This window comes from Hydra vulgaris, chromosome 07 (genome assembly GCF_038396675.1).
Source record: "Hydra vulgaris chromosome 07, alternate assembly HydraT2T_AEP".
Lineage (NCBI taxonomy): Eukaryota > Metazoa > Cnidaria > Hydrozoa > Anthoathecata > Hydridae > Hydra > Hydra vulgaris.
In genome coordinates, this window is record NC_088926.1 from 29,273,267 (window position 1) to 29,334,214 (window position 60,948).

General features: G+C 26.4%; 2 protein-coding genes across 2 annotated transcripts; both read left to right on the plus strand.

Annotated features, from left to right (window-relative positions):
* The first annotated feature begins 16,507 nt into the window (after positions 1 to 16,507).
* Positions 16,508 to 18,811, plus strand: LOC100214927 (endosomal/lysosomal proton channel TMEM175). The gene is made up of 2 exons (XM_065801578.1): positions 16,508 to 16,624; positions 16,962 to 18,811. Exon 2 carries the CDS (start codon positions 16,965 to 16,967, stop codon positions 18,567 to 18,569), a length of 1,605 nt encoding a protein of 534 aa, XP_065657650.1. The 5' UTR covers positions 16,508 to 16,624; positions 16,962 to 16,964; the 3' UTR covers positions 18,570 to 18,811.
* A 15,454-nt stretch (positions 18,812 to 34,265) lies between these two features.
* LOC100214933 (pancreatic triacylglycerol lipase) lies at positions 34,266 to 60,722 on the plus strand. Its single transcript, XM_065801581.1, has 9 exons — positions 34,266 to 34,391; positions 38,084 to 38,308; positions 38,601 to 38,738; positions 45,166 to 45,321; positions 47,436 to 47,639; positions 48,122 to 48,361; positions 58,864 to 58,978; positions 60,326 to 60,478; positions 60,557 to 60,722. The coding sequence occupies exons 1-9, from the start codon at positions 34,349 to 34,351 to the stop codon at positions 60,642 to 60,644; spliced, it is 1,362 nt and encodes a 453-aa protein (XP_065657653.1). The 5' UTR covers positions 34,266 to 34,348; the 3' UTR covers positions 60,645 to 60,722.
* Positions 60,723 to 60,948: the final 226 nt, after the last annotated feature.

Here is a 60,948-nt window from a genome sequence, read left to right on the forward strand (position 1 = left end):
ATGAACAAGTCATGTTTTTGCTACTGAAGTTTTTATTTTCGGAAAAATCAGAAATTTTAAACGACTGTATCTTATGAGCCACAAAAGATTTTATGCTGAAATTTTCAGGAATTGCTTTTCTCATTGATATTAACAAACTCACTGTTTCATCAAAATCTGAGGGGGTCCATGTTGAAATCCTAAAATTTTGGTCCATTTGGCATGGAATGACCCATATATATATATATATATATATATATATATATATATATATATATATATATATATATATATATATATATATATATATATATATATATATATATATATATATATATATATATATATATATATATATATATATATATATATATATATATATATATATATATATGTATATATATATATATATATATTTGATGTTTTATATATGTATATATATATATATGTATATATATATATTTCAGATTTTTAGAAATAAATATGTCTTTAAAAGCAATACATTTGTTTATCAAGTTTTTTTTATTACATTATATTTTTAGTATTGTTTACGTGGAACAGCAAGTTGGCGTACTAAATACAGAGCGTACTAAATACAGCGAGTTGGCGTACTAAATACAGAACTATGGTTTTAACTATAGTATATATTTTTTAATGCTGTTAAATAGATTTAAATAATTTGAACCTATTTGTTTCTTTAATTGTTAAATATTTTAAAGAACTTTAAAACTTAATTTAGTAAAAAGAATACATCTGATAAACATCTAATATGCATCTAAAAACTGGTCCAAGAGATATTTTATAGCTATAAGTTATCTCTAGATTTTTTAAATGTCCATATGTAAACATAATTTGTATGAAATATAATACTTTTAAAATTCATCAATAGATGTATATCTTTTAGATGAATGTCTTTTAGAAGCATTATATTCCATACAAAATGTCTACAAAAGTAGCGAGTTTAGGCAATTTTCATAGCCAATGTAAATCTTTTTTAATTAAAATGCATTCCTTAATATATTTTATTTTCAAAATGGTTTCAACCACTTCTGTAGCTTATTTAGTTCCAAAGATATTCGTGTTTTAATATTTTCAATTCATATGCATTTTATGAAATATTTCCTTAAAGTATCTCGTTAAACTTTTGGTACCGAAAAAAAACTTTTGGTACCGAAAAAAAACTTTTGGTACCGAAAAAAAACTTTATCTTTTTTTTTTTAAAAAGTTGCGTTTACAATAAAATTTTATTTACAATAAAATTTATAAGAAATTAAATCGCAAATCCAAATTGTTTCAGCAATTCATAAATATAATTTTTTTCAGGTTTACGAAAATGTGCTATTCAACTAAATGGTCAATTAACTATAGAATATGCTTTAAAATTGTTTAACATTAACTAAATTTTTAAATGTTTTTATTTAAAATACGTTAAGCGTAACAAAATAATAAGCATAACAAAACTTTGAGGAGAATTATTAATTTATATTAACCTTTATTATTAAATTATCAAGTGAAAAACGTAGAAATAAAACAGGACTAAAACTTCAAAATATGTAAAAAATACATATAAATATAAAATTTATCTTAATATAAATAAAACAAAATTCAGTCAATGATTTGTTAATAATTTCAGTATTATTATAGATTCAAAAAGAGATTTTACCGCTAATAATCTACGGTTTCGACTATATTATTATTTTCAGCACCTATGAAAATAAAAACTTTTTGAAGACAATGAATGAAAAACTCGTTGAATTTATCTATATGTTGCGAATTATTTGAACTCAAAAATTTCAATTTTCAAAATTCATTCAAAACTTCGCTAACGTTATATTGGTAAATTTACTGAAAAAAAACTTTTTATTATTGAATTACAATTCAAACTTCATTGTATACTGTGAAGTTTGAATTGCAGTTCGATAATAAAAACATTTTTTTAAATATTTTTTTTATTTTAATTTTAGCCTAAAGTTAATATAAGAGTAACCTAATTTTAAAAAAATTAGAGGATAGCGAGCAGATTTGATTTTTAGTATAATTTTAAAAATTTTACAGCCCTTTTCTAACTTGACTAACTTACTTAACGAAGTGCACCAACGAGAAGGTAAGCCATAGGACTTTGCACTCCATCAATGAGCTGTCATGTTGCCTAAGGTTAGCCCTCCATTTCTGGATTCTTTCCTTTACTTGATAGGCAGTTTATGTAAAAGTAATAGTAACTTAGCCTAAGGTTAACCCTCCGTTTCTGGATTCTTTCCTTTGCTTGATAGGCAGTTTATGTAAAAGTAATAGTAACTTAGCCTAAGGTTAGCCCTCCATTTCCGGATTCTTTCCTTTGCTTGATCATTATCTTGTTTGTTATCATACTTAACAAGGTATGTAGTTCATCTACCCTTTAATTGATTAATTTGTACCACTTGCACACGTTCCCAAGATATTTCAAGAGAATCATCTTCTCTAATACGATATTGTATAGAAAAACCTACAAAATCAGATGGATTGTTAATAAACTTTGATTAGGAATGTTTTTTTTGTGGCTCTATTAATTTATTTAGTTTTGCATCCTGAATTTTTTTCCATTAATTGTTTTTTTTTGCTTTTAACAGCTGCATCACGTATTATACGAGGCTTTAATTATTACTTATATTACTTGAATATATTGATTGAAATATATTGATTCAAAAGATTGTTTGTTTGGTGTTAAATATGCTCGAATGACAATAAGAAGATTTTGATATAATTCCTCGGAAGACAAGTTTATTCTTTTGCTACCTTCTATCTTTGTTTTACAAAAAAGTTTTTTGTCACATTCAACTCCGAAGATCACGCGATAAAAATTTAGTTGAGAAAGGAACACTTTTGCCTTAAATGGCTCTTCTATATTGTGATCTGTTTCCTCTGCTTCCTCTAATGATATCTATACCCTTACATTTAAATTTATTAAATCATTACAAGCATCAACTCTTTTTTTTGTTGTTTTCTTTCTTCTCTATTTTTTTCTTCTTGCTTTGCTAGAAGGTGCATAGCTTTATCTTTTTTAAGAGCTTCTTTTCTTTCATCGTATTTGTTTTTCATTGTTGTTACTTTAGTTCTTGAATATTCAAGTAATTATTTTCTTTCTTCATCTGTTTTATTATTTAACCATTCTAATGTTTGGTTATGAAACCACATTGTCAAAGCCTGGATAGTTTGAACATTTGCATTGGGTTTTGTGCAAACCATTAAATCCAAAATAGCAAAGTCACTTTCTGATGCTTTGTTAGTGACAGGAACATTAGATGCAGATTCAGAAACTGATATAGAAGATTCCAATATTTACCATCTGGTAACTGATCAGCACACTGACGCTCCAAAATAACAAGAATTGCATGGAAAATAATTTCAAGTGATTAGTTAAAGAATCAAACTCATCATTTTGAGTGCATTCAAACAGTTTGGTGTAAACCTCATCTTGATGAAGAAGATTGGTATCCTCAAAAATTTTTCCATTCAAAAACAATAAAGAAGATGCATCGATACAATGAGACAAAAGTCTAATTTTCAAGTGAAGTAGTTAGGGGTTTAAAAATAAAATACTATCAAGTGATTCAATAGTTCGCCACATTGGACCAGTAAGTAGTTTGTCAATAATACCTAATGCAAGAACTTCAGCTATGAATACAGTATTTGAGATTTCTTCTTTAATTGCCTTTAATAAATTATTAGGGTTAGGCCAAGCATTAAGAAATTCTGTTATAGTATCCTTATGATAGTATAGAGCAGCTGCATTTTAATATAAAATATTAAAACGAGTTCCAATAAATGGAACAAAAAAAGATTTATCATTACAGAAGGAAAGAAAACAATTAAACCATGATGCAACACCAGCTTCCTCACTACCCCTTGAATGAAATGCCTTATATGTGGTACGAACTAACCTTACAGCACCACATTCTTTACCACTAAAAGCAAAAACAGTTTCAAAATCATTTCGAAGCAGAATTTTTTCAAAAGAATTCAAAACCTTATCAGTTTTTGATGCAAAATTAGCGAGCAAATGGAGTTTACAGAAAAAATTACTGATGTCCTTCATATTGCCTTTGACATTTTGAGAAAGCAAATCCCAGTTATTAATTACAATCGGCAAAAGTTTTTCTTTTAATGTTTTTAACTGTGAGTTAAAAAGAGGATTAACAGAAGAAAGATCAGACATTGTTGATTTAATTGATGTTATTAACTTAGCAAAATCAATTTCTTTTTCAGTAGATGAGTTGCTAGCAACATCACAAATGTCATCTACTATGTTAGTAAAGTTTTGGAAGACAGTTGCTGCATCTTCGCCAACCACTTCTAACAAACCAAAGGATAAAGTTTTCCCACTAGTTGTAGTAATTTGAAAGTTTTGATAATGCATATTGTATTTCTGAGTACCACCACCATGCAAATAATTGCCTATATTAGAGTTTTTATTTGTCAAATTATTTGGCAACTTGAAACTGACCTAAAATCAAAGTCTCCTGCATTAACCTATATTTTACAGCAGCTGATGGTAGTCTAGATATGTTCTTTTTGGCTAGTTTGTTTAATACTACTGTTATGACTTTGCTGATACTATTCATACTCACCCTCATTGGTAGAAGTTTCATGATAGTTTCTCGAATGTCACCACTGTATCATCCAACAAAGAAACCAATTTTTGAAGTTCTTGTTTCTCTTCTTTTAAAATATTTGTCTTCATATATAACGAAACAACTTCTTTCTCTAAACTTATAACATCTTTGATATTGTAGTCATTAATATAGTTGGTTTTATTTTGCAAAATAATTTTTAAACTACTCACTTTATTTTGCAGCTTTATTTTCTCGTTTTTTAATTCAGAAATGTTTATATCAGAATTTTCAAGAATTGAAGTAATATCTGTTATTTTATTTGTTAATTGTGATATTTTATATTTTGTTTCATTTTTTAACGAATTTATTTCATTCTTTTTTATTTCAAGCTGAGTATCACGATATTTTATTTTTTTATTTAAATTTCTCATATTAAATGATTTTTTATTTTTACTTTAATAACTCTAATTTGTTTTCAATTAAACTTTTCTTCTTTTTCACAATAACGCTTTTTAGTAATGTTCAATTCAGCTTCAAATAGAGAGTTTTTTAAAAGTAATTTTAGATTGTTTGACATATCTTCAAAATCTTTTAGATGTGTAAAATAATCCATTTTTAAATCCAACATAGATTCCATTTTCCTTTTTAAAATTTTATTTTCTTTTTTAAGCATTTTGATTTCGCTTATTAGTATTTTTTCTTTCGGAATTTCAGATACATTCACTGTATTATCAGAAAAATTTGCCACAGGTGGAAAAAAAGCCTGACCTAATAACAATGCTAATTTGTCATGTTTTCGTTGTTTCTTTACTTTTCTGATGGTGTCAACTAATCTATCTATCTTTTTGGCTGAAGCTTTCTTGCACCAGAACAGTTTAACATTAAAATCCATGCAATATCTACAATAATTGCATCATAAGATGTATCTTTTAATATCAAATACCAATCATAAATACTTTCATTGATCATTTTATCTAAATAGATATAGATTTTCAGTCCATCATTTTGAACAAATATATAAATATATTACTTTTACTTATTATATATATATATATATATATATATATATATATATATATATATATATATATATATATATATATAAAAAGAGTTTGGTTATTTGAAAAAATACAACTTTGCGATGGAACTTAAAGTTTCATGCCCTTCGGCAATCATCAGCCATATTTTATTCTTTAAATTAAGAAAAAACCGTTAAAAAATACAAAATACAGAAATTGACAGAACAAAAAAATTCTTTTGACAACTCGGTGTCGTTTTTGTACTTTAGAATGTTAAATGATTTTATATGGTTTATAAGTGAAACACCATTCAAAATTAGATATGCCTAATTTTGAATGGTGTTTCACTTATACCGATGTAGGATTTGTTGACAGGAGTGTTAGTAGGATTATTGGAACTTATATTGGCTTGGTATATAATGTTTTTTGTTAAGCATTGGTTTGATAAAGGGCAGGTATTTTTATTAAGGCAATTGCAGTTGGTTTTAGGTGTAATTTTTTTGTTGTTCATCATTTGTCATTGTACATAGGAGTAGATTTCTTCACTTGACGAATTTGCAGACAATCTTAACTCAACTGAATGCGGAAGCTGCTTTAAAATATTAGGCGGGTGGTTCGAATCAGCATGAATATAGTTTAAAGAATTTCCGGGCTTAGAATATGGTTGGAAAGTATGGTCATTAAGATTTAATGTGACGTCAAGGTAATTTATAATTTTCATATTGCACTGTATTGATATAGTTCGTTTTTTTTAAATATTTCAACAAAATGTTTTTTGATTTTTCCATTTGGGGGCCGATCATTTTTTTAAAAATTGCCAAACCATCATCGCGGTATAATCCGAAATCATTTTTATTATAAAATTGTGCAATTTGAAACAAAAGATATATTCCCACAAGTTCACAAACTTCAGCACCGTCAAATGCTCCCATTGAAACATCGAATAAACCGCTTGATTTTTTAATCCAAACTTGATCATCATTAAATAATAAAGATTTTCTTGCGTGATGGATCAATGTTTTTTGGTTAGGGTCAATGTTTAGATGTTGCTCGGCAAAATGAATGGCGTTATTAAGGAGTTTTTCTGTTATCGAAGGGTAAAAATCAACAATATCAAAAATAAGGAATTTATAAAGGCGTTTATCACCGATGCAATTAAACCAGTTTGTGGTATCTTGGGTTTTTTTCCACTGATTGTGATGAAGTTTCTTTGCAAGTTCAGAGTTTATATTGGAAAGTATAACTTTACTAATTCTTCCGATTTCATTTTTGGTGGGGTTTAATAAACGGACAGTAGGATTATTTGTAAAGTTTTCTTTATGATCTTTTAATTTTATAAAACAATTTGAAGAAGTATTAATGTCGATTTTATTGAGTGCGTCGTGATTTTTTAATATCCGTTTACCTTCTTTATTTATTTGATTTTTGTATTCGATTTTTTGTATGTTGAGGTGATAGCATATGTAAGCAAATGGGTATAATTTTCTTTAGATATATTATATAAGTTGGATGTTTTATTGGAAAAAGTATATGTAAGTTTACTATTGCGTATAGTAGATATGTCATCTTTTAACTTGTTTTGGAAATTATTGCATACTTTACGAAATTTAATGTTTTTTATAAGATCTATCAGGTCGTTTTCAAATGCAGACATATCAGAAATTTGTTTGGGATAATTTGATGTTTTTATGCCGTAAATGTTATAAATGTTATAAAAATTACTTTCCTTACTTTTTTGATCTTTATTAAGAAAGAAGAAAGCTTTCCATCTCATTCTTGTAATTAATGCTTCGGTTTTAATAAAACATAAAAATAAAAATCTACTAAACAAAAAAAGTGAAATGCTATCCAAGTGCAGGCATCGAAACAAATTTCTTTTCGCCCTATTCGACACGGGTGATTGATCATTTTTCTAATTAATTAAATATTGTTTGTTTGTTTTTTTGACGTCAGAACTCATTCCATTGCTTTGTTATGGTTTTTTTTGTTCTGTCAATTTCTGTATTTTGTATTTTTTAACGGTTTTTTCTTAATTTAAAGAATAAAATATGGCTGATGATTACCGAAGGGCATGAAACTTTAAGTTCCATCACATTGTTGTATTTTTTCAAATAATCAAACTCTTTATATATTAATACTGATCTATTTTGTGAACAATTTACTTAATATTGATCACTCTCCAACGAACAAGAGACTTTGTATCATAACTTGGTACAAGAAAACAACATCATATATATATATATATATATATATATATATATATATATATCATATATATATATATATATCATATATATATATATATGATATATATATATATGATATATATATATATGATATATATATATATATATATATATATATATATATATATATATATATATATGATATATATATATATCATATATATATATATATATATATATATATATATATATATATATATATATATATATATATATATATATATATATATATATATATAATATATACATATTTTAACGGTTTTATCTTAATTTAAAGAATAAAATATATCTCTAACGAACAAGAGACTTTGTATCATAACTTGGTACAAGAAAACAACATCATATATATATATATATATATATATATATATATATATATATATATATATACATATATATATATATATATATGATATATATATATATATATATATATATATATATATATATATATACATATATATATATATATGATATATATATATATATATATATATATATATATATATATATATATATATATATATATATATATATATGTATATATGATGTTGTTTTCTTGTACCAAGTTATGATACAAAGTCTCTTGTTCGTTGGAGAGTGATCAATATTAAGTAAATTAAGTAAATATATATATATATATATATATATATATATATATATATATATATATATATATATATATATATATATATATATATATATATATATATATATATATATATATATATGTATATATATATATACAAAACTTAAAAATTAGGTAAATTTAATAAAAAGTAAATTGTAGTTTTAAATACAGGTATACGTACCGCAAAACAACCGTACCGCGAAAACCACAATGTTGGCTTAAGTGACCTAGCATGGAGAAAAAGATTCAGGATTCAAAAAACTTGATATATTATGATAGTTAATATGTCAGCCTATAAATTATAGCAGCTTTAGTGTTTTTTTTATTTGTTAAATATTTTGGTATTTGCGCTAGAGTAAAAATTTCAATTATAAAAGTGTGCAGTTTTTTTTTGTTTTGTAGGAGCCTATAAGCCGTATCAGAGAATTAGCAAGAGTTAGCAAAATATAGTTTTTCTATTACCTATTGTATACTAGGATTATAACTAGATACTGAAAAAGTTTTTTTTTCTCAAGTAGTTATAAATCTTTAAAACACCCTCATAAAGAAAGGAAGTATTATTGTTGTTTTTGGGGTACATTGTATAGAATTCACTTTATAGACTATGTTTTGAAATAAAAACAACAACAATAAATTACCATTGTATTTGATTTTTTTTAAAGAAAATGATATATATTTTTCCTAAAACAATATTTGAGCACAGTAGTAATAACACAAACATCTGCAAACTTTATTAAATTATTATAGCAATAGGTTACTACAACAATGTTAAGATAACATAGATAAATAAAATAGTGCTTTAACTGATTACTTTAATTCAAAAAAAGATTATTGATTGTCGTTGCACTCGTTTTAATGGTCGTATATTAGTCTTTTAGATGTGGAGAAGTGCTGGTTTGCTGGTAAAAGCATAACCGGTTTAACACCATCAACTCTGCAACTCACTTTGCTGCAAATTGAACGGAGAACATCAAGATAATTAGGACATTGCTTTAGGTCAAAAGCTTGACATTTCCTTTGTTTGCAAAAACATTCAACTTTACATTTAATAAATTTATCTTTAGTTTCTTCTTTCTTTCTTTTGGCTTCCTTCTTATGGTATATCTGTGTTATTTTTTTCTAACTCTATTTGATTAAAAAAGTTATTGTTAAACATTTTAGAGTACATTAGTCACTTACAGAACATATCTAAATATTAAAAAACAACTTTCAAGTAAAAATTTAGATTTCGCTCTAGGTTCAAACTCAAAGTAAGTTTTAATAAATTCTTGCAATTATTATGTTCTAAAAATGTTGTTGATTTTTAATACGTAAAAAACACGATGCAAACTTTGTTTAAAACACTGCAATCACATCTTTAGTATTAAGAGGTTACATGAAATCAAATATAATCATAGTAAAAAGCGAGAACACATGTATAGCCGATAAAATCTTATTTTAAAAACAACAATGTTGTTTTTAGGTATACCTATCTTGTGGATTTTGTGATGCATCGGGTATCTTCTCGGGTATCTTCTCCAAGATTAAGTTAGCAGTAACTGGTTTTATTTAAAGCAGATCAAATAATATTAGGACACGCCAAATTTCAGCTTCATAGATTCACTAGCTGCAGAGATACAATCGATAAATTGAATGCGATCTTTGGGTACATATACAAAAAACAACAAAAGTTCAGTTAACAATAACAACAAAACTATTTCTTAATAATTAATCAAACTAGTTGGGAAGAACTGATTTTAAGCAACTCTAAACACATTCAAAACAGTTTTTCTCAAAAGCAAATAATAAAAATGTTATTGAGATATGCTTTTTTTGGTGTTTTTGCGGTACGTATACCTGTAAGACTTACTGATAAACTAATTGGTTAGAAACAACAACAACAACAACATCAACATAAAATTTGTATTAAAATCTCAGCTCTCAAAAAATATAATTTAACGTGTGCAAAATTTTTTAGACTAGTTAGAGAGAAACGGCAAATTTACCTTATCACACTCAAAAATATCTAAAAGCGGGGGAAATTTAAAAAATCTCCACTTAGAAAACAAAAAACCCACCCTATTAGACTACCAAAAAAAAAAAAAAAAAACTGATTGACATAATAAATAAATAGTTGCAGAATCTATTTTTTAGTGGGGACGAAAGAATTAGCTTAATTTACTTGAATATAAACAAAACTGAAGCATTTAAAATGAAATAACTTTATCAATTCTAAAGCAAAACAACGTCCCCAAAAAAGTTATTGTAGTGCAAGCTTTTCTAAAAAAAAATAACATCTATATATACGTATATACTATTTATTTTCATGGGTGGGTTTTTATTCTTCGACACCTACATAAAATCATTTATTGCGTTTTTTGGACGAAGTTTTTTAAAAACGTTCGATATATTTTTTTCCGCCATAAAATGTCACGTGACAAAACTCCCTGACAAAGGGCATTTAAAAAATGCATTGTTTTAGATAAATAGGTCTGAAATATACATCTTGTGTGAATGTATATTAGATATATAAAAAAGCTATTTAAAAGCTAAATAAATTGTCTATCAAACATCTCTTTTAAACGCGCTTATGTGTATTTCACATCTTTTATGCATTTAAGGCATTAATTTGTGTTGAATAAAAGGGGGTGGGGGCGTTTAGAAGCGTAAAAAACTTGAAGATAAGGAGTTTTTAAATATTCTTAAACCTCTATATCTCAATTAAAAAATTCAGGAAAAAGATGAGTACCTAGAGTGAGAGCGCTTAGTGAGATAGCGTTCGAGGTTCGCGCTCGCACGCTTTTCACGAATAGCTCAATTCGCGTTAAAGTGCCCGATATCTATACAACATATGAAAAGAAGTGAACTTATATAATTATTACTCATGCAGAATTGATTTCATTTTTTGTAGTTTCAAGTCAGTTTTTAAAGTGGAAAATAAACTATATTTTGATATTTTTTAATTTATAATTTTTTTTCAGCATCTACAGGATGATAGACAATTTTAAAAGGTCATTTAAAATCACCACTAGAAAAAGTTCCCAAATTTTTAGATATAAGATATAAGACAATATATTACGCAAAAACTTTTGACGTGAACGGACGTGCTTTTGTAAACTAAATTAAAAATAGCTAAATTTACCGTTTCTCAAATTAAATATTTTGTTAAATATTACATGTGGAGTTCCTCAAGGATCCATATTAGGACCTCTTCTTTTCCTTATTTATATTAATGATTTATACAAAGCCTCGGATTTAATAACAGTTATGTTTGCTGATGACACCAATTTATTCATGTCACACAAAAGCATTCCTACTTTATTTAGTTGCTTGAACATCGAGTTAATCAAAATATCTGACTGGTTTAAGACTAACAAATTATCTCTTAACATTGATAAAACTAAATGGGTTCTTTTCCATCCTCTTATCATAAAACATAAACTGCCAATTAACATGCCTCATCTTGTTATTGACAATATACAAATTAAACAATTAACAGTAACCAACTTTCTAGGTGTTTGTATAGATGAAAATCTTACATGGAAAAGTCACATTAAAAACTTATCAAGTAAAATTTCAAAAAGTATCGGAATATTGTACAAAGCAAGAAATGTTTTAAATAAACGTACTTTAGTACAATTATATCACTCATTTATTCATTGTCACATAAACTATGCAAACATTGCTTGGGGTAGTGCAAAGAAAATTAAACTAAAACCTCTTTATTGTCAGCAGAAGCATGTAGCACGTCTCATATATTTTAAAGACCGTTATACTCATGCCAAGCCTCTATTATTTGAAATGAAAGTTTTTAATATATATGAGCTTAACATTTTTAATATTCTTTGTTTTATGTTTAAATGTAAAACCAATTCATCCCCTATTTCTTTCTATAATTTGTATTCATCGAAAGATAAAAATAAATACATTTTGCGGAATGATAATTTTATAAAGCAGCCCATTTTTCAAACAAATCTTTTTAAATTTTGTATTGATTATCGCGGACCATTCTTATGGAATAAAATAGTTTAAAAAAATTTTACTAAGGATTTTATTCATCAAATTAACTACTTTTTTTTCAAACGAAAGCTTAAAGAACTCATTTTTACAATTGAAGATGCAACAATATACTTTTGATATTTTTTTTTTTTTAGTGATCTTCCTTTTTACCCCCTATTTAACTATTGATTTATAAAAATTATATATGCATCATTAACAATTGTAATATATAATAATGTATCTTGTATTTGTAACGGAATATTTTAAGTTTCTTATTTCGTTAACTTATTTCTTATCTTGTAGATATTTTATAAATTTTAACACGATCATTTCTTAGCGGTACTCGACGACAAGACCGTCTGGTCTTCTACGAGTTCTCGCGTTCTTTTATTATTTAATAACGATTATTATATATATATATATTTATGTTTTTATTATTATATATTTGTATTTTAAATATTGTAACGAAATGCTTATTTATAATGTAATAAAAAGAACAAAAAAAAAAAAAAAAAAGACACGCTGGTCGGTGAAGCTGTGAATACCTTGGTTAACAGCTACGATTATTTATTATAAGACTCTTCTCAAAAATCATTCATAAAATTAGAAGCAGAAAATCTAAAAAAACAAATGAGACTGTTTTAATGGGGAGCTTCCATAAAGTACGTACACTCGGAGGGGAAGAGGGGGTCTGCAAATGGCGTATATGAGATGGGAGGGCAGTGGGTCAATTATAAAAGAAAGGAGACACTAAATTTAAAAAAATGTCATAAAATGTTAGATAAATAGGTTAAAAGCATAGGTTCTTTTAGGGAGGTGGAAGGTACTCAAAAAAGCGTATTGCAAAAAGCGGGGGAGGGGGATGGGTAGACGAAAAAAAAGTGTTCGTACTTTATGGACGACCCCATGTTCGGAATGATGTTTTACAAACTATTAATAGTATAAACATAACATTCAAAAAAGTCGATAATAATATTGGTACTATTTTTGCTTTCAATAATTCTTTATCGATATATTTAGAAAATTAAAGACCTGTAGATAATTAAAAACATAAGAGCATCGAGTTTTCAGGAAATTCAAAATTTAAAAGTATAAGAAATATTAAAAGAAAAAAACACTTTGGGAAACTGCCCGCATATGATGCTAATTTTAGTAAAGGTGATGATTACGGATAAATACAATTTATACCATAATTCTTTTATTCTTTTATTTGAAGTCAGCAAAAGAGAATATGTGCGTATGAGAACATATTTAATATATATTTAAAGAATATAGAACATGTTCTTATACGAAAAAAAGTTAAGTTATTATGCCATACATACATAAATGATTTAATTGATATGATCAAGGAATGTTTTCATATTAATTTCATATAATCTAATAAATGATCAAGACCCAGGTACAGTTTCTAATAGTCATAAGCTTTCATTAAAAGCACTTATAAATTTGAATACCGAATCAAAATTTTCTAATTTGACAACTGCGTACAAAAAATTTTTTGACAATCCCTGTACTGATTGCTCCAGGAAATATTCTTGGTAAATCTTAGATCTACGAGTGAAATTAATTAATTTAAACATTTTCTATGTCAATTCAATAATCAATAAATTTGCTAAAATAAAAGCAAGAAAGAAAGTTATTTTTTAATACATCGTTTTAATTGAAGGGATAATTGGATTATAGCCCCCTACGTCGCTTATTTGTTTATAGCACACGGAGCTTAAATTGATAAGAACGGCCCTCTCAACGAGTTACATTAGAGGTCAATTACTGATGAAAATAACTTTAAAATTGCTTAGATTAAATGTTGCGTTTTTCATAATTCCATTCGCTATAACTGTTCTTAATATATAAATAATGATTTAAAAAACCAAAGATATTCTTTTCCATTACAACCAAAAAAAAGAAAAAATTTAACAATCATGTTACCATTGCTAAAAATTGAAAATAAAAATATATAGAGAACCATAGCGACTAAATTTCTGGGGATAATTGTTGATAAGAGTGTTTTATGAAAAGTGAATGTTGGCTTCTTAAATACTAAAACAGCAAACATCATTGGCTTATTAAATACTAAAATAATAAACAACATGCTCAACAAAGCTGGACCAATGTTATCCTAAAAAATTTAAAATATCAATATGTCTCATTGATACAAACTAATTAAATATAAGGCATTATAGTATGATCAAGTCCTTTTAAATCCGATTCGGATGCACTTTATAAACATTTAAAACATACCGGAAGAATAACACTATATAACCTGCTTTTTCTCGCTATGGTCTGAAAATAAAACATTAATTGCATTTTGAATAGATAAAATTATCTCTTAAAAGGCTTTTCTAGGTTTGCTGGTGTACTGCTAATCACATTTATGAAGTAGCCCCCAGCTTTGATAAAATAAACTTTGATAAAAATAAATTGATAAAAACTTTTTTGATAACCAACCCTCATCTTTAATAACAACTCAGCGGACACAGAATGTTTGTTGTACGTTTTAAAGACATTATACAGACTTGTGACGTCCACAAGAAGTCAATTAGACGTCCCACGAGTGTCGAATAGACGTCCCGCGGTCGCTTTTGATTGCTGTAAACGTTTCTGGGAACATTGCTGGAAACATTGCTGAAGATGTTCCTTTAAGTAAACTCCCATGCTCTCCTTGGTCATAATACTTATGTAACATTAACATATGTTGTATGTTAATACTATACTCCTTAACGCCAATTTATTTATGGACACTTTGTCAAAACGAACTTATTAAAATAAACTACACATATCTAAGCCATTAAAGTTCTACAAAATAAAACACATTTAAGCAAAAAACCAAATTTTTAACTTACCTTCAAAACTTTTATTGCAAAATTTCGATAACAAATGCGGCTCCCAGGACCTATCTGTCCGACAACCATGCCGTTCTTTCCGACAAGCATGTTTGTATTTGTACTTTTTCTTGTTTTAAAAAACGTGATGAGAATACTTTTATAAATTGTTTTAGTTCTCATCATCTGAACTTTTCTCTGTAAAGACCTACTGACCTCTGTAAAGACCTTTTGACCTTTGTAAATGTTTTTGACCTCTGTTAAGATTTTGTGTAAAGACCTTTTGACCTCTGTAAAGATCTTCTGACCTCTGTAAAGACCTTTTGACGTCTGTAAAAACCTTTTTATTCCTTTTGCATTTGAAGTTGAGATTTTTCTCAAGATTTATCATTCAGGTGTCTGCCATGAAAGAAGACTTATGTCAATTTTTTTGAATGACATGGTTTTTAAATCAGCCTTTAATTTTTCAAACAACCGCAAAAACAAAATGTTTTTGATGTTGTTTGAAAAATTAAAAACTGATTTGAAAAAACATTTATAATAGTAATCTCGTTATATTAAAGTAAGTTAAAAAGTAAATGAATCTTTAATATACGTAACTATAATATAGATTTGTTAAGCTTAATGTTGAATTACTGCTAAGATATGGTATTAAAAGCAGTTATATGAAACAATAATTATAGTTATACAAATTAACCTAATTTTCTTTACATCCGTTTGTTAGCATTAATTGGCAAAAATGAAGTATATTTAAATTATGAAAACAAGCTTTATTTTTTTAACGTATAGTTTAATCATTATATCTACTTATATAGAGCTATATCTACTTGTTCCGATTACTCTATTATGCTAAACATTTACACAACAACATATTTACTTTTTTTAAAAGAAAAAAAAAGTAATAACCCGAAAAAAACTTTGATACAAATTGATCAACAAAAATTATCTACGGAAGTTGTAAATTGAAGTATTACAAGGAAAGTTGTATGATATTATTTAATTATAATGTATTAAGTATAAATGATTACTTAAATCATTAAAAAAAACTGCAAATATGAGTTGTTTCATTTTGAAATTGAAGAAATATATTGCTTCAAAATAAATAGATCTGTTCGTAATTGTGTTTGTCCTAACTTTTGTTACATAACATGTAAATGTTATATTGTTCAGGCATACAATATGGCATACAATATTGTTCTAAAATGCAAATTCTAATTGTTAATAATTTGTTTTTAAACCACAAACAATAAGTTTGTTTACCAGAATCTGATAAGTATATAAATCGTTGAGAGAACTTTTTTCAACAGTTTTTGAAAGTCAAAAATATTAGACATACTTAGTAGATGAAAAATAAAAATAGGTGAGTACTTGATCATATCAATATATGATGCAACTTTAAAGATATATACATACAAACATAGATACATATATAAAAACATAGATGCATACATAGATACATACATAGATTCATACATATATACATTCATTCATACATACATACATACATACATACATACATACATACATACATATTTAATTTTTATGTTATATTGCTCAGGTGCTATTGTGTTTTCTTCATATAAATTATGACAATAAATTGTATAAGAATTTTTTTAAACTTAGTCGTTGACGCTAATGCTTAAACTAAAATCAAATTTGATTTTGTGAAAAAGTTGAATATTATTGTAAAATTATAGAAAATGTCAAATAACAAGGATTCGAACGTTCAGAAAAATAAGCTAATTAGGAGTAGAACAAAGCATAAGCATCTGGAGGAACACTACGATGACCATCTCAATGAAATTTTACCAGGTAACCTTCATCGTGGTGATATATTGTCATCTAATCGAATGCTAGCATATTCTGACGCTATCATGGCTACTTGCGCAACTTTTCTTGTACTTCCTTTAAGAAATTTAGAAGGTCTAAAAGAAAATCAACCGCTGTTTGACTATGTCCAATCAATTCACAAAGAGTTTATTGTGTTTATAATTGGATTTCTAATTGTTCTTACTATTTGGGAAAATATAAATATTCGAGGCCTTGTTATAAAACGAGTTGACGATTTTATGCTGACTTTAGTTATTTTAGAGATGTTGGTGACTACTATCCTTCCCTATTCGCTGGCACTTCAAGAACATTATCCGCATGAAAAGGTTGCAATAGTAATAACTTGCTCCGTTTTAGGCGTTCTTCAAGTATTTGATATTGTAATCATATTATATGCTACACATTCCCCTAAAATGCTACATGTTGATTTGAAAGACTGGGTAAAGTCTGATCTTCGAGAGCTGACCTTAGTAATGATTTTTAGGCCGTTAATTAGTTTATTTATATTGACACTTGCTGGAGTGTTGTGCTTAGTTCACTACAGTGCATCCTGGGTCTTTATTGCTATATTTACGTTTATGCCAACAATCGGGAAAGTTTATTGGTTTATTCGTCGCCGAACGAACAAATTTGAAGAAACAGAAAAAGATTCATTTTTATTTCATTTTTCAAAAGGCAATGTATCCAAAGAACGCGTTGAAATTATGAGCGATGCTGTTTTTGCTATTGTTGCCTGTATTCTTATACTCGATATTACTGTCGAAGAATTTCCAAATAAATTAAATGTTAATAAAAATACTCTCAATTTTGCATTAAACCACATGAAATTGGGCTTTATGACGTTTCTTGGAACGTTTAGTTTTGTTTCAGCTCTGTGGTACATAAACCACACTGTTCTTCATTTGTTGAAACATGTAAATTCAATCATAATTTATGTTCAGAAATTGTTCCTTGTACTTTGTTGTCTTTGTCCGATTGCTGCTAATATGCTTTCACATTTTGCTTCTAAAGGAGATCATGATTCAGTGATTGCTATACGTTTTTCTGCATTAGTTGTGTTTTTATCAAGTATTGCCAACTTCTCAATACTGCTGTATGGCTTACTTTCCAAAAATAAATATATGCATAAATGGGCTTCGCTTGAATATGTTCAGATTAACACACGTCAGCACTTGTATACTTTAGTGAAGTCACTGAATATGCCATTTTGGTCTTTAATTTGCATATTAGGCACTTTAGGATTGTCTAGTGTTGTCCCTTATGTTTTGTATTCTACAATCATTGCTGCATTGTGTACTTTTTTTGTCTCGAAGTTTGTTCTTATGAACCATGTGGGTAAAACAACTGCTTCCTACACAATACATAAAACGTCATCTTCTGAAATGATGCTCCCAAGAGACAGCACTACAAGTGAAGATGTTCTATTTGAAACTAACAAAGAAGACGCCTACCCAGCGGGCACTGAACAACCATAGAATGGAATTAAAATTATGAAACTCTTAAAAGCGTGTTTAAGTTTATTTACTTTAGTTAAACATTAAATTAAGTTAACTGAAATAATAACTACAAATTTGTGTAACTTCAATTAACTTATTGTGTAAATTTTTATATGCGTTTTAATTTTTTGTACTAATGTTTTATTTATAAATGTTAAAAGGAAACGTTTTAGTGTCAGTATCAAAAATTAAAAAAACAACAATAAACAAACAAACAAAAACTTGTTCTATCATGTTGAAGCATATTTTCCTCAAATGAAAAAACATACATTATATAATTTTACTGAACCTTAATTTTACTTAAGTATGTTTATACAACTACATTTGTATACGTTTATACAACTACATATAGGATACTTTTATATAACTTATATAGGTAAGAAGAGGTAGTCTTTGAGAAAAAAAAATTAGATATGGTTTACCAAAAAAAATGTTTGATGGTATATTGGCGTAAACTTTTTTTTTTAAAAAGCACAAGGGTAACACTTTTAATAAAGTTCAAACAGAAACATTGGTTGTAGTTTATACAGACGGACGAATGAAAAAATTAAAAAAAGTTTTGTAAAATGAGTTTTGAAAGAATTAAAAAAGTGTTTGTAACCAATAGGAATAGTATTACAATGAACAACATTTTCAATCAAGTTTGAAAAGTTGATAGCGGTTTAGAGCTGCCGTGGCGCAGTGGTAGCGCACTTACCGCAGAAAAGTAAGATCCGTGGTTCAAACCCCACCTCTGGTCGAGTTTTACGACATCGAATGGAAAGAAGGCGTAAACTTCCTATTAAATGTTCTTACGCGGTGCTCTGTGATAAGACCGTAAGGACTTCTTTGGGCACCTAAAAAAAAAAAAAAAAAAGAAATAACGGTTCAAAACTTAATAAGAAAAAAAGTTACACTACGTGGGTTAGCAATTTTCGGAAGCAAGTAAAAACTTAATTTCAAGGAATAGTATTTTATAAGGCTTACTTATATAAAAGTTATACCAATACTATTGGAAAAAGGAAAATAACAACAATCGGCAACATAGCTAAAGAATAAAAAAAAATTGAACAGCAATTAGAACACAATTACTTTTTTGATATTATGCATTATTTGTCGAGAGGCTGATTAAGTACAAATTTCATAAGGCAAACTGGCATAAGTGCGAAGCAGTTGCAAAACTGACAGTGCTAACTGGCATAAGTGAAAATTGGCATAAGTTTATTTGGGCCAAAAGAACTTTAAAGCATTGGCATAAGTTAAACTGGCAAATATTAACATAAGTGCAACGTGACATTTTGCACTTAAGTCAATATGCACTTATGCCAGTTTTCATTTATAATGTTCACAAATTCTTATGGGTCACTTATGCCAGTTCGCATTTATGCTGATTTGCACTTGTTCCAGTTTTTGCAAGTGCTTTGCACTTATGATAATCCAAATTTATCTCAATGTTTGCAAATTCTATTAGCACACTTACGCCAGTTCGCAATTATGCCAGTTTGCACTTGTGCCAGTTTTTGCCACTGATTTGTACTTATGACGGCTCGCTTAAAATAGCAGTGACTAAATGGACTAATAACCAAAGATGTTCAATTTTTATTAAAAATATAATTTTGTTAACTAGATTAGTAAAGGTTTATGCTTTAACTGCATTGCGTTTTTATATTTTTTTATTTTTTCTAAAATACAATTGTTAGATTTTAATCTAGAAGTAAAAGCAGCACCAAGTAAACCATATAACCATGGTGTTGCTTTTATACAAATTTGAATTTCAGCGTACTCTGTAGTTGTGAGAACCAATTGGGTTCAACAGACTTTTATTTGTTCTAAAGGCGAGTATACAATTCTTGTATTTTTTTTATTGTTGCAAAAAAGAGGAGAGATAAAAAGTTGAGAGCTGGTTTTACAGAGAAAAGTTGAGAACTGTTACACCAGAAGAAGAACAAATATGGCTGATCAAGCCTTACCATCTGTACAATACTTTTTTGAGAATTTTTGTTGTTCTGCAGAAAAATTATTTATCATGAAAAACAATGATCCCACTTATATAGGTTAAGTTATTGGAAAGTAAATTAAATTTGTTATATAACATTCCGACGCACACTTAACTCAAGCATTTTCAAAGTAATGGCCTGCATTCATAGGGCACCAAGGTAAAATTGTATGGATTTATGACATCCCATAAATTTTATTGTTGCATAATTAAAAAAATTAATTAAAAAAAAACACAAGTTAAAACATAAGTTTTTATAGTTATAAAACTTTTGCTTTTATGGTTATAAAAAAAAAAATTTTTATTAACAAAACTTTTTAATGCACTCGTATTTATATAACAAAAAATATACTTTTCGGACGACAATTTTTTATTACCTTATGTTTCAAATTTATCAAATAGAGACTGCTCAATAGAATACTACTAAAAAAATGTAATTGTAGAGATGATCATTTTTTAAATTTAATTAACTGCTTATACAACTCAAAAATCCATTAATATTCTTTTTATCGCATAAAATTTATCATTAATTTTTTTATCTCATAATACTGATCTTAATGTATGTATGTTGTACACTTTCCAAAAGTTTCTCGAAGCAATTGTGGAGGAGGAATTGACACAGAACGTGCTTTAACTTTTCCTAAAACAAATCTCTTCATTGATTCAAAGCAGCTTCTTGAAAAATAAAACACTAATAATTGTGAAAAGAAGCATTCTACTTCAAAGAAGATTAAAAAGATTTCAAAGAATATTTAAAAAGTAAACAAAAGCTTCTGGAAAATAAATACTCTCATTGCAATTGTACAATTGATGCATTGCATCAATTGTACAATTTTTTTTTAGTGACATTCTCAATTCGCTATATTTTGAACTGTTTTTTACGTGCCCAACACTAGTTTTGTGAACTTTTAATATGTGGCTTAAGTATTGCCAATCATTACAACCACTAGTAAGTTGTGTAGTATTGTCAGACATTAATTCGAAAAAGTTACAAAATACTGAATTATGAGTTTTCGAATAAAGCAAATAACTCCTGCAAATTTTTTCCCCGTTTGATAAAGTTCGATAATAATAATTATCAGAAAATTTACGCCCAGACTCATTTTTTGGGAAGTCTTTCAAAATTAATTGCTAAGGATCAATTTCTATTAAACAATCTCTCAATTTTATATTAATTTGTTTTGGCCAAGTAGCCGGATCGTTAAAATCAATTATTTCGGAATCGGAATCGATTTTATTAATTTCTTTGTTTATGGAGACACCAGAAGAAGAACTTGGTGTTTTGGGATTCAGATCTTGATTTTCTTCCGCTGCAGTCGTAATAGAATTAACAGTTTTAAAGTTAAAATCAATTTTTTCGGAATCGGAATCGATTTTATTACTTTCTTTCGATTCGTTTTCTATTGTAGAGTTTGTGGATAAACCAGAAGAACTTTGTGTTTCGAGATTCAGGTCTTGATTTTTTTCCGTTGCTGTCGTAGTAGGATTAATAGTTTTAATAGTGAATTTATCTAAAGAACCTGATAGCTTTTGTCGAGCCTCTTCTCGCTTAAGTCGATTTTTCTTATTTTGCGCGCCTGATTTTTTTTTTTCCGATTCCAGACATCAAAGGATTTTAATTTAAAATTTATTATATATTAATATTTTAAATTCATTTATATTTTGTGCCATAAAAAATTCTATATACCAATTTAAAGCACTGGTAAAAAAAAATTTTTTGTTCTCAAGTATAATAGAAAATACAATATTGGGTTTCATAAATTAGAAAATATTCGTTTTTTGTAATTGTCAAATATTTAACAATATTTCTTATATAAGAGAAAAATTTCACGCGTTTATTCTTTTGTGACAATAATTTAATATTGTAAATTATACTTACGTTGAAATTTTATAATGAATGCCTGATGAAAATCAATAAATATTTGTTTTACACAGAAGACAAATGCAGTCCCAGGACAAAAAGTTCTATAGAATTTCTATATAATTTCTATAAACTTTTGAAACATATGGCCTATAGAAATTCTATAGAATTCTATAGAATTTCTATAGAATGTTTATTAATTTCTATTGAAATTGCTACAAAACTTTTTTTTCTATAGAAAAAAAAGAAGAAAAAAAAGTTCTACAGCAATTTCTATAGAAATTAACAGAGATTCTATTGAAGTTCTATAGAATTCTATAGAATTTCTATAGGCCATATGATTCAAAAGTTTATAGAAATTCTATAGAACATTTTTTCCTGGGGTGGTGGTCTTGATTAGACGTAAACATCATAAATGAACAAATATGTTACATTTTACGCAAACGTTGCACATGAGCATATGTGTATATGTGAAATACTGCGCGCCGCGGTGACGCCTTTATCGAACGAAGTTGAGCGATCTACACCAATCGCATCGCACGAAGTCACGAGCGCGCTTTCATAGCGTAGTAGAATAAGGTATACGTTGCGCCCGCGTTTCCAGTATCTCTCTAATAAATCCATATATGTCACTTTTTATTTTATATCACTTAATTTTTTTATATTTAATTTTAATTTTTTTTTATTTAGTGAGGTGACGCCGAGTGAAAGAGGCGCTATATACAGTATCGGATAAAACATGGTGGACAAACTCAAATTTAGAACAAAAGTTGATCAAAAACTAAAAAAAACTAGTAAAACAATTGAACATATTATTTTTTATGTAGTTTATTATGTTGTTAACAAAACTTAAAAGTTTTGAATCATACTAAAAATCACTAAAAAAGTTTTAAAACACATTTTCAAAAAAATTCAAAAATTAACTTATTATTTTTCAAAAAACTTCAAAAGTTAACTTAATATTTGGTAGGACCTCCTTTACTTTTAATTACTTCTTTCATTCTTCGGGGCATAGAAGCAATTAATGAGTCAACAATTCTCATATCAATCTCTCGCCAGGCCTTCTCGATTTGTTCAAATAATTCATCACTGGTCTTCACATTTGCACGCTCAATCTTATTGTCAATTATTTCCCACAAATTTTCTATGGGATTCAAGTCAGGGCTTTGTGCAGGCCACTCCATTATGGTGATGTTCTTGTCCTTGAACCATTGTTTTACAACTTTTGACGTATGTTTGGGATCATTATCCTGTTCAAAAATCCATTTTAGGGGCATCTCCCATTCAGCATGTGGTAACATAACATCTTCCATTATATCTTTGAAAACAAAGCGGTCCATAATTCCATTAATTTTGTGAATAGGACCAGTTCCTAGTGCTGAAAAACAACCCCAAACTATAGCAGACGTTCCATGCTTAACACTCTTCTTGGTATATTTAGTATTGAATCTGGTGTTCTTTGGTCTCCAGACTCGCTTCTTGCCGTCGCTTCCAAAAAGGTTATATTTTGATTCATCACTAAAAAGTATGTTTTTCCACTGGTCTAAAGTCCAATTTTGGTGTGCTTTGGCAAACGCAAGTCTTAGCTTTCTATTTTTAAAGGAAGTTAGCGGTTTCTTGGCAGGCATTCAAGAAAACAATTTTGCTTCGTTAGCTCTTTGTCGCACAGTGCGATTAGAGATTTGTAGTTCAAGTTTTTTGGTTAATTTTGTGGATGACAAAAATGGATCTTTTTTAAGCTCTTTAACAATTATTCGATCTAGTCTTTGTGTTGTTTTTCTTGGACGTCCGCCCCGATGGTTTGTTTTATAGCAGTCACGAGATCCAAATGATTTGACAGTTTTGCTTACAGTCGATTTAGCTATATTATATTTTCTACAAATTTCAGCTTGACGTTTTCCGCTTTTAAAATCATTAATAATATTTTCACGTAAAACACTTCCTAATTTGTCGTAAGCCATTTTAAGTTGCAATTTACTCCATATATCACGAGTTAAATCTATTTTTAGTTTAATTGAAAAAATAATTGGCCAGACGTTCCAAAATCTATTTTATTATTTTAGAGTAATGTTAGGATAAAAGTGAAAACAAAAAAATGCGGTAAATTGAATAAAGACAATGAAATCTTATAAAAAAAGCTTCGTTTTGATTTGTCCACCTTGTTTTGTCCAAGGAAAAATGTAGTTTGTTGAAAAAAATGTGTTATAAATTTCTTTTGTGATTCTTAGTATGATTCAAACGTTTTAAATTTTGTTAAGAACATAATAAACTATTTAAAAATTATTATGTACAATTGTTTTACTAGTTCTTTTTAGTTTTTGATTAACTTTTGTTCTAAATTTGAGTTTGTCCACCATGTTTTGTCCGATACTGTATATATATATATATATATATATATATATATATATATATATATATATATATATATATATATATATATATATATATATATATATATATATATATATATATATATATATATATATATATATATATATATATATATATATATATATATATATATATATATATATATATATATATATATATATATATATATATATATAAACTGGTAGTAATTTCTCTCTCTCTCTCTCACACACATACACACACATCTTTAATCTATATAATATTTTATACTTGTAATATCATCTAAAGCGTCTACATGAAATAAATATGAAAGTAGAAAAACTACTATCAAAAAGGTACTTATCAATTCTTATTTAGAACTAAGTATTAATTTTAACAAACTGATATAAAAAGATGAAATATTTCAAGGTGAATATTTTATTTCTGTAGGCATCTAATAAAATTTCCATTTTTTTCTTTTGGTGGTATCATTGGTGGTATCATTTTTCTTCCCACAGAACAAAAGTTAAAACTATTTGATGCTTTTTAAAGGACATTTTAAAATCTTTAACGTTTCTATATAGTTTTTTTCATTTTTTGTTTAATAATTGTCCAGTACTTCTCAATTCTTGGCAGATTGAAAGATTTGCTGTTTTAGGCACAACTTTTACATCATTTTGTTTATACCATTCCATAGCCAGTTTACTTGACGACTTAATAATTTGAAGCTAAATCAGATCAGAACACATGTCTACATGTGATTTAATGAGAGGATAAAGATATTTTTTTTAAACACTCTTAAACATATACGTTACAAGAAAGTGTATGACTCAGAAACATAGGGTGCTGATTTTTGCCACACCGCAACTAGCTTGCAAATCAAGTTTTTTTTAGCAAACTTATCATGTCTCGCGTATTTAAATTTCTTATCCTCTATATTTGGCGATACAATCGACACCACAAGGAACTCATAGACAATCAAACCTGATATAAGCTTCAATAGTAGAAGCATTTTAAGAAATAAAATTTTTAAACAACTTTCTTTGGCGGCTTCTTTTTTTGAGTTTTCAGAATGGTTGGTCACTTTTTGTTATTTGAAAGAATGAAGACTATGTTTATTTCAACTTTTTGAAACAAAACTGTGAGAAAATTTGCATCTTTTTGCGCGTTTTCTTATTGAGAGGATTAGGTTATATATAAAACTATTAACCAGTTTTCTAACTAATTTTATATCTCAATAACCCTCCCTACGTCCACCACTAGATTTGCTTTTAATCAATTTTGTTTAGGAAAAACGTTGAATAGCACAATACATGTATATATACATATACATATATTACTATCACAGTAATTTTATATATATATATATATATATATATATATATATATATATATATATATATATATATATAATTACTGTGATAGGAGAATGGGAACAAGAAAACCTAAAATCTTAGCCCCCCTGCCCCGAACGTGAGAGCATCAAGTCATATATTTGTAATATCATTTTGTACTATTTTCAACAACGCTTACATTCATCGAGAAATTTTAAAATTTCTTGATGAATATAAGTCTAGTTAAAAATAGTACAAAAAATATTCATCAGCATGTTGCTCTAACGTTTGGGGCAGTGGGGGCTTAGATTTTAGGTTTTCTTGTTCCCATTCTCCTATCACAGTAATTTTTTTTTGTAAAAAATTTTTTCGTCGTACGTATGAACGTCAAAAAATTTGGAATATTCTTTTTGCTTACAAGTTGGTTATTTCAATCATTTAAAAACCTTCATACGCTTCTGTATATGTGTATAAATATATATTTTATATCACAGCCAAGGCATGACTAAGACAAAATTTCAATGTAGCCATGATTTTCTAGGCATCCTGAAATACCCAATTATTTCCTTATTAAAAAAAGTTCATACAAGTACAATAGAGTAAAATTAACGTCAATATTTACATTTTCAAAGTTTAATTTTAGAAGGTAAAATAAAATTCAACTAAATTTCAAAAAAAAAAAAAAACAATTTTTATACTTTTTTGACTTTTTGAAAGAAAATCTAGCTAAAATAACTAGCTTTAAATCTTTGAAGATTTTAAAATTTCTGCTTCAATATTGAATCAAGAAAATGAACTCTCACTGGTACAATTACACAGCGAAACACAAATACATTACTAATTCTTAATTTAGAAACACTTCTTCTAAAGTTTTATCTTTAATAGGGTTTATTGAAAGACATGCAGGCGATATATTAAATTTTTAAATAAACTTGTTTTTGTTAAAATTAAATCTTTAAAGTGTGAACTTTCGAGGCTTCAAGTGTCCTGGGACGTTTAACATCTTTCGGAAATTTTTGAGCCTGTAGCCCATTAATTATTACAAAATAAATTTCAAGTTTATAATTCTGCTTTGCATCAATTGTACAGGTGTTTTGTTCATGAAATACAAACAAAAATAAATTTAATAAAAATATTACCAATATAAAAAAGTATTCTGTTAAAAAAAAGTATTCTGTTAAAAACTTACTCTTTTGTAAATAATAAATTCAATTGAAATATATTAGAAAAGATATCACGAACCTTGTAATTTTGCTAAAGTTATTGCGTAAGGTGTAGTTTACAATTTTGTGTTCTTTGTGGCAAACGTAAACTATTTAAACTGTTTAAAAAGTGCTTAACTGAATCTTGTTTTCCTTCCTGCTGGAAAACGGAAAACTTGGAAAAACTTAGAAGATTGCTCAGAACCATTAACTATTTGCGTGGGTTTTTATTTTCTTATAAAGCCTTTTCTATAACATGAATAATTGTATTTTTTATTTTCACATAAAACTTTTTCCATTACACAAATAATTGTATTCTATAAGCAATATGATAAAAATAAACTATTAATTAAGAATTCTATTACGGCAAAAAAAAAAAATTACTTCAAAGAAATTAGACTAAATACTTATTAGAAATATTGGAAAATTTGCTTGGGGTTTTAATATAATATTAGCTAAACTATTACTGGTTAAATGGCTAAATTAAGTAAAACTATTCAATTTTCTGTTGTAGTAAAAAGTATATTTACATAAAAATGTCCTACATATAAATATGGATTACCAACGAAAAGCTTGGTTTATTTTAAAATTATTTCAGATGCTCAACACATTCTTGGCTACTACCATCTAGTTGACGTACACCTTGCACCGCCATCAAAAGCTGTTATGCAAATAATAGCAAAAGATTTTAAGCAACGCTGGAGTGTCAAAGTTAACTTGCTGCCAGTGTCTAAAGTTAAAATTGAATGAACTTTGTCGATGCTTATAAAATATGTTTGACGAAAAATCTACTCTAGATTTTATAAAATATAAAAGTGAAGTGCAAAGAATGTATCTTGTATGATCATTAAATGGCTTATAGAAAGAGTTGGACATTAACATTCTAAACAGTTGTTGAACATCTTGTTAAAAGGCAGTTGAAACCAAAAATCCAATATATTGTAATGCAATCATATAGAGAATCAAGCTCAAAAAATGATTATGACTTATACAATTTTAATTTAATTAATATAATACAATTTTAATTAAACAGTATGTGCAAAATGATTTATCCTCTACAACAAATTTACTAGATATAACATGTGGTGTCCCCCAAGGGTCTATACTAGGACCACTTCTTTTTCTCATTTATATAAATGATCTTTATAATGCCTCAAATTTAAAAACAGTAGTGTTTGCTGATAACACAAACTTTTTTCTGTCTAGCAATAATACCATAACACTATTTAATAACTTGAACATAGAGCTAATTAAAATTTCAAAATGGTTTAAGTCTAATAAGTTATTAATTAACATAGAAAAAACTAAATGGACTCTATTTCATCCAAAATTCAAAAAGCATCTTTTGCCAAATGATATGCCTCAAATATGTATAGATAATATTCAAATAAAACAATCAAAAGTTATACTTTTTCTTGGTGTTCTTATTGATGAAAACCTTACGTGGAAAAATCATATTGAAACCTTGCGCAACAAAGTTTCAAAAAATATTGGAGTATTATATAAAGTGAGAAGTTTTGTAAACAGACACGCTTTAGTTCAACTCTATTACTCACTTATTCAATGCCATCTAAATTATTCAAATATCGCATGGGGTAGTGCTAAAAAAAGTCAATTAGATCCTCTTTATCGGCAACAGAAGCATCTAGCACAACTAATAAATTTTAAAGATCATTTTACTCATGCAAAACCACTTTTATTCAAAATGAGTATTCTTAATATATACCAACTAAATGTTTTTAACACTCTTTGCTTTATATTTAAATGTAAGATAAACTTAGCTCCAATACCTTTTCAAAATTTATATGCAATAAAACCCAAAAACAAATATGATCTAAGAAATGACAATTTTATTTATCAACATTATTCGCATACAAATTTTGGAAGGTCTCTTATATCTTATCGCGGAGCTTATTTGTGGAACCAAATAGTTTAAAAAAATTTTGATTTTTTCCAAAGTTGGAATTTTTCTTCTTTCAAAAACAAACTGAAAAAAGTTATTTTCTCAATAGAAAATATTTTCGAGTTCTTCTGATCTCGTTTCTCTTTTATAAGTGTTATCTAAATGTAATTTAAAATATTTGTTTTTATTTTTAATTTAGTTTTGTTAATCGGTATTTTATTTGTATGAAGGTTTTCATAAAAACGGTATTTACTAATTTAAAATATTTGATTTTATTTTCTATTGTTTTGTTAAACGGTGTTTTATAACTGAGGTACCTTATTTTATCTGTATGAAGGTTTTCTTAAACGATATTTACTTTTCATTTTAAATTTTTTTGAAATAATTGGTTTATAATTTTTGTATTGTTAAACGGTTCTCGGTGACAGGATCTTACGATCCTCTTCGAGTTTCCGTGTTCTTCATATATTATGTACCAAAGACACTTTTACCAGAGAATATTGTTAAATGAACAAAAAAAAAAAAAAAAAAATTTTCAGCCGTTTTTCGAGCCACCCCTAAAAAATTCTAAACTAAAAGTTAATAATAATACTTCTCAAAATAAATTTTTTCAAAATGTATTTACTTAAATTTTTGTTTAAGGCAACGCCAACTATCATTATGTGCACAGAAACTGGTATTTCTACTTTTAAAGAAGCTAGGGTAACTCGTTCATTAAGATATTTCAATTATGTGGTATCACCATGAAAATTCTCCAAACCAATTTTATATTGTTATATGGAAAATCACAATAAAAATACTCCAAATCAGTTTGCCATTTTCAGAGCTGGTAAAAAGTTACAAATCACAACTCTGGTTAAATTTAAAGTAGTTTTTATCTATTCAACTATCCTTTAACCTACATTTTGATAAGAAAGCTGTGTCACTATTATTACTATGATTATCGAATTAAAAAAGTGAAACGTGTGGTTATTGTGTTTTAGTCAGGGAACCAATATTTTGGTACATTTGGCTATAATAAAAAAAACATTATTAGAATATGAAGTTGCCGATAAATATCCTTTATCAATCGTTACGCCTGCTCCTCAACATATGCTATTAAAATTTTTATTATTATTTATTTATTTTATATGCGTATTTACAATTTATTTCAAGTGGATCTTATGATGGTTCAGGTAAAATAATAGCAATTTTAATGTCTACTTAAAAGACCTATTTCTTTTAATGTTTGCAATCTGACGTTTTAAACCTTGTTTTGAAAAAAAATATTAATTTTAAATTGCTAATACGATTGAAATTGCCTGAAATAACTGCTTTTACGTTTATAAAGAAACTAAAAGATAAATATCCACAGTTAAAAGGATGATACCATGTCATGCGTAAAACGAAAATAAACAAGATGAAAGAAACATATCTTTGTGGTCGAAATCTAATTCGAAAAATGTGCAAAGAAAAAATTAGTTGGCAAAAAAAGTTTAAGTCTGATAATATTCTTGAGGTTTACATATTTCGTAACATTTCTTAATTAAAATGTTCATTAAAATGTCTAAGCAAAAATATGTTAACTTTATAAACTTTTTTTGGCCTATTAAATTTTAAAAAGTTTTGCAATTTTTTATTAAGTTGTTTTTAGAATACAATTTACAGTTTAAAAAGCGTTTTTATAATAACACCTAAGAATTAACTATTGTCCAATCGACTTACAACTCTCAGCAAAATTTTGAATCAAACAACTTACTTTCTGACAATTAATATGGATTTTGATCTCTTTGTCGCGACTTGCACAATAAAATTTTTACTGAAAAATAACAAAAATGTTTTAATGTGCGTTAAATAATAGTAGTAAGCCTATTGATTCTTGATATATCAAAGACTTTCAATAAATTCTGGCATGCTGGTCTATTTCATACGCTCGCTTCATTTGTGAAAGTGGCTTATAAATTTAAACTCCAATAAAATTTAGTTATTTACTGCAAATGGGCCGTGTAAATAAAAAAAGTAATTGCTTCCACTCTATAATTGGTCAGCTTTACGTGTATAAAACTTCAGCGATTTTTATCAAATTTTTGTTCACGTAAAGCTGAGCAACTTCTCCAAAAACGCTGATTAAAAGCAATTGCTTTTTTTATTCACCCTGCTGATATTGCTATACTAATGAATGGCAGCCTTTAATAAAAACCATATATACAATCCATTGCAGAATAACCATCTGCTAAGGTTGCCTCTCTTTATCATACTTGTCATATTCTTACTCCTGATTCCTAATTTACTTCTACAAATTTCTTCTCTAACTTTGTATGAAATACTGTCATATTTGAGCTGGCTCTTATAATGAGATCCTTTCTCTTTTAGACAAGATCTAAAAATGTATTGTAAAATTTTTCAGACTATATCTAGCTGCTCAAGCCTGAGATTGATTTTTGATGACATCAGCAGTCATCAAAACTAAATTTTGCATAAATTATAAATCATATAAGTCACATCCACCTTGAACCGCATCCATTTGCTGTAACTGATTTTTCATGCTTAAAAAAGTTTTCTTCACCTTCCTTTACTTTATTTTTTCCCGCGAACTTCAGTGCATTGGAATTTTCTTCGGTGAATTATGTTTTTTTGGCAGATACAGTATGTATTTTTTTAGGTCTTCTGTCAATCGCTTTCTTGTTCTTTAGCTTTGTTATTTGTAATTTGTTATCTCCAAACTTAATTAGTGGTTGCTTTTAGTAATGAATTTGTTTTAAAAAAATAACTATTGAATCGTTTGATAATATTTTGCTTTAAAACGCCTAAATCTCATATAAGTCTATGTTTCTGTTATTAAAAAATTATTTAGAGCTAAGTTATAAAAATCACATTTGTTGCTTTAAAGTGCCGATTAATACCATAGTCATAAGAAATAGTAATTTATGTCTTATGTAGTTACCAATTAGCAAATTTTAAGCTTGAGTATGTTTATGCTTTTATCAAATAAAAATATTTTGCAAAAATTTGAAATGGTTGGTGTCTGGGAGCAATAAAAATCTCTCTCCGGAGAGAGGTTTTAAAGGGAGCTTCTTTTAAACTTAAAATACGAGAGTGTTAAATTACGTTTTAAATTCTTAAAAAGCAATAATTTAATACATTTTTTATTATTATTTTTTTAACACTGCATTTAACAGCTGCGGTGTTTAAAACTAAAATTATATTATATATAAAGTTATATCAATAGATTTCAAATTTAATCTATTGATTTTTTAAAGTTTGAAAACTATGATCATCTAAAGTTTACAAATTCCAAACTTTTGGGGGTATGGAGCTAATTTTGCCAATTGATAAAAAACTGTACTATATTGAAAGAAAAAGCATCTAGATTTTTTATCGCCTTCACTGTGCTCCAAGAAGACGTTTGAAAAACGGTTGGGTCTATTAATATCTACTGTTTTTTTTTAAGAATTATACTTTTGCCAATAAGAAAAAAAAAAAATTACTTTTGTAATTTATAAACAATAATTGTAATTTATAAACAATAATTGTAATTTATAAACAATGATTGTAATTTATAAACAATAATTGTAATTTATAAACAAAAGCTACATGACCGGGGCTAGAAGAAGGCAAACTTCTCAGACAAAGTCTGGTCACCAAGTCCCGATATATAGATCAAAATATTTTTTTTTAACAATTGCTATCAGTATCACTAGTTTCGAAAGGAGCTTGTCTAAAATAAAGTTAACGGAATTTAATTTTTTATATACAATTAGTGATTTAAGAATACAAAATCATGCAACTTTATTCATAGAACAGGAAATTACAAATAATTAAAAGATTTATTACCCAATATTTTCTACAATGTTAGAAAATTAAATGTTAAAAAAATAACTGTTAGAAAATTAAAAATTTGTACTTATTATTAAAATTTTGTACTTGTATTTATAAACTAAGTAAAGCACAAAAATGTTTAATGGTGATTAAAAAATTTATATGCATTTAATGGTAATTTTTATGGCAAATTAAGTACGTTTTTTGCTTCATAAGTGGGTAAATTGTGACCTTTGCAAGTTTCTTGTAGCCTTTAAAAAGGTATCTTGTGTTCTGTATAAAAACCGTATTTATAAGGTTTATTTACTTATGAGGCGTTCTTTAAAACTGCCTTATTCAAATATAGCATCTAATAGTAGAATAGTTGTCTTTCGACAGTTTGCTTCAATTAGGATTATTTTTTAATAGTTATTAATCTTAAACCTAATTTAATTCAATAAACTTAGAAAGAGCGGCTGATTGAAGACTGCTTTTGGGTAAAAAAGTGTTAGGTACACCACTACTACTAATTTCGCTCTGAAATTAGATACTCACAAAAATGCGCTTTGAAATGAAGAAATGAACATCTGTTTTTTTGAGCATTTTTATAATTAAAAAAAAGTGGTCATAAGAGCAAAATTCTACAGTTTAAAATATGTTAACTAGGTTACTGTAAATACAATTGGTTAGTTATAAATGTGGTATAATCCTTAGTTGATTTAACTAAAAAAAAAATTGCTTTTCATGGCTTTCAACACATATAAAAAAAAAATTTAAACCCAGAGAATTTTATTTTTAACGATTTTTGCTCTGATCATATTTATAAATATAATCAGAGCATGAATCGTTGAAAATAAAATTCTCTGGATTCAACTTTTTTTTATTTTTTTTATATGTGTTGAGAGAGATGAAAAAGCAAACTTTAAACAATACATATAGTTTATTGATTAAAAACGTTTTTACAAATAAGGTTCTTAAAAGTTTTTTTTTTTGTATAGATAAGATTCTTAACCAGTGCATTTTTTATAATATATTATTGGGCTCTACCGTGTAACGAACTTAATGAATAAAGACGTTGCAAGACTTGACTTGATAATTATTTACTCGAGACTTTTTTTGTGCTAAAAGTTAATAGTTTTATGTTATATTATAAAACAATTATTTTATCTAAAGTTTGTTACAGTAAATCAAGCAATCAACAATTCCAAGTAACTAAAATCTTGTTTATCTAGCTGCCACAATCTTGTTTAACCAACTGTAGATTTACGCGTTGACGTTATTTTAAAGTTTCTGTTGTATTTTTTATGAAGTTGTTGAAGGTAGCTTGCTCATTAAACGTTTTTTAAACGTTTTAGAAATGATAGCTCTACTCTTCTGCGTCTTCGTTCAACAGATACTCGGTTAGTACGTTAATTTCAAGTTAACGATAAAAAACAAAGATAAAAAAAAGGCGCAATACTTTTAAGCAAATAAACAAAGTATACTAGTAAAAAGTAAAAAAAAAAAAGGAAAAAAAAGCGCTTTAATGATTTTTTTAAGAAAAAAAGTAATATTCATTTTTTACTTATTACTTAAACATACATACATACATATATATATATATATATATATATATATATATATATATATATATATATATATATATATATATATATATATATATATATATATATATATATATATATATATATATATATAAATTTATATATATATATATATATATATATATATATATATATATATATATATATATATATATATTTATTATTACGTCTTTAAAAACTATTTTGTTAAAAGATTTTAAACGCGTGTCTTTAAAAAATTTAACAATGCTTTTACATCGACAGGTTTTTTATAAAATTGATTTGTTGTCTTTATATAATTTAAACCTAGCATTAAACTTATATATATATATATATATATGTATATATATATATATATATATATATATATATATATATATATATATATATATATATACATATATATATATATATATATATATATATATATATATATATATATATATATATATATATATATATATATATATATATATATATATATATATATATATATATATAAATTGCAAAACATATACACAAAGGTTTTAGAAATACGCACCCAAATTGGTAGATAAACAAGTTTATCTAACGAGTTTGCACTTTTGCAGGTTCGTTCTTGCATAAATTTGCAAAGCAGACAACATCTTTTATTATTAACATCTTTTATACCACCCTTGTATGCATTTGCCTGTTTTGGTAATTAATACCATCTGAGGTCTGCACTTTGTATTTATTTTAATATTGCGTAAGCGCTCATTCTTGAATTGAAAGTGATTAATTATTTTAACAAAATGTGGGGATAAAATCAAAAACTCATATTTTTCTGATACGAAATTTATAACAAAATTTTTTTTTTACATTCATAATGGCAAAAAAACTGCCTAAAAAATGCCTAAAATTTAATAACTTTGTGACATAATATTTTCCATTGTATACATTTTTTCTGGTTTCAAGCTTGGCAGACTGATGCATTATAATGTTTTATTCCGGTTGACGGATGAATTTTTAATTTAAGGACTTATTTTAAATTTTAAAACAATTTATTGAAAATATGCTTGAAATACTAAGTAATTTGACATAACATGTGAACGAACTTCTTTATTTTAAATATTGAAAAGGAATTTTTAAAATCCCATCTATTAATAGAATTTTTTTAGTATACTGAGATTTTGACCCTGAAAATTTCATGCAAAAATCATTAGCCAATACAAAGATATTACGTTTTAAGGTTAACCTAGTATTACAAAAATCAAAAGTTGTAAAAAACATATTTAAAGTTTTTTTCAAGTAAAATCTTGTTTAATACCCACTAGAAACATATGACTGGTTAGTTTTATTTAAAGCATAGCTGAACACTTTACGAATATAAAAAAGAAGCCTAGCATAACTTAAGCATTGACTTTAGGGTTTAAATTAGGGTTTTTTTCTGTTGCTAAGGTTAAGAATTATTGTTAACTCTTGAAAAATGCATTTTTTAAATGTTTTATGTACTTAATCAATACAAGATGGCTATATCGATTTGGAAATATTTTTGTATTTTGTACCATATTTCCGTCTCCAAAAAAAATGTCCTCAATTTCTAAGATATTTTAGGACTTGCAGATTCTGGTGAGGCGGGAGGTTGGGGAGGGGGGGGAGGAGTGGAAAAGCATACCCCATGCCCTTCCCCTTGGATCCGTCACTGCCGGAAATATCAATGTAATTTTTTTTAAATTTATTGCCGAAGCAAATTAACTTACAGTCAAAGTTTTATTTAAATAGGAATGTAATTCGTTAAAGTTTAACGAATTACTGTGCTATTAAAATATACTGTATATATATCCATTTCTTACTTAATTGCTATATTTTGATTTAATTACATCAATTTCTTACTTAGTTGCCACGACTACCTCAAAATAAACTGTTGTCATGGTAACCCTAATAGTAATGTTAAATAACAGTTATTTAGTAATTTAGACAGTAACAATAAATAACAGTTATTTAGACACACCTGTAGGCAGTTACTGTCTACAGGTGGAAGGTTTTTTTCAAATTTACAAATAAAGTTTCTAAAGGTTTTTATTTAAATAGATGTTTCTCTTATTTAATATAATGACATTATATTATGCCTTAACATTATTAATGTTAAGGCTCTATCGTGTTAAACAAATTTGAAATGAAAATTAAATGTATTTTTAAATTAAAACTTTTATTTTTACAATATAAAAACTTACAGGATCCGACAATAGTTTAAGTTTTAAAAAGGAAACTTTATTGTCAGAATCTAAACAAAATAATAACAATAATAATAATAATAATAATAATAATAATAATAATAACAATAATAACAATAATAATAATAATAATAATAATAGCAATAATAATAATAGCAATAATAATATTAGTAATAATAACAATAATAACAATAATAATAATAATAGTAGTAAAAAAAACAAAAACCAACATGTGAACTCTTTCAGCTTAAAATTTAAAAATTTTTTAATAACATAACATTCTTCCATCATCTTATAGACTGAAATATTTCAAAATATATTCAATTAACAAAAAAAAGGCAGAAACTTCTCATAAAAAAAAGGTAATTTACTTATTTACTCAGACTAAGTATATAAGTAAACCACTTTTTTTTTTATGAGAGGTTTTTTACTAAGTCTCAGTAAGTCAAAAAGAAAATAAGGGGGCAACTATTTGGGGGCAAATAAATAATTTAACTTATTTGCCCCCAAATAGTTATACTCATCAAGCTGAATAATAATATATTTTTAAAGTATTTTAAACTATACAATTCAAAAAATAATCTTAACTTGTAAATATTACAAATATAACTAAATTATTTTAACCACGTACATATGTGAAAATATGCAATAAAGACAATGGTAATGCAAAATGTTTAAAATATTTTCTATATAATGAAAAATCCGCATAAAAGACTTTTAGTTACTTCAATAGGATTTGAATTTGTTAATTAGAATTTTGAACCTGTTTTTGATTTGTTTGTACCAAATGACATCTTTATAAAGAACCAAACATGGCTAATAGTAACTGTAAAAGTTCATTTAACAAGTTTTAATAGTAACCTTACTTGTTAAGGATGTTTTTTAATTAACTAAATTAGTTTTTAGAAGGTGTTAGTATTTTAAATCTACAATATTTTTTTTACCGCTTTTCAGTAAAGTTGAACTGCGGGCTGGTTTTTATTTGTTGCAAAATTGGAAAATTCTCAGTAATGCTTTTGCCTACGTTTTTCTTGTAAATCAAAACAGATTTTCCTGCTGCTGATAAAATTCTCTTTAGCCATTGATTTGAAGAGGTGTTAGATAGAATATCTATAAAGATACTCCAAAATACTTTAAAACATTACATTTTTAACTTATTGTAAGTGTAAATAGGATATTGAATTAAAAAAGCTTTACTTAACCTATAATAAGTAGTTAATTAACCCTGGTTGACAGTGTAATAACAACAACAATGATGTTACACAGAAAAAAAATTAAAATTTTTTCTACTTTAGTATAGTTTTGTCTTTATAGCTGCTGAGATCTGTTATCCACCTTACGGCTGCTTTAACGATGATCAACCATATGACAGACCACTTGCACGACTTCCAGAATCTCCTAGCAAAATTAATACTGTGTTTACACTCTATACAAGGAAAGCAAAAAATGTTCGCCTTGATCCACTTTTCAAAAAAACAGCTTCGAGTGCAAACTTTAATTCTAATATCAAAACGGTCTTTATAGCTCATGGTTACCTTGGTATGTTAATGATTTATTTATAGTATTTATAATGTGTAATGGTTTTATAATTTTTTATTTTATGATAGGCATTTTGTATAAATAATGTTATATAAATAGATATCATAGCAATGTAATGTTTATTTAAATATAATGTTTAAATATATATAAGTATTTAACTGATAATAGTTGGTTAATTAGTTTATTAAGCAAAAATAATTTTATAGATATATCCATTAAGAGACCAGTATATTTCTATAAGTAGTCGATCATAAATTTATTTGGGAAACAATATAAAATATTTGTGTTGTAGAGTCAATAAATGAATGGTATGTTCAAATGTTTATTGATGAGTTGCTAAAGTATGAAGACATGAATGTAGTATTTGTTGATTGGTCAGGTGGTTCTGGTTTTCCTTATCATCAAGCATATGGAAATGTTAGATTAGTGGGTAAGTTATATGTGTTCAAAATCAGTGATAACATTTATGTAAAAAAAGTGAAATATAATGTATTTTTATTAATAAATAATAAATTTTTAAAGTTTATTTTTGTTTATTTGTATGTGTTAATATTAAGTATTAGTTACCTAAAATTTTATTTTAAAAAATAAGTTAAAAATATTAAAAATAATTTAAAAATAATTTCCCAAATAATGCAATATTTGGGAAATTATTTTTTATATTTTTTTTACACATAAAAAAGTTAGTATTCATTTTTTAATGAGGCATTTTATGTAATTTCATTTTGGTAATAGTTTATTGGAATAAGATGGAATACTTACTACTATATTAAGTTTTTTTTTTAAACAATAAAACCAGAGCTCTCTATAACCACCATAGTGAAATCAACTAAGCTTAACAAAGTATTACTGGTTGCTTGTTAAATAGTTGTTTACTGAAGCAAAATGTAGTGAAATAGATTACAATGCTTTTATATTTTAATTCTCTTCAAAGATTTTGCAATGAGTTAGATTGCATTGAGTAAAAGTAGAATAATTGTTAACATCAGATATTTGAGTTAAAATCAAGGAAAAACAAGTCGGATTGCTCAGTAATCTGATAATCAATCAATCAATCAATCAATCATATGTATTCTGAAAATAAATTTTCACGGCTATTTACAAATAGTATTGAAATACTAATCTCAAGTAAATACCTTAAAAAAATAGTTTACTTATATACAATTAATCTTTGTAATAATAATAATAATAATAATAATAATAATAATAATAATAATAATAATAATAATAATAATAATAATAATAATAATAATAATAATAATAATAATAATAATAATAATAATAATAATAATAATAATAATAATAATAATAATAATAACAATAATAATAATAATAATAACAACAATAATAACAATAATAGTAATAACAATAATAACAATAATAATAATAGTAATAATAATAATAATAAAGTAATTATAATAATTTAAATAAATCGGTATTACTTTTCATACAGCAATCGTTTTTACTTACAAAGTTACAGTTACAAACACTAATAAACTGACAAAACGTAACAACTAACGAGGGCATAAAAACGACTACTGCTAAAAAAATTATAAAGATTTAGTAAATATATTAATATAATCATAGATGTTATAATATAATAATCAAAATATATTGCAAATATTATGACCACATAAATAAATACAATATAAACAGAAAAACACTGAGAAAATCAAAACAAAACAAAAGTTACATCAAACATTAAAAACAAAACAAAAAATTACCTTTGGCAAAAAAAAAACAACAAAAAAAAAACAAAAAAAAAGGATTAAAAAAAATAATAATACACGGTAGAATAAAACATATGTAATAAATGGCTAAAATGAAAATAAAAACAAATAATATGTAACTGTATAAAAAAATTTATATATCATTAAAAATAAATAATAATTGAAAATAAATAAATGACTAACAAAAAATAATAAGTAAAACTATATACGCTAAAAAACTGAAGAAAAATAAATAAATAATAAAATAAATAATTCTAAGAAATAAATGAAAGAAAACTAAAGAAATAAATGAAAAAATAAAAAATAAAAAAATCTTGATTTGCCGATCGTTCCGATGTTTAAATAGTTTTTTTTTCTTTCTTTGCCACTCTTTTTATATATTTCATTCATTAACGTTTTTTTTTTTAACTTCTATTTTCATTACTTTTTTACTTATTTTCTTACAGATATTTCTTTTTCTTTTTTTCTTTTAAAACGTTTATTTATTCTTCTTTTTTGTTGATTTTATTTTTGTTTAATTTATAAATGTTTTCTTTTCCCTTTTACTTTTTTCCTTTCAAAAGTTATTTTCAACCGTTTGAAAAAAGCGTCCACCATTTGCGATGTCATTGCAAAGCCGATAAACAGATTCAATTTGTTTCGAATGAGGATGGTAGATATGTCATCAATTTTAAAGTAGGAATGCAGATTTTTTTTACATGCTTTTTGTTGTATTTTGAAATACTAAAAAGAAATTTTAATACTGATCTTCCAACAGCATCTAATTTATTAAGAAAAGTATTGTTATAATCACAAATTTCTAATCCGTATGATTTGGTACAGCCAGAGATTTGAACAAACGCACTATAGTTAACTATTGTTGACAAAAAAGAATTCCAGATTTTAAAAGAGCTCTGGAGATTGATTTAAATTGAATAATTCTTTCGTTTACAATTGTGTATTGGATTGTAGCTTTATTTTCTCCAAGGCATTGATTTTCCTATAGGAATCCGAGGTGTTTCAGTTTATTATTTAGTTTCAGGGAAAAACCGTTAATTTGAACTGTTACAGAACTGTTTTTAAGTTAAATGCTATCCTAAAAATGCTATTAACGTCTAGAAATAAATTAAAATTGCCACGCAACAGCCAACCTGGAACCTATTTAATTAAGTGCAATTGCTCCAAAGTGTATGTCGGTGAATCGAAACTTCAAATAAGAACAAGGGTTTAACAACACTAAAATTTTTTGACTGAAGGCAAGTTAAACCAGTCTGCATTAGCTTTGCATAAAGTAAATTGCAATGAGGATATTGAATGGGATAGAGCAGAAACACTTAAAGTTGAGGATAAAAAATTTGAAAGAAAAGACTGTGAAGCCTTGGAGATATAAAAACATCAATGTTTTCCAATGTACGAAAATTTCAAATCAATTTCAAATAATATTTTTAGTATTAAGAGCATTCGTATTATCTGATGTTTTAAATTAGTTTATATATATACACTCTCGTACAAGATGTCAACATTTAAATTATATATATATATATACATAATATATATATATATATATATATATATATATATATATATATATATATATATATATATATATATATATATATATATATATATAAATATATATATATATATATATATATATATATATATATATATACATATATATATATATATATACATATATATATATAGTTTTTAACTAAGTATAATTTAAAGAATCTTACCTTTGAACAGTTTTATAAATATGCTGACAATATTTTTTATAAATTGCGAACAAAATTCTTCTGGGTAAAGTTGGCTCCTCCAAGAAATATGTTATTTGACAAACATGTTAATGTAAATAATTTAATATATTATAACACTGTATACCTAGACATTGCATTTTTTTTTTTTTAATTAAAAAATATTTATTGCAATTGTAATTTGAAGAAAATTACCAGAGTTTTCAACAATTTGGTTGAGTAGATGTGTAACCTGCAAAAAACTTTAAATATATTTTAAAAACTCGTTAGGTTGTTTATTGTTGCTGCAACAATTTTGATATTTTTCCGTTTTTATTATTATTAAATAATAGTTCATAATGCTGGCAATTTACCCTGTATCTTTGTGTACTGTAACATATATTGTTCTTATATAACATTAATAGATATTATACTTTGTTGTTTACTCTTATCCAATGTCAGTACCGCGGCTAGAGGATCAGAGTCTTGTCCCCTCCCCCATTATAAAAAAAGCCATTAGCCCTCCTCCCCAAATCTTAAAAACCTTCCTTTACTACGTATTACTAAAAATAAGTATATATATATATATATATATATATATATATATATATATATATATATATATATATATATATATATATATATATATATATATATACATATATACAGAGGAAAATAATGGCATTCTAATCCTTCCATTTAGGCTCTGTTCTGCCCTAATTATTAACCACTCCGATAATTTTTTTAGTCAAAATTCCTCCGTTAGCCAGCTCCATTAACTAGATTTCATGCTGTTTTTCTCATCGCATCTAAATGTTGTGATGCCAACAGACAATGATTTTGTTTAATTGGTAAATCGCATCAGGTGATTTTTTAATCTAAATTTAATTTAAAAATGGTACAATACAAAAAAATCAAAGACTTTGTATCTACTTAGCACTCAGTTTTACTTTTTTAAGTTTTATGTTCTTGCTTCTTCCCTTTTATAGATAAAGTATTTTCTCATAACTCTCTTTTCTTTCATTTTTGCAAATGAATTAAAATATTAAAACCAAGTAATTTTATTGTGACTCACTTTAAGAAATCACGATCATCTTTATTACACTAAAGTGGAGGTTTTATTCTCCTAGTGTTTAAACCATGTATTAACTTCAAAACGAGTTATTTCACTGTGTGCCTTGTACTGTGTTCTTTCTGTTTAAAAAAATTGACAACTATTTATTCAAAAATTATTATACTTTCAAGATGAACTTTTCCTAGGCTAAAATGAATCTTTAAACATACAAAAAATGTTACTCAACTTTTTAGTTATAATAATATTCTCTTAAAACCCCCAAAAAAATAACTCTTAAATAATATTTTATATAAAGTGCTACACATAAAAAAATATAGATATTTTAGGAGCTATATATATATATACGGGGCTCAATTTAATGGTCAGACATTGCCGCACCCGGGCTGTTTTTGACATCTGATTTACGGAAGCAACCAACCATTGTTCATTTTTACTGAAAAAATCAACAATGGGTTGTTGCCCTCTACTAGCAGATTTCAAGAATGGTCTAAGGGGCGGCGATGTCTGACTGTTAAATTGAGCCTTGTATATATATATATATATATATATATATATATATATATATATATATATATATATATATATATATATATATATATATATATATATATATATATATATGTATATATATATATGTATATATATATATATATATATATATATATATATATATATATATATATATATATATATACATATATATATAGTTAAATATCAAGTCTTACTGCAAACTCAATTTCAAGTAGTAAATATACTTTGTCAACAAAAATATTGAGAATCTGTTTATGTCAGATACTTTTTAAATTTTGATCAATTACAGATATTATGGTAAGTCTTTTAGTTATTATTTTTCTTTTTTTGTTTATAACAACTGAATTAGGTGATCACATCAACTAAAATCTTTTTTTACTTATCTATTATTAATTCACTAACTTTTTTAAAAAACGACCTCTGAAATTTAAGTTAAATACAAAAAATGTTTTATGATTATAACAAACTGGTACAACAAATTTATCGAACAAGGAAAATAGATTTCTTTACTTTACTGCTTGTTTGTATTTAAAATGTTAATATGTAAAAATGTAAATACGTATATTAAAATGTAAATTAGATAACAAAAATAATTTTTTTATTACAACCAACTGGTACTAGAAATTTTAAAATTCAAAAAACAAGATTTACCGCTTAATTTAAATGTAAAAGCAAATTTTGAATAAACATAGTCATAAGATTTTGTAACTATGAATGAAAAAATAATTATTGGTATTCTTCGTTGCCGCACGTGTAATCACTTGCAATCAATATTCTTCTATAATTAAACAACATTTTTTGTTGTTTTTGCAGAGACTTTGTAATTATAACTTTATTTTGCTATGCGATTTATGTATAAAGAAAATTATTAATTATAAAATTGAACTCGCAATAAATGTGAAATACTAAATTTATGAGATCATGTTTACTATTTTCAAAACCTTTTCTATTTTCAAAACATTTCTTTTGATGACACAACTTATTACCTGATGATGTAAGAGTTCATCCATAAAGGACGCTAAGCAGAATTTAAATAATAATTAGAAGTAAAGGATCATTGGCTTTCTTCCCCGGAGATTTTCATTGAACATAAATCGCTATATTACTATATTACTGTGAAAAAGAAATATATATTCAAAATAATACCTTTGAAATTAAAGCGGCAACAATATATAAGGATTAAAAACAAATCAAATTTATTATTCTTAATAATAATTAAATAATATACACTGATTATTTTATAATATAAAAATATATAATTCCTAATATATGTTTAGAAATCAGAGCTTAATTTGCGGTGTTGTTGTGAAACCACACTTAATTTTGTAGTGATTTCATATTCATCTTTAATGTTACAGACTGTATTTTATTTTATTTTTGGCACAGTTCAATTAATTTATATAGCGTTGAAGTGGAGTAGAAAAAAAAGAATATAAGAAAAGGCACCCACACATTTCCAGAACACATCTTAATCTCAGGGGAAGGATGGAGGAGGGGAGGGATGATTGAGAAAAATTCTGACAAATTTCTTATTTCGTTAAAACACTGTATCAAATATACATATATATATATATATATATATATATATATATATATATATATATATATATATATATATATATATATATATATATATATATATATATATATATATATATATATATATATATATATATATATATAAATATATGTATATATTTAATATTTTGGCATTTTAAAGTTGCAATTTTACATAATATATGTAATATATGTAATATAATTTTATATATATTTAATAATAACTAGTAAAAATTTGTTTTTTTTTAGGTGCCCAACTTAGCTATATGATCGAAGTTATCAAAAATGACACTGGTATTAATTGGAAAAAATTACACTTAATTGGATTTTCTATTGGATCACATTTAGTTGGCTATGCTGGCCGTTTCTTAAGATTAAAAGGATTACTTGTTCCTCGGATTACAGGTTATTTTGTTTATAATTATTGTTGGCAATATTAAGTTTTGAGACTCCCTATGTTTATATAAATCGAATGTTTAATATATGCAAGCTTTAATTGAAACGGTATAATTGTTAATACTGAAAAATTATAAATATAATTTTGACTATAAAAAATCACTATTGGAATTTATTATATTGCAACTGGAATTTTTTAGACTTTTTATTTTAAATATATTCACCTCTGTTAAGCCAAGATGAAATATTTTTTACTTTTAAATTGCCATAATATTAGTAAAACCATTTATTACAAATTGTTGTTAATTAATCTCAAGAGTTTTGCTTTTGTATCAACCAATAAACAATACTCATAAACACATAAAGTTGACACACAGATAAACTTTTTTTTTTATTCTTTTGAGATGTGACATAGCTGTTCATACTTTTTTTTTTACAAACATTATTAAATGTTATTTATCAAGATTGGTTGTAGTTTATAAATTAAAATCTTGATCTAGAAGCTATCATTAAATACTATTTGATGAAAACTTTTAAATATAATGTTCATTATTTTGTTACAGCTTATAAAAAAATTAATAAAGTGATTGTGGTGCAAAAACACTTTTTAAATACTTAGTAATATTGATTGTAGTTAATTATATAATCAATTACAAGTATTAAAAAATTTATCCATATCGTTTAAAACACAATTTGAAAAAAAAGTGTAATATTAATGCTATTTGATAATAAATTTTTAAAATAGTTTTAATACTTTTTTTCCAATGATTTTAATCTCTTGATAAAAATATTCATCTTGTTTGTCATTAACATGGTCCAAGGTTTTGGAAAAGTATTCTTAATGACTATATAGAAAGTGAAGCTTGATGCTTATGTTAGTTTTAAAATTTATAAAACTTGATGGCTTGTTGGTAAGTGTCATCACAAATGTTGGAATTTTTGTTGCCAAAAAAATTTGTTACAGCCTACAACAATGTTATGAGACAATTTAATTGATAATTTGCCTTATTTATTCATTTTACTTTATCTAATGTTGATGCTTTGTTTGGCTATCCCATATAATGACATATGTATATTTGGGTATCTAGATTGTTGGCTATTAAAAAAGTTCAACATGTTGAGATTTATTCAAATACAAATCGTCCACAATATTTTATTTTTTACTGCACAAATTTCATATGCACTTCATATGATGCTGACATTATTTTAGAATAACACTAATCTGTATGAAATCTATGATAATACACCAAACTGTATGGCTCAATATTGGCACTAGGTATAGTCATCATTAGCTTTGGTGTCAAAGAACGCATTTTAAACATTGTTTGCAATTGTTGAAAAATAGACACTGCTATTTTAGATTTTATTTTTTAATGTTCACATTTTAAAGAAGTTTTTTAAGATAACAAAGTACAAAGTTAACTTCTTTTTATAAAAAAAAGGTATTTTTTGTGTTTCTTTCTTAATAGCCTTTCCTTAAATTTTGAAGCTGACAGTTATACAGATTCATTTAATATATCATCTTCTTGACATTTTTCATTTAACTCTTTTTGATTAAATTAGAATTGTTAAAGAAGCATCAGTTGACTCTTTTTTACTGTCTCATGGTTTCTTAATTTTCATACAAGTTGACTGAGATCGGAACTGACCAAGTTTTATTCCAAACATTGTCTTCTAACATTGTTAGTAGGCTACTCCAATGGATTTAATTGTCCAAAATTAATGGAAGTTAAATGTATATCTTAGAATAACTATATATAAAAGTTGTAAACTTTTTTTTGCAAATTTAAGAAATATTGAATAGCAAAAAAACTTGAGCTTACAAAGAAAAAAGGAATACGATTTTCTGATTAAGCGTCCTAAAGCTATATTCAAAATATAAAACAGGTTTTTGAACACTAAAATATGTGCTGACCAATTAATTATTGTTGACAAATATAACTATTCTTGATCAATATAGTTGTTGTAAACATTTAAGTTAAATTGATTTTTTATAATTTCTTATTTGTTTTTTCAAATTTGCAGCTTTGTTTTTTAAAAAACTAAAGAAGTTTTTAAGAAATTGAAAAAAGTTATTTTAATAGTTTTTAAAAATACTTATTATTCTTATTTTTTTTTAATAGTACTTGATCCAGCAGGTCCATTGTTTGAGTACCAGCACCCAGATACTAGAATCGACCCAACTGATGCAGAGTTTGTTGATGTCATTCATAGTGACACAAACACCATAGTTGTATTGGGTTTTGGAGCAGAGCAACAAATGGGTCATCTCGACTTTTATCCTAATGGAGGATACTTCCAAAAAGGATGTGAAAAATTTGATATAAGTATGTTAAAAATTTTCAAAAGAAATTAGTGCAGCCTCAATATGTAATATTTAGAATATATATAGCATTATAAAATGTCAGTTTCTAAAGCAGATAAATTGCATGTATATTTATGTTGGGGTACAGCCAATTCGCACTGGTTTTCGTGAACCATTAAATATATTTTTTAGGGTTTCGACTGCTGGCTTTTGTAATCTGACATGCATTATTTATCTTTGCAAGTCATTAAAAATGGTTTCTGTTAAAATTATAATTGCTATTAGAAAATGAATATATTTTTTCAAGTGTGTAGGAACTGATTTATAAATTTTTTGAAACATTTGTACAAACTGGTTATTAAATATTTATATATACAATTTTAATTAAAAATAGGTCAACACCAGGAAGACATCAATATATACTTGTTAATGTTTATATAAACAAGTAATAATAAAAATTTTTGTGTAATAAATGTTTTATAAGTTATCTTAAATGTATTTTAGGTTTAAAGCAATATTTGGTATGCAGCCATTATCGTTCAATTCGCTATTTTATGGAATCTATCTCATCTCAAAGTTGTTTTTATGAAGGTTTCCCATGTAAATCCTATGAAGATTTTAAAGCTGGCAAATGTTTATGTCCATCTGAAGGATGTCCAGTGATGGGTTATCATGCAAAAAAGCCAAAAATACAACAGTCTATCAGATATTACTTAGAAACAAGAGATGTATATCCATATTGTGGTATTCTTAATTTTGTTTCAACCTTAATCAATAGTATTTAGATATTTTGATCTAAATATTTAAATCTAAATATCTAATGGCTTTAACTTTTTTCATAGTAATCCCAGTGTTTTAAATTTTTTAAATTATATTTGTGCCCAATAAATGTATAGTATTATTCATAAAATTATTTCAATAAGAAAAAAATCTAAATGCTTTACTTTGATCAAGAATAAATGTTTCTAATTATTATATGAATTTTAAAATTTAATAAAAAAATAAATATTCCCTGACTTCAAAAAGCAGTAGCAACTTTTTAGGAGAGCAACATAGTTAAATAGAAAAATCTTTGTTTTTAGAATATCTGTTACTCATTTAGTTTTTTTTTTTTTTTAAATCATTCTTAATAATATACAAATAATAATACTAACTATTAATACACCTAAAACCTCAAAATTTATTTTTCCTAACAACCATAAGTTGTACATAATCATAAGTTTCCTCAATGTACCTGTATGAGTATTAAAAAAAAGTTAATAGACTTAAACTTAAATTGCCTCAAAGTACCTGTACGAGTATTTAAAAAGAAAATTTATAGACTTAATTAATAAACCAAAGCAAATTTAACTACAAATGAAAAGTAAACATTAAGTTAGCCACAAAAGAATATTTAATTTTAGTAGATAAAGTTCTTCTTTTTTATTAGTTATTTTTTTTATTTTTAAGATGTTATTTCGGAAATAAAAGTAAAATTTTATTTTTAAAATATCATTATGTCATAACAATAAACTTTCATAAAGAATTCTAACATTTTAGGAATAAATAATGGCCAGAAAAAAATTTAGTACCTTATTCAAGCAAAAGATTAATTGATAATTTTATTAACAAAATTTACTAGAGACTGCAGTGGTACCCTTGGCCTAGACAAATAAAATTAAAAAAAGGTGAATAACATTAAAAAGAGGTGAGTAGCTTTAAAAAAATAAAACTCAAGACAAACATTAAGGCCATTAAATACCTTGCATGGTACGAACATTAAATACCTTGCATGCGAACATTAAATACCTTGCATGGTATGAACATTAAATACCTTGCATGGTACAAAATCTGAACTTGAACTACAAGATGTAATTGAGAATATAAAAGTTGTAATTATTAAGGGTTTATAATATAAATACTCAGAAGAAAGTTTTTTTTATTTTTAACTAAATTTTTTTTTTGTTTTTTTAATGTTTTGAAAAATTTATTGTTGGGAATGGGGTTGATTTTGTAATAGAGAGGAGGGAGGGTTGGGGAGTCATTTTAAGCATACACTTGCATATAAAGAGGAAGGGGAGGGGATCCTAAATCAGTGACTTTACTGAATACATACTTCATGGGTGCTCCCCTTGTTAATTTAAGGGTGGATTGGCTCGGTAATTTAAGGCTAGCCAAGTTAAACTTTTCAAAAACATTTGGCCATGTGGCAGTAAAGATGTGGAAAATTCCTATCAAGTGTCAATTGGAACTTAATCTTAAAGTATGAGATTTAAGTATAAATGTAAAAAATATCATAAAAAATCACCGCCATATTAAGATTAACAGCAGTTTTAAATATGGAAAACTTTCCGTACTTAATACTGTTTCAAAATATGTAGTTGTATGTTGTACAGCACAATGAGAATCGCCTATCATTAATGTATCTTTTGCTGTAGTAACAATATTTGTAAGTGTTGCATTCTTTGTTCTACAATCTGACCACCTAATACAGGTGGAGCGATGCAGACAAACTGGCGATCATTTGTGATATGCTGATTGTTTTCGATTCTTTGTTATTTGATGTTTCTAACATATTCAGCTCTTTTTTGTTTGTTTTCATTACTGTTTGTTGTAGTAAGCTCCTTGTACATTTAAAAAAATAAAACCAATCAGCCTTCAAGATAATTGGCGATTGTTTTTGTGCTAACATTCGTATTAAGTTGTCATAGTTTAATTGACACCACCGTTTTTTATATAAATTAACAAATAGATCTAAATGTATATCATGAAATAACTATAATATTAGGAAAATTTCATATGTTTATTTTCCACATATTCATCACATATATTTTAAGTTTAGTTTTTACATGAAGGACTTTTTTTTTTTTTGCTTTTTACTACAACTTGCTTCTAAGCGCAATTAGCGCTTATAAGCAATTAAAAAGGTAGTTTTTCAGAATATTGAATTGAAATTTTCCTAAATATTAAATCTAAGGAAAATAAAGTTTAAACAGTAAAAAAATTAAAAACTAAAGTTAAATATATTTATTAGAGTTTAGTTTGAGAAGCTTTTATAATAGATAGATTAGTTCAAGACGGATACCTAAATACCAAGATACCTAGGTTTTGCTAGTTTTATACAAAGAACTTAATAAAATCAGCAAATCAAGTTTTCTGAAAGCTGAAATTTTCATGGAAAAACTCCAAGAGATTCATAAAAATGACTATTTTACTTTTAGCAAGTCAGACCCTTCTGGATAAGTCATTACATGTGCCTTACCATGACTTGTATCAAAAAATATCCATTCTGCATCAATACAAAAATAATCTTTATAGAGACAGATATTATTAATGTTTTTATACTGTGGAAAATACTGAAAAATAAAGAATATTTGAAACTTTAGGATTCAAGAAACAAATATTTAACTATTTTTTTAAAATAGTTAAATATTTGTTTCTTGAATGTATACAAAAAAAAATGTCACGATCATTGTCTTCTGACATAAAGTAGAATGATTTCTCTTTAAGCTAGTTGTTGATCTTTCATAAATAGAGGGCAATAGGGTGCAATGTACATTTACTTTTAATCCAATGGTAACTTTAGACTTCATTGTGAATTACAAGCATGTAGTATTTTGCAAAATCACTTAAGCAGTCTTAAGCCAAATTTTGTTGTTGCCTTAGGTATCTTGGTTGACATATCACAGTGTTGGAATAAGCTGTTAACTTGCTTATTGCCTTGAATGACATTTCTCTTTACACTTTAATTGTTGTTGTCTGACTAATCAATGCTGTGCAGCCTGTTGTGTGCCACTGATTGAATGATACCATCTCATCATTGTAGTTATCAGTTAAATGTGTTTTAGGGAATCTATTTAAAAAAACTATACTTCGACAGTTAGAACATCTATTAATCATAAACAACTTTTGTCATCAGATCTTTGTAGATACACTTCCACCAAAAAAACCACCTTAAATTTGCAAAAAAGACTTCCTAAATTTGCAAATGGTTCCTTGAAAGCCTAGCCACATCTCTGGTGGATACATACACAAACAGAGTGAGTTTAAGATGTTTTAACAGTTATACACCATTTTGGTCTTTACGTAGAAAAACTTATAATTTAGCAAACCCAATAATATCTTAAGGATATTTAGTTTAAAAAAAACACATACTTCTTTAAGGTTACATAAAATCAGGCTCTGTCTTCATGTTGGTTTCTACCTATAGGTTCATTTTCTTTTTGACCAAGCATTATCTAGTTAGTTTATTTTCATTGCATATATTGTTGGCTATTTCATGTTATTTCAGAAAATATTTTTTTTTTAAGTGTGTGGAACAACAAATATCCCTTTGCTTCCATTAGTTTGAGCGTTTTTTGAATTTTTTGTTTTATGCAGGGGCTTTGAAAGATCTAGCATGCATATTTCTTGATCAAGGCTTGGATGTAAATGTTAACAGCTAATCTTTCTTTTATTTCTGCTGTTATTCGCAATTGCTTTTGTCAATACTTGTAATTTGTGGAATTTTTAATACTTGTGATTTGATAACCATTGATGCATAGCAATACTATGAGGTTTCATGGGGTAGATAGCTATTCTTTTATGACTAGTGCCTAATATTTTTTAATGATTTTTTCAGAAGTTGCACTGGAAAAGTCTTCTTCAATTAAAGGCACAACATTTGGAAACTCATTTCTTCATTGCTTTACCATATTTAGTATTGCTACATGACCACCTAAATTAAATCTTTTTTTTTATCTACTGTATGAAGATGAAAAGTACTTTTTTTATTTTAAATGTTCTGATATGCAACTGAACTAGCAGGAAAAAAATTAAGAAACCAATCGTATTTTACCTAATAAACCAACTTAAGAATTATTGTAATGAAAAATTGTACAGTGATTGATTTCTTTTATTTTGTTTCTTTTTTTTATGTGAAGGATAGTTTTTTGTTACTTTTAACATGATTTTTTAATTTTAATCATTTTGCTAATGTTAAAAGTGTTAAACTTACTTTATTTCAACCCCATAACAATGATGAACAGGTGTTAAATTTCTTCTAATGTGTAATATTTTGAAAATATATTTTTTTGTTACTGTTGATAGTTATCACTTAATTTATTAGTTTTAATAACAATAATGAATTTATTAAGTGATAAGTTTTTTCTATTCTGATATTACCTTATGACATATTAGAGAGTTTAATTGAAAAGCCATATAGGAGTTTGATTGAGATATGACTTTAGCAGTGGAAGCTGGAGTGATTTGAATGTCTAACAATGGGTTATTCTCTTTAACTGTATTGGCAGGAAGGCTATGGCCATATGAGTCAAGATTCGAATTACAAGAAAAGTTTTTTGGAATTTGTTCTGTCTTATCCTTGGGTAAGATAATAAGTTTAGTTCTATGAAATAGTGATGGAATGTTAATTACTTAGTGATGGAATGTTAATGCCTTTGTTAATGACACTGTTGAAAGTTTTAAAAAATTTTCTAGAGCCTAACGTCTGAGATAAAGTTCAAGATTTAGTTAACTGGGAATAATGGATCAATTTCATGGCTTTGTTTTTTTAGCTATTTAACCAGGGCGTATGTATGGCCATAGCTGGCTTCAAACTACGAACATCAAGTAGTCAGAACTCTAATCACTACAACACATCTCCATTAGGTTAGGGTTTAACACGGGCTCCTTACAATACACACCAAAAACATTAACAGGGACACCGATCATGTGAAACATGACACTGTTAATACTCTGATACTTTGTTGATAGTTGCATAGCCACTATCAAGGAGACACAAACAAAAATCTATTAGTAGAGTCAAAAGGTTCCAGGATTCATCATTCTAGAGAGTAGGAAGTGACGGAGACCCCGGCCTCAGCCCCATCCCGGCTAAAAATAAGACTTTTTGCAAGCCCATCCCCGGCCCTGACAAAAATTAAAAAAATTTAGCAGGGTTTAATAGCCGAGGGCAAGAAAAAAATTCATAATACTTTATATATTACAATTTTATACTTACATTTGCTATTTATTAAATACTGGCATATTTTTATATATTTTTAAACTCTAATTTACTTTTAAAAAGATTGCGAGCAACCACTATTAAATTATGAGTTACTTTAAAATAGAGAATTAGTTAAAATACTAGGAAACAGTTAACTGAAGACTTAAAAAGTTGTAGGTTGTATAAAAAAAAGAAAATATGAAGATGGGTAAAAGTTATAAGGTTTTTTTTGATGTGCAAGGAAAAAAACTGGATTGATAAAAGTTTTTATAGCATGAAGAGACGAGTTCAGTAAAAGAATTCAACTTTTTGAATAAGAAGCTAAGCAAGAATGAGTTTTGGTTGATCTAACTAGTGATAATAACTTGTTTGAGCATTGGCCATGTTAGTATTTGTAGAAAAAAGAAAGAGATGCAACCTTACAACAATCGGAGAGTGGCTCAAGCTTGGCAGATAAAGCAGGTCTAATTACATTTACAATATGTTTTTTAGACTTTGTCTGAGAGTAAGTATAAAGTTGAGTCACTAGCATGTAGAACCACTTTAAATGTAAAATTTTCATGAAAATTGTTATTGTAGATAAAAAACAATACAGGAGCAAAGACTACTTGAAATAAAGAAGAGTGCAGGCCTTCAAGAGAAGCTTTAATACTGCAGTTATAAAGAAATAATTTAATGATCTCAAAACCTTTATATAAAGAAAAAAATAACAAAGTGAGACTAATCGTAAGATAGTTGGAGAGGTCAAAGTGTTTTCTAGAGTTATGAAAAATTGGAACTACTTATTTAGCGCTTTTTAAAAGCAAAAATTGAAGAGAGTTCTGGAGAACACTTTTTAAAGACTATGATGGAAATCTTGTCTGAAGCACAAACTATAGAAATGATTGAGAATTAACTTTAGTATTGGAAGCCAGAGTAATTTTGATGTTTAACATTGGGTTAATCTGTTTAACTGGCAGGAAGATTATGGCCATTAGATTTAAGAGCCAAATAGAGTAAGATTTCAATGCAAATAGTTCTTCCTTATTCTAGGTAGAAGTAAAAAGATCAGACCCATGAATTAGAGATTAAATGTTAGACTAACTTTAGTAAATGACCCTGTTGAAGACTAACCAAAAGTTTCTAAAACCTAACATCTGGAATAAGATACAAGAATAAGTAAACTGAGAATAACAGGGCTTAACATCAGACAAGACCTTTTTACACTGGCTTCTTGCAACAATTAAATGACATTTGTTCTTATAAGAGATGTTCTTGTATGAAAGATGAAAAAAATAATTAATGTTTAATAAAGCAACTGCTCAAGATAGTAAAAAATGTGGAGTAGAATGAGGCTTGACTTAAAATTGAAGATAAGGAATAAAAGCTTTTAAACTTTTATTCCAGAAGGAATAAAAGCTTCCAAATTTTTGTTTCAGAAGGAATTGTTTCACAATGATAATGATGATGATGATGATAATGATGATGATAATGGTGAGATAATGATAATGATGATCATGATCATGATGACGATGATGGCTATGATGATTATGATGATCATGTTGATCATAATGTTTATATATGCATATATATACGAAATGTAACATGAATTTTGAATTAAAACAATATACTTTAGGATGTATAACATTGTTCTTGCTAACTGCTCTGACAACTTTTAGCAGGGCACTAACTCTTATTAAGTAAATTAAGTTATTAAGCAAACCCTTCAAGGCAGCAGGGTATAGGGCAAGTAGTACTTGGTTACATGATATCAGTAGCTGGGTAGTTGTGATGATCTTGAACCTGTCCTGACTTAGTCCTGAGTAGTTAAAAGAAGTTACTTCTTGTAAACAGCACTTTAAAACATTGATGGGGATATTTTGGAATAGCAATAGTAAAAACATTACATCTAACAAAATACTAGTGATTAAGGTGACTACAAATACTATAGTTGAAGTCACTAGTTGGTAACTGAGCTCACACTACATCAGAGATTTAACCATTTAACATAAATATGGTAAATTATGGGTAAGCAAACGTTGCTCCAGAGGTTCAGGCGGAATACAAAAATACTGTAACTTACAGGTGTGTGAGCACTGCACCAGAGGTTTAGACAAGGAACAAGTACTTTCATTAAACCAGTAAAATTTTAAACTTCAAAACAACATGTTACTTTTTTTAATTTTTCTTGATATCACACTTACCTACTCTGAAAATTCTTACAAACCTTATAAAAAACTTAATGATGAATTATTGTATATTAATATTAGTTCAAATCATCCCCCTCAAATCTTAAAACAAACAATTCTTATTTCAATTAACAATACACTAAATTAAAACTCTTCTAATGAAAATGTTTTTAACTCTTCTAAACGTGTGCATGAACATACACTAAAAAAAAAGCTGATTTAATAATTTTGAGCTAAAATTTGAAACAAAAATTGCAAAAAAGCAAAATAAAAATAGAAATACAAATTGGTTTAACCCTCCATACAACAAAAATGTTTCAAAAAATATTGGAAATGCATTTTTAAAATTAATAGATGAACATTTCAAACAATAAGGAAGAAAAAACTTTTAACAATAAGAAAAAATTTAAAACAATAAGGAAGAAAAAATTTTTATGGAAAAAGGGAAACTATAAAGCATTAGATTTGTATTTTAATAACATTAACTGGGTACAAGAATTTGAAGGACTTCGTGTTAATGAATGTTACGAAAAATGATTTAGAAAATATGAAATAGGGTGTGAAAAATATATTCCAACACTGAATATAGATAAAAATTCTTTTCAACACAAAAACAACTCTCTGTGGATGACAAGTGAACTTAAAGTTATATGTAAAAAAAACAACAAAAAAGTTGATTTAGAAGCAGAAATTCAGGTTATAAAAGTCTTTTAGAAGTCAATAAGTATAAAAAATTAAATTAAAAAGAAGTCAAAAAGATACAAAAAAACTTGTCAAAAAAAGTATTTGCAGTTTTGAAAGAAACTTGGCACTTAATTCAAAAAACAATCCTAAAAGTGTCTATGCATATATAAATAACAAAACAAGATTTAAAGACTCTAAGAAAGCAATAAAGCTACATAATGGTATTATAACTACTGATAATCAAGAGATAGTAAACACTCTTAATGAATTTTCTGCATCTGTTTTTATACAAGATGATTCATCAGAAGAAGTTTTAGGCAACAATCTTTTAAAAAAATATCCTGATCCATATTTTAGTGTTTCTATTATTCAGAAACACTTGAGTAATTTAAGCATGTACAAATCAGTAGGTCTAGATAATGTTAACCTAAAAGTTTTAAGGGAATGTTCAGAATTTTTGTCAAGTTGTTTAGCATTAATATTTCATAAATCTTTAAGTACAGGAATTATTCCAAAGTTATGGTCATATGCAGACGTTCTGTTATTCAAAAAGGACAATAAGCTAGATGCAACAAATTATAGACCGGTTTCATTAACATCAATTGTTGGTAAAATTATGGAGGGAATTATTGGAGATTGTGTGATGGTGTTTCTCATTGAAAATAATTTATTTTCTAAAAAGCAACATGGTTTTGTTAATAACAAAAGTTGTATAACAAACCTGTTGGAAACATTAGATTTAATCACGCAAGCGTATGAAGTTGAAATTTCAATTGATGTTTTGTTTTTGGATTTCAAAAAAGTATTAGATTCAGTGTCTCACAGGAAATTACTGGAAAAATTATTTAGACTGGGATTTGGGTCATCTTTGCTAAATTGGTATAAATCATTTTTGTCAGATCGAACTCAGAGGCTGGTGATAAGAGAATATATTTCAAATTGGAAGATGGTTACTAGTGGAGTACCGCAAGGTTCAGTACTTGGATCTCTTTTATTTGTAAACTTCAAAATGACTTATGTAGAAGGATTATTAAACTCACTAAATTATATGCAGGCGATATTAAAGTTATTTCAATCAATCATTGTTATGGTGATAGTAAATTATTATAAGAGGATATTAACATGTAAGTAAAATGGTCTGAGGATTAGTTAATTAAGTTTAATAAATCAAAATGTAAAGTTGTGTATATTGGTAAAAAGAATCCTAGATATGAATATAAATTGAATAACTCTGTTTTAACAGAAACAACAATAGAAAAAGATCTTGGGATTTTCATTTCAAATAATCTAGAGTTACTAATAATTAGTATTAATAATTGAGTTACAAACGATTGAAATTCTCTTCCTTAATGGATAATAGATAAAGATAACTTTAACCTTTTTAAAAGGTTTAGGTTTTTGAACACTATTTTTTGTAATCGGCTGTTATAGTCTTAATTCTACATAATTAAGACTCAGTACACCTCAGTTGTGTACAACATTTTTTCTATTCTATTCTATTTTATTTCCCTCTTGTTAAACTAATAAATTGCACAATATTTTTAACAGAAATGCTATTAAAGTAAGTTATAACAAAAAATTTAGAAAGAGTTATAAAAGGCCACAATGAACACAGTACCCAACACTCTTTTGTGTCTAATGAATTTTTAGTCCAGATCTGATAAACTGGAGGAGGTATAAGGGGCTTAATAAAAGGGTGGGATTTATTTGATAGAACGCATATAAAACAATTTAATTCTAGTCTGGCTTGCAGTCAAATTAACAACACTTTTTTCAACAGCTGTTTTATCATAATTTCAATAAAATGTTTATCTAAGTTTTATATCAAGGTGAGGAATAAACAAGAAGCTCATTTTTGACAAATGGAAGTTTACGTGATTTATAATAGGTTTACAGTATTCTTTTCACTGAAAATATATTTCTCAATTTTGAAGACCGGTTTACACTGTCTTTTTTTTTTTTAATAACAAGCATAAATTATTAAATTTAATTTCGTTAAAAAATTTAATTAAAAAATTTAGCTTAAATTAAAAATTTAATTTAAAAAAATTAATGAAATTAATAAAGGGTGCCTTAACAAGCTTGGAGTAGGTGGGAAAACTTTCTGAAAGTTAATAAACGTAGTAAGCTGACGAAAATACATAGATATCTTTGATACATAAATATAATTATGTAACAAAATTGAATACTAAAAATGTATTTGGATAAAACATTGACATTGTTCTTGCTAACTGCTCTGACGACTTTAACTAGGACACAAGCTCTTATAAACCTTATTAAGTAATGATGCAAAAATACAATGATATAATGTTGACCACTGTTTTCACTGTTAATGGAGTTGTTAAATAATGTCAATACGTAAAAGTTTATTTTTTTAAAGGGCTTATTACAGAATATTTATGATGCCATATTAAAATGCTCTGTTTTAGGAATTCATTACAGATTCAAAATGAAGACTGGTACAAAGTTTCTTGCGGCTTATAGTGGGAAAGTTACTGTTAAACTTTATGGAGATAAAGGTTTTGATGCGGTAACTCTACCTAGGTTTGATATGTTTAAGTTTAGTTACTCTAACTAGGTAAGTTATGTTTAAATTTATTTAAATTAGATTCTGGAGCTTTTAATATTATTTAAAAAAGTTTAGAACGAAACTTTTTTTGCTCTTTTAACTTGCGTCTCACAACCAGCGTTGCCACTGCCTCGGTTTTTTCTAAGGAGAGTGCCGAAAAAATCTTATTTAAATTAATTCTCTGAAGTTAATTTATAAAAGAATTTTTCGGCACTCTCTTAAGTTTAAACCCAGCCAGTGGGAACGCAAGTCACACTTGCTTGTCACAATGAATAAGATTTTATAATATATAATAAGTTAGTAGCTACTGGGATGCGTTTATAAGATAAATAAATAGCTAAAATTTAGATAAGAAAAACTTATTGGTATTCAGCTGAAAATTTACAGTATCTTAAAAATATTAAATGTTCGTTTAACTACTTATCTGTTAGAATCAATTAGATATTAAGACTATTTGAGTACTGTGCCTATACTGATGTACGTTGATATCTGATGATATCGGTATCAGTACTGATGTTTAAGTACTGATGTTTAAGTACTGATGTTAAAGTACTGATGTAACATGTCTTGGGCAAAATTGTTAACTTGTTTTAGGTTTACAAACATCTAACAGATGTATTGAGCTTATCAGTAAACTCATTTTGCTGATAATCACGAATCTAGGAAATTGATTTCGTTAATCAATCTTTATCAGTATTGAAAAATAATTAAGAACTTTAAAGAAGATGCTTAAATGTATGATGAGATAAAATATAGTTTAAATGCACTGTTAATATCTTCCTTGACCCAACTTTTTTTTTCAAGCAATAAAAATCATTAAAAGATCTTCATCAAGTAGCAAAGGCTTTTTTTTTCCACGTTTTTTTTTCGAAACAACTCTGTTAAAGATTTGATAGTGAAAATTGTAATTGCCCCTGTATCAAACCTCTTTTGTTACATGTGCCAACGAATTACTTAAACTTAGCAATTAAAGTCTGGATATTTTCAGACTTGAATTGCTAACTTCCAGGCTTGAGATTTTAAATTTAACTGCTTTTATATAAAAGACAACGAGATGAAGAGAATAATTCAAATTATGAGAATCAAGCTTGCAGTAATTTAATATTTTCTAACTGTAAAATAATAATTACAGACATACAGACCGTTTACAAATTTAGTGAGAATTTTTATGCGCGTGTGTCAAAAAACTTTAAGATTTAAGAGTGTAAATCTATCCTTAAAATTATAAACTTCCGTGACCATTTGTTCCGTAAGGGTTACGTTATTTAAGGAGAAGCTTGTAGTTCTTTCATACAATATAATTGATTTTTAAATTTCTTTAGTCACAGCTATGATAGTGGATCATTAGCAGATATATTAGTTGTCGGAGAAAAGGAGATAGGAAAGTTATATAAAGTAGACATTTCTACTGATGCTCTGCTTGATAGCTGGTACTTGATATCATTATCGGTTAAACACATGACATCTGGACAAGAGTATGACTTTTTACTTGTTCTTTATTAAAATTTTATTTCATTGTATATTAGCATCCTAATACTATTTAAATCTAACAGGTACCAAGCTTGTTACAAGAAATGGTTAAGTAGCGGATCAAACGAAGAAAGCGTTAATAGCTCGATGACCACATGCACAGAATCATAATTGATTTAATTTGACAGTTAATTGTCATTATTAAATTTGTTTTTTTTAAAAAGTTATACTTTAAAAAATAAAATATTTTGGCTTATAAAATTTCAACTAAAAAAGTAAATATGTCTGCAGGAAAAATAGTCAAATGCTAAATTTGTAAACATATTCACGGTTAAGTCAATATAACAGATCTTGGATTCATTAAATTAAAGTATTTTAAAACATTATTAATCGGACTTGTATTTTAACATAAAAAACCATGGTACTTGTAGGGAAAAATTTAAATTTTTGAAAACTCAAAGGAGAAATAAATTAT

Bases quoted from the DNA above. Each gene is read 5' to 3' on its own strand.
- LOC100214927 (XM_065801578.1), top strand. From the start codon at position 16,965: ATGTCAAATAACAAGGATTCGAACGTTCAGAAAAATAAGCTAATTAGG.
- LOC100214933 (XM_065801581.1), top strand. From the start codon at position 34,349: ATGATAGCTCTACTCTTCTGCGTCTTCGTTCAACAGATACTCG. The intron at 38,739-45,165 runs GTAAGTTATATG...GTTTTTTTTTAG, and splicing joins TGGAAATGTTAGATTAGTGG to GTGCCCAACTTAGCTATATG. The intron at 45,322-47,435 runs GTTATTTTGTTT...TTTTTTTAATAG, and splicing joins ACTTGTTCCTCGGATTACAG to TACTTGATCCAGCAGGTCCA.